The 72,089-nt window shown below is 31.8% G+C and overlaps 4 protein-coding genes and 1 long non-coding RNA gene across 8 annotated transcripts; 2 read left to right on the plus strand and 3 right to left on the minus strand.

Moving 5' to 3' along the window:
* Positions 1–25,670: 25,670 nt before the first annotated feature.
* LOC133039405 (uncharacterized protein At5g01610-like) lies at positions 25,671–26,987 on the minus strand. The gene is made up of 3 exons (XM_061118296.1): positions 26,815–26,987; positions 26,360–26,394; positions 25,671–26,260 (listed from the first exon to the last, which is right to left on the minus strand). The coding sequence occupies exons 1-3, from the start codon at positions 26,985–26,987 to the stop codon at positions 25,881–25,883; spliced, it is 588 nt and encodes a 195-aa protein (XP_060974279.1). The 3' UTR covers positions 25,671–25,880.
* Positions 26,988–38,912: 11,925 nt separating this feature from the next.
* Positions 38,913–39,670, minus strand: LOC133039521 (uncharacterized). The gene is made up of 2 exons (XR_009688665.1): positions 39,373–39,670; positions 38,913–39,190 (listed from the first exon to the last, which is right to left on the minus strand). It is a non-coding gene; the product is annotated as an uncharacterized LOC133039521 (long non-coding RNA).
* A 4,201-nt stretch (positions 39,671–43,871) lies between these two features.
* LOC115704358 (uncharacterized protein At5g01610-like) lies at positions 43,872–47,326 on the minus strand. 4 transcript variants are annotated; one of them, XM_061117574.1, is made up of 5 exons: positions 46,921–47,326; positions 46,557–46,639; positions 46,330–46,480; positions 44,510–44,564; positions 43,872–44,410 (listed from the first exon to the last, which is right to left on the minus strand). In XM_061117574.1, exons 3-5 carry the CDS (start codon positions 46,378–46,380, stop codon positions 44,031–44,033), a joined length of 486 nt encoding a protein of 161 aa, XP_060973557.1. In that variant the 5' UTR covers positions 46,381–46,480; positions 46,557–46,639; positions 46,921–47,326; the 3' UTR covers positions 43,872–44,030. The 4 variants fall into 4 exon arrangements, with proteins under 4 accessions (XP_060973557.1, XP_060973555.1, XP_060973556.1 ...); XM_061117572.1 differs by adding an exon at positions 45,309–45,657 and having other exon boundaries at positions 46,330–46,639; positions 46,921–47,325; XM_061117573.1 differs by having other exon boundaries at positions 46,330–46,639.
* Positions 47,327–47,508: 182 nt separating this feature from the next.
* On the plus strand, positions 47,509–48,979 carry LOC133039406 (uncharacterized). The gene is made up of 2 exons (XM_061118297.1): positions 47,509–48,632; positions 48,730–48,979. Exons 1-2 carry the CDS (start codon positions 47,509–47,511, stop codon positions 48,977–48,979), a joined length of 1,374 nt encoding a protein of 457 aa, XP_060974280.1.
* A 16,246-nt stretch (positions 48,980–65,225) lies between these two features.
* On the plus strand, positions 65,226–65,715 carry LOC133039407 (transcription factor SRM1-like). The gene is made up of 2 exons (XM_061118298.1): positions 65,226–65,368; positions 65,466–65,715. Exons 1-2 carry the CDS (start codon positions 65,226–65,228, stop codon positions 65,713–65,715), a joined length of 393 nt encoding a protein of 130 aa, XP_060974281.1.
* The last annotated feature ends 6,374 nt before the right edge of the window (positions 65,716–72,089 follow it).

Genomic DNA, 72,089 nt, shown 5'->3' on the forward strand with positions numbered 1-72,089 from the left:
TTGCCTTCTCTGTCAATCGTCTCAATAAATTTGTCAAAGCTCCAACATCACACCACTGGGCTACTTGTAAAAGGGTTCTGCGATATTTAGTGGGTACAATGCACTTGGGTCTTCATTTCACACCTGCTACTCGGTTTGAACTTCATGGTTTCAGTGATGCAGACTGGGCTGGTTGCTTAGACGATCGCAAATCTACCTCGGGTTACTGCATCTATCTTGACAACAATCTTCTTAGCTGGTGCTCTAAGAAACAAAGCATTGTAGCTCGTTCCAGTACCGAGTCCGAGTACAGATCGTTAGCCTTAGCAACAACAGAAATTATTTGGCTACAATCATTATTCATTGAATTGCACATAAGTCTTTCCTGCTGCCCAATCATCTGGTGTGACAATCTTGGTGCCAGCTCCTTAGCTTCTAATCCCGTCTATCACGCCCGCACAAAACATATCGAAATCGATCTTCATTTCCTTCGAGATCGGGTCCTTGCTCAACAATTAGACATCCGATATGTGGACTCCAGCAACCAAATTGCAGACATTTTCACCAAACCTTTGGCTATTCCTCAGTTTGTTTTCCTAGCAGACAAGTTAACACTTAGATTCCCTACGTGTAACTTGAGGGGGGATGTTAGGAATAAGGAAAAACAGTTAGACAATTAGACAGTTAACATTGTTACACAGTCTGTTATTTTGTTGTAATTCTTTTAACTGTTTTCTGGTTTGTACCCTTTATCTTTCTCTGGTGAATTGTCTATAACAAATGCTATATATATTCAAGTGTTCAAGGCTTTCAACAGTTAGTTGAGCCATCATTCATTTCATCATCTCTCTCTCTCTCTCCTCTCCTCTGTTCTTTCTTTTTCTTATCTTTGCTTGAGTTCCTTGAACTCTTTCACTTAGCTCATGCTATGATTGTGGTCAGCAGTTACATTTCAGACCCTGACTCTGAATATTGGGAAATACTAAAATGGACAATGAGGTACCTGCAAGGTACTTTGAACACTAGATTTGTGTTCAGTAAAGAGAACCAGTTCAAGGAAGAAATCACTAGCTATTTAAGATATCTCACAAAATTTTGAGAAATTTAAAATAATTTACAATATAGAAATCAATGTTCAAACTGTCTATAATTTTTTTGAATTTCTCAAAATTTTACCAAATGTCTTAAGTAACTATAACGTATACTACCATAAAAAAAATGGACTAATTTTTTTTTTTTAGATATCGAAACAAATAAGGATACATCGGTGCACCAAGGAGTGTATTGTAGAATTTTCCTACATATCATATAGGTTAAGTCTAAAGTGCACCCCGTATAGGGATGTTTCGGTAAATCTCGATCTGTTTCAACATACAAAAGAGTTTTTAGTCAATTTTTTATGATCGTATACGTTATAGTTATTTAAGATCACTTATAAATTTTTTAAAAAATTTGAGTTTACAATGCTGAAATAAGATTTACATATTTTGTTGTATGCACAACTATTTATTTTTTAATCGTAAACTATATATTTAGCGATTTTAAATAACGTAATGTACGTGATCATGAATAAAAGTTATACTACAAAATTTTTTAAATACCAAAACAGATAAGGATTCTAGTAAAAAAATTTCCTCATATATATATATATATATTAAACCCAATATTTTTTTTTTATCCTTAAGTTCTTAACCATGGAAATCCCAGAAAATTAAACCCATCATGGATTAATTAAATTATTAAGTTTAGTACTGATCAAAAACATCTGCAGAAGCCATAATAGGTTGGTTCAGAAAGCTTTCCATAGGCACGACCGTACCGAAACAAACTCCCACCAAAGCAGCGGCCATGAAATGATCTCCACCGTTGGATCCAATTATTCCTCTACCCAAAATGACAGCATTATTACTTGCGTTTAATTAGGAAGTTAATAATCTTATCCAACGACTCATTTGGGCTCTGAGGATAGAATTCTCAGACTCAACGTTGTGATGTTGACACTTGTCATGATCTGGTGATTCGCTTTTCTTAGCTGTGAAACCTGAGCCGTCAGATCATCTAAATACTCAAAGACAAGGTTTTAGTCGTACACGTATATAATAAGTTTTGGTTAGTTAATATAAAGTAATTGTAATATAAGAATAGAATTAGGGTTAAAAAGATATATTAACTAATAAAGAGTAATTGTAATATGAATAGAATTAGAATTAAAGAAATATCTAAAAGAACAATTGTAATATGAATAGAAATAGGATTTATTTATCTATACATTTATAAATATATGATACATGTAAAGACGAACATATAATTGAGTATTTATATAACTACATACGTATATATAAGAGTATATATATTAGTAATATTCTATAATAATCAAATTAATTAATATATAGTATACATTAAGAATGGATGATTGGATACCTAATGACATCTTCATTGACCCAAATATTAATTGGGATGAAGTTAATTGGGATGAATTAGACGATGACTTCCACCAATCCAATAAGGCTGATAAGATAATTATTCAAGATAATGATATAAACCTAGATGCGATCTCAATTGAAACTGATCATGAGACTAATAAATCGATGAAAGAAGAACCTATTGATGAGCAGAACAGTTTCCACTCATCATCATCCGAACAACTACTACCAGTAGTTGTTAATCATCAACAAGTTAATTATTTGAGTGATAATAAAACTACTACTTATAACCTACATGGATAACATCTAAACCACTTTTAAATGATATGAGATTTTTTGTTTGTATGTGTAGTATTTTTTCAAAGAAAATAAGAGAATGTATTATAAAATAGAAAAAATAGGAAGAAAAAAATAAGTTGCCAGACATTAATCAATCACCCATAAAAAATAATATTTTTTTAGATAAAAAAAGTAAAATAATAAAACTACTACTTATAACCTACATGGATAACATCTAAACCATTTTTAAATGATGTGGGACTTTTTGTTTGCATGTGTAGTATTTTTTCAAAGAAAACGAGAGAATGTATTATAAAATAGAAAAAATAGGAAGAAAAAAAAATAAGTTACCACCTAAACTCTTCTTTTAGTTTCCTTTATATTGATATATTGATTATTGGTAAATTGATTTTAGTTATAAAAAATTATTTTTAACTCGTACATATAAAAATTTAGTAAAATAAAATTTTTAAACTAAAATTTATTTCATAAATATATATAAAATTAAAAATTATTACTACAAAGTTAATTATAAAAAATAAATAATTACTTATATAAATATGCATATAAAGAAATTATTAAGTAATAAATTATTCAATCACTCATAAAAAATAATATTTTTTAGATAAAAGAAAGTAAAATGATAAAATTACTACTTATAACCTACATGGATAACATCTAAACGATTTTTAAATGATGTCGGACTTTTTGTTTATATGTATAGTGTATTTCTCAAATAAAATAAGAGAATGTGTCATAAAATAGAAAAAATTGGAAGAAAAAAAAATAAGTTGCCACCTAAACTCTTTTGTGCTTTCTTTTATATATATATATATATTGATATATTGATTACTTTAACAAATTCAGTTACCTTTTTTCTAAACTAAAGACACATTTAATAAGCAAAGTGTACTCCAACAATTATGAAAGCCATATACATAAATTTTGGCAAAAAAAATTAGCTAATTAAATATTTAACAGTAGTCTCACTTGGCTTATCATATAGTTATATGTATGGTTTTAACTATTTATATGCACTCATAAATTTATGATTCTTAGATTAAATATCTATGAATTTAAAAATATGCCTACATAAGGACAAAAATAAAGTGTTTACCATAAATTAGTGACGGACCCAAGATGTTTACTTTGTGGGGGCTTATTTATCATAAAAAAATATTTATAGCTATATTATAATCACTCTTACTAAATTTATCTAATTTTGTGGGGAAAATTTGATTTTATATACTTAAAAAACTAAAAAAATTTATTCTTAAACCAAAACCTTTTAAACTAAAAAAACTATGACTTTTTTTTTTCAAAACCCCAAAAATACCCCTCTCATAATTCAAACCATTTCTCTCTCCTTCCCTCTAACTCTCTTTGCATCATCTCTCTCTCTCTCTCTCTCTCTCTCTCTCTCTCTCTCTCTATATATATATATATATATATATCTCGCATCCCACAACCGCCCACCCTCACCACCACCTCCGACCTCCGACCCTCACCACCACCTCCAACCACCCGCACCAACACCCTCGACCCAGCCCCCCTCTCTCGGACCACCAAAACGTCGCACCCCCTCAGCCCCACTCTCTCTTCTTCTCTCTGAAATCGCAAAAAAAAAAAAAAAAAAAATCCCCCGGGTCGATGGAGTCAGGCCGGTCGGACCCATCGGACTGGATTTTTTGGATAATTTACATGTATACACTTACTTTACAATTAAATTACACATATAACGTTGCTGATTATAAATTACCGTGATTTACCTATTAATTTGATCATGAGCTTTTTTTTTTTGTTTAACTTTTTTTGTCGTTGATTTGACTTTACTGTAGCATACACATACCTAACTGTTGCATTCCTATTAATTTTTATTTCTTTTTCTTTTATCTTTTCAGTTTTCACTTGTCTCTTTCTCTCTCTCTCTTTCTCTCCATTTTTATCAATTTTTCTTTCTTTTTTAACTTTAAAAATAATTTTTTATTACATCATTAATTTAAAAAATATTATCATTGCCACCTATTTTTTTAGTGTGATCATTTTAAAATGTAGAAAGTATATATTTTTCACCTTTTTCAAAATCAAAGTCACTATTTAGTTACTTATCATATCAATTATATACTTATTAGTTACATTTTACTAATTTATAATTATAAAATTAAATTTTTTATAAATAAGTAACCAATTAGTATTATGTTAATTTATTTATTAAAATATCATCAAATACCACCAAAAACTCCGACATTACAATATTTTTTATTGACATAGTAAACAACTGAAAATATTTTATTTATCAATAAAAAAATACATATTAATAAAAGAATGAATCATTTTATGTGAGTGTTTTTAATTTTATTGTAGCTTATTAGTTTATTAAATAGATCAAGTAAAATAAATATTTTTACAAAAGAAAAATATAAAAGTAACGTAAAAGTATTTAAAATAACAAATTAATTTAATATAATCTAAAAATAAATACATAAGTTTCAAAGTAACAAAAAGGTATATAAAATAATTGGTAAATAAAAATAGTAGTTTATTTTATTATATGACAAACTCATTAGTTTCGAAAATAAACTTTAAGGTTACCCAAATATATTTTAAATAATAAGACAACACAATAACTTGAAAATAGCTATTGATTATTAAGATATTTGCAAATAAGATTTTAGAGGTAACCAAATTGTATCTCAAAATATATAATTTAAAAATAAATTTTTTTACGTAAAAGTAATTAATTAATTTCTTATCAACATTATAAGTAACCAAAAGGTTATTTTTGAAAACCGAGAAAATAATAATAAAAAAAAAACAGAATATGGGATTAATTTCGTTTCAGGCATATTATTTTAAAATTAAAGTATTTTTAATGATGTAGCAAGGTATTATTGTAATTGAGATTTATTAAGATATTTTTGTAAATAGTTTATATTTTAAGTATATTATTGAAAAAATCTCATTTTTTTTTCTTTTCAATTTCAGAGAGAGGAAGAGAGAGTGGGGTCCGATGGTCGGACCATGGGGTCCGATGCGGGAGAGTTTGAGGGAAGGAGAGAGAATGGGTTTGAATTATGAGGGGGTATTTTTGGGGTTTTGAAAAAAATGTCATAGTTTTTTTAGTTTAAAAGGTTTTGGTTTAAGAATAAATTTTTTTAATTTTTTAAGTATATAAAATCAAATTTCCCTTTTGTGGGGCTTTTCTACTATTTTGGCCTATAATTATTATATTAAAAAATTTATATTTAATTTTTTAAAAGGCAATATTTTTGTTCGTGGTGGCTATAGCCCCCACATCAATCTTAATGGCTGAATAAATCATTCAAAAAGTTCAAGGCTGTAAGCGTTTCTTCCAAAAAATCCCACTCTAAAGTATCATAAGCCTTCCTTAGATCAATTTTGATCATACAATTTGGTCTTGTGTTCTTCCTCCCGTATTGCTTTACCAAGTCTTGGCAAACCATGATGTTATAGGCTATATATCTACCTTGAATGAAACCACTTTAGTTTTGTGCTATCAGTTCAGGTAGTACTTGTCTCAGTCTAGTACATAGCATCTTAGTTGTCACTTTTTAAATAACATTGCAACATGTTACTGGCCCGAAGTCATTCACCGATTCGCGACATTTCACTTTTGGAACAATAGTAACAGTTGTGGAGTTTAACTCTTTGAGCAATTTCCCTGTATCTAGAAAAGGGAGAACTGCTTCACATATGTCTTCCTTAACCATATCTCAATTATCCTAAAAGAAAAAGCTACTAAATCCATCCGGCCACTAGAGCCTTGCATCCCGGAATATCAAAAACAACTTCATTAACTTCCTTAATATTTATTCAACATAAACTAATTCATTTTATACTTATTAATATTATTTTTTGGAATATAAAAATACCAAGAAAGCCATCCATATTTTTATTGGGAGTTTCTCTGTTTTTTGACTTCATTATGATACATAATAATGAATAAGATTTTCATATAGAACCGAAATTCATGAAGCCAAAACCAACCAGGAACATAGTAATCATCAATTAGAGCAAGTTTTTGAAATAAAAGATGTGAAAATTGAACAAGCTTCTTCTTGTTGATATCATTAAGAACAACACTATTGGGATGAAGCATTTGGTTATTGTCCATATCAAATGTGCTAATAGTGGTCTAAAAATCCTCTGAGTGACTACTTGGTTTTCTTGATGTGATAATCTTTTTGGTTTCAGTTTCAAATACATAAGATGGTTCTTTTTGATTAATAAAACTAATGAAGGTATCTTATCTATAAACAAGACAATGATCAATGAAACCAAATCAACAACAAACACTGTAATGTAATGCAGCAAATATAAAACCAGTAACAAGATCTTAAAACAAGCATTAAGAACACACAAATTTAACAAGGTTCGAACAAGGTAATATCCACCGGCCAGAAAACAGCCACAACAATGGCTTTAGAGAATCTTTATTAGCTGATATTTAATGAGAGATTACAACAGTTCCAATTACACAATCTTGAGAAGCTTTGCTTCTGCAATTGAACTCACACCATTACATAACACTCAAGGGCAACTCATCTCTCTCTCTAAACAGCTCATAATTCTCTCTTTCTCACAATCTGTTTTCCCTCGAAAAATTAACCCACAAACTTTAATCTAGTTGAGCCTTAAATATCAATGCTGATTGAATCATAATTACAAGTATTCTATATTTAACATGCATGGGGTGGTTTACAACAACTTAATATTGACATGGATACTTTTGGTCATTCTCATGTCCACAAATTTGTGTTGCTATTGCATATTAATATAGTAAATAAGTAGGCTAGGTAGGCGTACATCTTTGACATTACACATCAAAATCAGGTCTTGAAATCATTACTTCAACACAAGAAGTAGAAGCAGAAGGAAGGGGAGCGAAATGAGACGGAAGAGATCATGAAGAAAACCTTTGTGTGAACCATTTTCATTCTTTAAAATTACACAAGATAAAAAGACAGCCTCTAACCAAATAAGAGTTGGAGGATATAATCTTTTTAGATTTAATTTCTCACCTTGAATTAGCTTTCAAGCTTAAAGAGTTGATCAAAGGAAAGATGATGATGATGAAAATAGTCAAACTATTGCCAATACTAATGAATGGTTGAATGGAGAAAGAAGATAATGATAGTCAAAATTAACCACAAGCAAACTATCAATTAAATTTTCCTTCCTGAAATAACAACAAACTTCAAATTTGCATAAGATATAAAGAACCTGTAAAACAATAACAATTGAAAAAGTATATTGCAATGATTTTGAACATTGAGACATTAATGCAGAGAAATTTTCAACTTGGATCTATGGTTAAAGATAGTAATCATAAGCCATCCAACTTGTTATACAGTCTAAATTTGTGTATGCAAGACAAAACACTAACATTATCCACTAAAGACAATAAACCAAAAACAAAAATACTATGCAAAAGCCAATAGAATAGTGGTATAAAAAATGCAAACAAAAACACTAACATTATCCACTAAGACAATACACCAAACACCTGGTGGTCGATCTATAATAGCAAACAAACCAACATACTAGGATCATTAATATATTGATCTTGTAAAATCTAAATTAAATGACTGTATAATACTTTAAACTCGATCAAGTCCATAATAAACACATTCACAATAAATTACAATGTCACATTCATAATATGGGTAATCAAAATATTGATATTTTAATTCATCTGCAATGTATAAATCTATTTTTTATAATTCAATTTTAAAAATTGTTTGCTATAACAATTAGGGAAATAATAAAAACAAAAAAAGAGATTGAAATTCATTAAAGCTTTATATTAATTGTTTGATTCGTGTCAAGGAAGACTTACCTGATTGAGCTAAACAAACTCAACTTGTTCTTCTTGTTCTGTAGTAGATTTCTCAATGGTGATTTAGGATTGCAACGTGGGTTTCTATATAAATGTAATTAAAGGATTTGGGTTGCAATTTTGTGATTTGGGTTATGATTTGGGATTTTGAAGAACAAAATTATAGTGCTGGGATGATTGACGAAGAGAACAGCCATTACAGTAAGAAGACGGAAGACTAAGATGAACAGAGTGAAGTTTGGTGAGAAAATGGAGTGTGATTCAATAAAAATAAATTCAAAAAATTAATTTTAAACTAAAAATAAAAAAGACAAACTATAAAAATGAAAACCAAAAATAAAAACCGTAAAAGTAGAAAAAAACTTTTAAAAGGTAAATTCCCTAAAAAAATATGAATTTCAAATTTAGTATTTTATCCAATCGTGTATAATTAACGTAATTATAATAAGAATAGAATTAGGATTAAATAATATCTTAGTTAGTATTGTAATATGTATAGAATTAGGATTTGTGTACGTATATAAATAGATGAGACCAAAACATACTTTTGAAAGTAAGTTGAGTTGAGTTGTATTACCTACAATATTAATTTACAATTAATATTAAATCATACTCAAAACTAAACCTACTCACAATGGATGATATTGTCACAATCGAAATCTTTTTGATGGAAATTTTGATGATGGTTCTACTAATTGGATACCCAATCACATCTTTACTCACCCAAATTTCAGTTGGAAGGATGTTGATTTGGGTGACCTAGATGAATTCCAATTCGTGGAAAATCAACAACAACAAGATCATTCCGATGACGCTAATGAAATAATTATTCAAGATGATGGCATAGGCTTAGATGATATCCCTAAGGAATTCTTCGAACCTAATCAACAAGTTGAACATGATCACGAGACAAAGAAGAATAGTAGTTCTTCGAGTGATCTTCAAACAAGCATCACAAAAGAATTATTAGAAATCAAATCGTCTCCTACCGAAAATGAACAACAACAAGATCAATCCAATGAAGTTAGTCAGATAATTATTCAAGATGATGGCATAGGCCTCGATGATCTCCCAGAGGAATTCTTCAAACCTAATCAAGAAGTTGAACCTGCTCATGAGACAAAGACAAATAGTAGTTCTTTGACTGATCTTCAAAGAAGCATTATAAAAGAATTATTAGAAATCATATTGTCTCCTATTGAAAATAAACAACAACAAGATCAATCTAATGAACCTGATAAAATAATTATTCAAGATGATGGCATAGGCCTCGATGATCTCCCTGAGGAATTCTTCAAACCTAATCAAGAAGTTAAACCTAATCATGAGATAAAGGCGAGTAGTAGTTCTTGGAGTGATACCTCGACTACTAACACCAACTACCAAGGTTTCTACACATCTCATCTAGTGCCTGAAATGAACAAGCCTTATTATTTGAACATGAGTAGTGAGAGTGGTAATTGGGACCAAAGTAATGATTACAACCAACAACCCTACCAATTTTGTTATACACCTCAATTAGTACCTAAACTTACTTATCCTACTGATTATTATTTGGATTATAGTAGTGAGAGTGGTTGGGACCAAAGTAACAACAAGCAAGATGCACAAATGGTAACGACAACACATACATTTCCTATTCTCACTCACACTCCGCGCCTACTATAGAATATCAACAACAAGAAACTCTTTCAACTCGCAAACGAAAATCAACCTCTTCAAACCATGGTCGTTGGACTGTAAAAGAACACATGTAAGTAGTTATACACCTAAAATACTATATTATTGTTATTTACTTCTCAAACATGTATTATCAAAAACTAATAATGCTTAGTGTTTTATATTTGTAGGATTTTTTTACAAGGGATGAGTAAGTTTGGTTCTGGTAATTGGACAGAAATATCTACTTTACTTAGTGGTACAAGAACTCCGGTCAAGTGGCTAGCCATGCTCAAAAATATTTTAATAAAATGGAGAAAGAAAAACAAATTGCGAGAGACAACCTCGAGAATAAAAAGAAGAAATTAAATAAGAGTATAAATGATATAAGATTAAGAGAAGATGGAACATTTTGTTCTCCAAACTCATTTCAAAACTCGATTGTTTGATGAGGTACGCTCTAACCTAAATTATCCAAATATTTTTTTTTAGTCACATGTTACCTAAATTTGATGAGGTGTCTATAAAACTATTTTTTTTTTAAAAAAAATAATTTTATTATTTTTCTTTTTCTTTTTTTCTTTGAGGAGTAGGGAGTCTCATTGCAAGGTTCTTTGGGTTGATGTTGGCCAAAAACAGACGATCTGAATGAAGCTTCAGCACCGCGCGTGGAAGAGAACTAGATGGAGAGAGAGTGGGGGAGAAAGAGAAACATAGTTTTCTTTTAAATTTCTTAGTATTTTTTTTGTTGTTGAAATTTTAGTGTATAAATCTATTATGTATTATTTATAGTATAAACGTGATATTTTTTTGTGAATATTTCAGATTTGGGTTTGTTGTTTATTTTGTTTTGATTTTTGTTCAAGTTTTTTTAGGTGTAATTTGGATGTGAAAAATCTATTGTGGTGGTGATGGTGGGTAGTGAGGGTTGGTGGTGGGGAATGAAGAATCATAAAATTTGGAAAAAAAAAAAGATAAGAAGAAGAACAACAATAAAGTGTAATAAAAGAAAAAAAAAATTATTTATATTTTTCAATTTATGAGTATTGTTTTGCTTGCTTGAGTCTCCAGTTTTATGGGCTGGTTAGATTAGTATCTTTTATACAATAAAATTGTCTGCATCTTATAAGTCACTAAAAAAAGATGCGAAAGAGTTAAGATGAGCAAAGTTTCCTATACAAGTTGTGTTGGGAGTCTCATATACTACTCCATGGTGTGTTCTAGACCTAACTTAGTGTTAGGAATAAGGAAAAACGATTAGACGGTTAGACGAGTTAACATTGTTACACGATGCGTTATTTTGTTGTAATTCTTTTAAGCTGTTTTCGGTTTGTACCCTTTATCTTTCTCGATGAATTGTCTGTAACAAATGATATATATATTCAAGTGTTCAAGGCTTTCAACAATCAGTTGAGCCATCATTCATTTCATCATCTCTCTCTCTCTCCTCTCCTCTGTTCTTTCTTTTTCTTATCTTTGCTTGAGTTCTTTGAACTCTTTCATGGTATCAGAGCTTTAATGAAGTCCACAGAAATTTCACACCCACGGAAATGTCACCGGTGCACAAGTCAATCTTGAAGCTCAAAATGAAGATAACACGGCTCCGCCCATTCCTCCGGTTCAAGCTCAACTCCCGGTCCCGGAACCGGTTCAAATTGGCTTGCCTAACAACAACCTTTTACCTCGAACCTTCGATTGGATCGATCAAACTACTCCTTCGGCGATCCTTGGTTCTTGCGGCGGTTCGTGCGTATAATCTTGATGGTTACATTCTTGGCACCTTTCCGATTCCGGCTCAATTTCTTGCGGGTAACGTTCTCAATCCAAATTTATCAAAATTGGATTAGTTTTGATCAATTCATAATGCATTGGCTAATGAATTCAATTTCGAACCAATGCTTGGTTATGTTATCAATTGTCGAACCTCGTCGGAGATGGAATGTGTTTGCTCAACTCTTTGCCACGAGATCCACAGCAAGGCTCCTTCAAATCCGTGGCTTATTGCAATCAACAAAGAAAGGATCCATGAGTATTGATGATTACTTCTTAAAAATGAAGCAATTGGGCGATTCGCTTCTTCAGCCGAATCAACCGATCTCCGATGATGACTTGGCCCTATACATTCTTGGCGGTCTTAGACCGTAATATGAAGCTGTGGTAGTAAATTTAACATCAAGAACTGAACCTCTCTCTCTTCAAGAAGTTCAGTTCATGTTACACGGCCAGGAAATGAGAATAAGCCAACAAACCAGTGCCACTCTCGACAATGCTCAGGCTACTTTTGCTGGTCTTTCTCGCCAAGGAGGAACCAGTCGTGGTGGCCAGAACTTCAGTGGTAATCGAGGTATACGTGGTTCATACAGAGGTGGTCAACTCTACAGAGGAGGAGGCCGTGGAGGTCGTGGAAACAAAATTATCTGTCAACTATGTGGCCGTAGTGGACACACAGTGCAGAAATGTTACCATCGTTTTGATATCTCTTTCCAAGGACCTCCACCACCCCCCAATGGTGCCTCCACCTCAAATAATACAGATAATCCTCAGGCTCTAATGTCCACTACTCATCCCACAAAAGATTACTCCACTGCCTGGTACTTGGACACAGGTGCAACCCATCACATGACTTCCAATGATCAAAATCTTGATCACAAACAAGACTACATAGGGAAGGCTAAAGTGACAGTTGGTAATGGCCACTCTATCCCTATATTACACATTGGTTCTAACTCAGTGCATACAAATCTTTCTTCGTATCCTTTAGTATTAAAAGACATATTGCATGTTCCCAATATGACCAAAAACCTTGTCAGTATTTCCCAATTTACTCAAGATAACCATGTTGTGCTTGAATTTGATGACACTTGTTGTCTTATTAAGGACAAGAAGACCGGCCAAGTTCTTTTTCGGGGTATCCTCGGTGATGGCCTATACCAAATGTTAAATCCACACAAGTCTCCTCTCGGTCTTCCCAATTCCTCCATCAATCTCAATCCTCCCGTCGCTTTTAATTGTACTACCAACGGCAACCCGGTTTTCAACAAACATAATCTGCCTCTGTTTGGCATTGCGGTACTTGGACACCCCTCCAAATCTGTCCTAGGCAAAGTGTTAGCCACCGTTTGTCCTAATGTCAAATGTAATACCGTAGCTTTTTGTGATTCTTGCCAATATGGCAAACTACATCGATTTTTCTTTTAAATCGTTGTTAATAAAACCACTGCCCCTTTTCAGCTAATACATTCCGATGTTTGGGGCCCCTCTTTTCTTGTATCCCTTGATGGTTTCAAGTATTATATTAGCTTTGTTGATGATTTCACTAAATTTGTGTGGATCTACCCTATGCAAACCAAAACCGAAGCCACCACAATCTTTAAACACTTTAATGCTTATGTTGAAAGAATGTTTGAGGTCAAAATCAAAAGTGTTCAATTAGATCTTGGGAAAGAATATTTACCTTTATACAACTTGTTTACACGGTTGGGAATCTCTAGAAGAAATTCATGTCCTCACACTCATCAACAACAAGGAAGAGTGGAAAGAAAACATAGACATGTTGTTGATGTAGGACTTACCTTACTTGCTCAAGCTAGCATGCCTCTCACCTTTTGGTGGGAAGCTTTTGCCTCGGCCTTACCTAATCAATAGGCTACCCACCCCTATCTTAAACTTCCTCTCCCCTTATGAGAAATTATTTCATTTAAAACCTGATTATAACATGTTGAAGGTTTTTGGCTGCTCTTGTTTCCTTTAGTCCAGTTGTCAAACCATGCACCATTCGACTAATTTTTACTCTTCTTTGTCACCTATGATTGGGATATTCAACAAATTGACATCAATGATGCCTTTTTAAATGGTGACCTCAATGAGACTCTTTATATGTCTCAACCTCGGTGGATACATTGACCCCAAGTTCCCCAACCATGTCCGCAAACTTAATAAGGCAATTTATGGGCTCAAGCAAGCCCCGTGCATGGTTTGACAAGTTAAAATCTGCCTTGTTGCAATGGGGATTTCGTAATTCTAAGGCAGATAATGCTTGTTTTTCACTAAGAAACATGGTAAACTAATTCTTCTCTTGGTATACGTTGATGACATACTTATTACTGGTCAAGACAAAGCTCAAATTACCAAGGTTATATCTGATTTACAGCACCAGTTTGCTTTGAAACAGTTGGGTTCTGTCAATTATTTTCTTGGCTTTGAAGTTACCCGTGACTCAACTGGTATATACCTTACTCAAAGCAAGTATACCAAGGATTTAGTAGTCCAAACTGGTCTCCTTGATGCCAAACCCCAGCCCACACCTATGTGCTCTAGTGCTAAATTAACTCTTGCAACAGTACTCCCTTGGAAGATCCCACTCTCTATCGCGTGTCCTTGGCGCTTTGCAATACCTTACTCTTACAAGGCCCGACATTGCCTTCTCTCGTCAATCGTCTCAATCAATTTGTCAAAGCTCCAACATCACACCACCGGGCTACTTGTAAAAGGGTTCTCGCGATATTTAGTGGGTACAATGCACTTGGGTCTTCATTTCACACCGCTACTCGGTTTGAACTTCATGGTTTCGATGATGCGGACCGGGCTGGTTGCTTAGACGATCGCAAATCTACCTCGGGTTACCGCATCTATCTTGACAACAATCTTCTTAGCCGGTGCTCTAAGAAACAAAGCATTGTAGCTCGTTCCGATGCGAGTCCGAGTACAGATCGTTAGCCTTAGCAACAACAGAAATTATTTGGCTACAATCATTATTCATTGAATTGCACATAAGTCTTTCCTGCTGCCCAATCATCCGGTGTGACAATCTTGGTGCCGGCTCCTTAGCTTCTAATCCCGTCTATCACGCCCGCACAAAACATATCGAAATCGATCTTCATTTCCTTCGAGCTCGGGTCCTTGCTCAACAATTAGACATCCGATATGTGGACTCCGAACCAAATTGCGAGACATTTTCACCAAACCTTTGGCTATTCCTCGGTTGTTTTCCTAGCGTACAAGTTAACACTTAGATTCCCTACGTGTAACTTGAGGGGGATGTTAGGAATAAGGAAAAACGATTAGACAATTAGACGATTAACATTGTTACACGATACGTTATTTTGTTGTAATTCTTTTAATCGTTTTCTGGTTTGTACCCTTTATCTTTCTCTGGTGAATTGTCTATAACAAATGCTATATATATTCAAATGTTCAAGGCTTTCAACAGTTAGTTGAGCCATCATTCATTTCATCATCTCTCTCTCTCTCTCCTCTCCTCTGTTCTTTCTTTTTCTTATCTTTGCTTGAGTTCCTTGAACTCTTTCACTTAGCTCATGCTATGATTGTGGTCAGCAGTTACATTTCAGACCCTGACTCTGAATATTGGGAAATACTAAAATGGACAATGAGGTACCTGCAAGGTACTTTGAACACTAGATTTGTGTTCAGTAAAGAGAACCAGTTCAAGGAAGAAATCACTAGCTATTTAAGATATCTCACAAAATTTTGAGAAATTTAAAATAATTTACAATATAGAAATCAATGTTCAAACTGTCTATAATTTTTTTGAATTTCTCAAAATTTTACCAAATGTCTTAAGTAACTATAACGTATACTACCATAAAAAAAATGGACTAATTTTTTTTTTAGATATCGAAACAAATAAGGATACATCGGTGCACCAAGGAGTGTATTGTAGAATTTTCCTACATATCATATAGGTTAAGTCTAAAGTGCACCCCGTATAGGGATGTTTCGGTAAATCTCGATCTGTTTCAACATACAAAAGAGTTTTTAGTCAATTTTTTATGATCGTATACGTTATAGTTATTTAAGATCACTTATAAATTTTTTAAAAAATTTGAGTTTACAATGCTGAAATAAGATTTACATATTTTGTTGTATGCACAACTATTTATTTTTGGCACTGTAAACTATATATTTAGCGATTTTAAATAACGTAATGTACGTGATCATGAATAAAAGTTATACTACAAAATTTTTTAAATACCAAAACAGATAAGGATTCTAGTAAAAAAATTTCCTCATATATATATATTAAACCCAATATTTTTTTTTTATCCTTAAGTTCTTAACCATGGAAATCCCAGAAAATTAAACCCATCATGGATTAATTAAATTATTAAGTTTAGTACTGATCAAAAACATCTGCAGAAGCCATAATAGGTTGGTTCGTAAAGCTTTCCATAGGCACGACCGTACCGAAACAAACTCCCACCAGCGGCGGCCATGAAATGATCTCCACCGTTGGATCCAATTATTCCTCTACCCAAAATGACAACATTATTACTTGCGTTTAATTAGGAAGTTAATAATCTTATCCAACGACTCATTTGGGCTCTGAGGATAGAATTCTCAGACTCAACGTTGTGATGTTGACACTTGTCATGATCTGGTGATTCGCTTTTCTTAGCTGTGAAACCTGAGCCGTCAGATCATCTAAATACTCAAAGACAAGGTTTTAGTCGTACACGTATACAATAAGTTTTGGTTAGTTAATATAAAGTAATTGTAATATAAGAATAGAATTAGGGTTAAAAAGATATATTAACTAATAAAGAGTAATTGTAATATGAATAGAATTAGAATTAAAGAAATATCTAAAAGAAAAATTGTAATATGAATAGAAATAGGATTTATTTATCTATACATTTATAAATATATGATACATGTAAAGACGAACATATAATTGAGTATTTATATAACTACATACGTATATATAAGAGTATATATATTAGTAATATTCTATAATAATCAAATTAATTAATATATAGTATACATTAAGAATGGATGATTGGATACCTAATGACATCTTCATTGACCCAAATATTAATTGGGATGAAGTTAATTGAGATGAATTAGACGATGACTTCCACCAATCCAATAAGGCTGATAAGATAATTATTCAAGATAATGATATAAACCTAGATGCGATCTTAATTGAAACTGATCATGAGACTAATAAATTGATGAAAGAAGAACCTATTGATGAGCAGAACAGTTTCCACTCATCATCATCCGAACAACTACTACCAGTAGTTGTTAATCATCAACAAGTTAATTATTTGAGTGATAATAAAACTACTACTTATAACCTACATGGATAACATCTAAACCACTTTTAAATGATATGAGATTTTTTGTTTGTATGTGTAGTATTTTTTCAAAGAAAATAAGAGAATGTATTATAAAATAGAAAAAATAGGAAGAAAAAAATAAGTTGCCAGACATTAATCAATCACCCATAAAAAATAATATTTTTTTAGATAAAAAAAGTAAAATAATAAAACTACTACTTATAACCTACATGGATAACATCTAAACCATTTTTAAATGATGTGGGACTTTTTGTTTGCATGTGTAGTATTTTTTCAAAGAAAACGAGAGAATGTATTATAAAATAGAAAAAATAGGAAGAAAAAAAAATAAGTTACCACCTAAACTCTTCTTTTAGTTTCCTTTATATTGATATATTGATTATTGGTAAATTGATTTTAGTTATAAAAAATTATTTTTAACTCCTACATATAAAAATTTAGTAAAATAAAATTTTTAAACTAAAATTTATTTCATAAATATATATAAAATTAAAAATTATTACTACAAAGTTAATTATAAAAAATAAATAATTACTTATATAAATATGCATATAAAGAAATTATTAAGTAATAAATTATTCAATCACTCATAAAAAATAATATTTTTTAGATAAAAGAAAGTAAAATGATAAAATTACTACTTATAACCTACATGGATAACATCTAAACGATTTTTAAATGATGTCGGACTTTTTGTTTATATGTATAGTGTATTTCTCAAATAAAATAAGAGAATGTGTCATAAAATAGAAAAAATTGGAAGAAAAAAAAAATAAGTTGCCACCTAAACTCCTTTGTGCTTTCTTTTATATATATATTGATATATTGATTACTTTAACAAATTCAGTTACCTTTTTTCTAAACTAAAGACACATTTAATAAGCAAAGTGTACTCTAACAATTGTGAAAGCCATATACATAAATTTTGGCAAAAAAAATTAGCTAATTAAATATTTAACAATAGTCTCACTTGGCTTATCATATAGTTATATGTATGGTTTTAACTATTTATATGCACTCATAAATTTATGATTCTTAGATTAAATATCTATGAATTTAAAAATATGCCTACATAAGGACAAAAATAAAGTGTTTACCATAAATTAGTGACGGACCCAAGATGTTTACTTTGTGGGGGCTTATTTATCATAAAAAAATATTTATAGCTACATTATAATCACTCTTACTAAATTTATCTAATTTTGTGGGGAAAATTTGATTTTATATACTTAAAAAACTAAAAAAATTTATTCTTAAACCAAAACCTTTTAAACTAAAAAAACTATGACTTTTTTTTTCAAAACCCCAAAAATACCCCTCTCATAATTCAAACCATTTCTCTCTCCTTCCCTCAAACTCTCTTTGCATCATCTCTCTCTCTCTCTCTCTCTCTCTCTCTCTCTCTCTCTCTCTCTCTCTCTCTCTCTCTCTCTCTCTCTCTCTCTCTCTCTCTCTCTCTCTCTCTCTCTCTCTCTCTCGCATCCCACAACCGCCCACCCTCACCACCACCTCCGACCTCCGACCCTCACCACCACCTCCGACCACCCGCACCAACACCCTCGACCCAGCCCCCCTCTCTCGGACCACCAAAACGTCGCACCCCCTCAGCCCCACTCTCTCTTCCTCTCTCTGAAATCGCAAAAAAAAAAAAAAAAAAATCCCCAGGTCAGGTGAGTCCGGCCAATCGGACCCATCGGACTGGGGGATTTTTTTGGATAATTTACATGTATACACTTACTTTACAATTAAATTACACATATAACGTTGCTGATTATAAATTACCGTGATTTACCTATTAATTTGATCATGAGCTCTTTTTTTTTGTTTAACTTTTTTTGTCGTTGATTTGACTTTACTGTAGCATACACATACCTAACTGTTGCATTCCTATTAATTTTTATTTCTTTTTCTTTTATCTTTTCAGTTTTCACTTGTCTCTTTCTCTCTCTCTCTTTCTCTCCATTTTTATCAATTTTTCTTTCTTTTTTAACTTTAAAAATAATTTTTTATTACATCATTAATTTAAAAAATATTATCATTGCCACCTATTTTTTTAGTGTGATCATTTTAAAATGTAGAAAGTATATATTTTTCACCTTTTTCAAAATCAAAGTCACTATTTAGTTACTTATCATATCAATTATATACTTATTAGTTACATTTTACTAAGTTATAATTATAAAATTAAATTTTTTATAAATAAGTAACCAATTAGTATTATGTTAATTTATTTATTAAAATATCATCAGTCACCACCAAAAACTCCGACATTACAATATTTTTTATTGACATAGTAAACAATCAAAATATTTTATTTATCAATAAAAAAATACATATTAATAAAAGAATGAATCATTTTATGTGAGTGTTTTTAATTTTATTGTAGCTTATTAGTTTATTAAATAGATCAAGTAAAATAAATATTTTTACAAAAGAAAAATATAAAAGTAACGTAAAAGTATTTAAAATAACAAATTAATTTAATATAATCTAAAAATAAATACATAAGTTTCAAAGTAACAAAAAGGTATATAAAATAATTGGTAAATAAAAATAGTAGTTTATTATATTATATGACAAACTCATTAGTTTCGAAAATAAACTTTAAGGTTACCCAAATATATTTTAAATAATAAGACAACACAATAACTTGAAAATAGCTATTGATTATTAAGATATTTGCAAATAAGATTTTAGAGGTAACCAAATTGTATCTCAAAATATATAATTTAAAAATAAATTTTTTTACGTAAAAGTAATTAATTAATTTCTTATCAACATTATAAGTAACCAAAAGGTTATTTTTGAAAACCGAGAAAATAATAAAAAAAAAAAACAGAATATGGGATTAATTTCGTTTCAGGCATATTATTTTAAAATTAAAGTATTTTTAATGATGTAGCAAGGTATTATTGTAATTGAGATTTATTAAGATATTTTTGTAAATAGTTTATATTTTAAGTATATTACTGAAAAAATCTCATTTTTTTTTCTTTTCAATTTCAGAGAGAGGAAGAGAGAGTGGGGTCCGATGGTCGGACCATGGGGTCCGATGCCGGGAGAGTTTGAGGGAAGGAGAGAGAATGGGTTTGAATTATGAGGGGGTATTTTTGGGGTTTTGAAAAAAATGTCATAGTTTTTTTAGTTTAAAAGGTTTTGGTTTAAGAATAAATTTTTTTAATTTTTTAAGTATATAAAATCAAATTTCCCTTTTGTGGGGCTTTTCTACTATTTTGGCCTATAATTATTATATTAAAAAATTTATATTTAATTTTTTAAAAGACAATATTTTTGTTCGTGGTGGCTATAGCCCCCACATCAATCTTAATGGCTGAATAAATCTGTTCAAAAAGTTCAAGGCTGTAAGCGTTTCTTCCAAAAAATCCCACTCTAAAGTATCATAAGCCTTCCTTAGATCAATTTTGATCATACAATTTGGTCTTGTGTTCTTCCTCCCGTATTGCTTTACCAAGTCTTGGCAAACCATGATGTTATAGGCTATATATCTACCTTGAATGAAACCACTTTAGTTTTGTGCTATCAGTTCAGGTAGTACTTGTCTCAGTCTAGTACATAGCATCTTAGTTGTCACTTTTTAAATAACATTGCAACATGTTACTGGCCCGAAGTCATTCACCGATTCGCGACATTTCACTTTTGGAACAATAGTAACAGTTGTGGAGTTTAACTCTTTGAGCAATTTCCCTGTATCTAGAAAAGGGAGAACTGCTTCACATATGTCTTCCTTAACCATATCTCAATTATCCTAAAAGAAAAAGCTACTAAATCCATCTGGCCCTAGAGCCTTGCATCCCGGAATATCAAAAACAACTTCATTAACTTCCTTAATATTTATTCAACATAAACTAATTCATTTTATACTTATTAATATTATTTTTTGGAATATAAAAATACCAAGAAAGCCATCCATATTTTTATTGGGAGTTTCTCTGTTTTTTGACTTCATTATGATACATAATAATGAATAAGATTTTCATATAGAACCGAAATTCATGAAGCCAAAACCAACCAGGAACATAGTAATCATCAATTAGAGCAAGTTTTTGAAATAAAAGATGTGAAAATTGAACAAGCTTCTTCTTGTTGATATCATTAAGAACAACACTATTGGGATGAAGCATTTGGTTATTGTCCATATCAAATCTGGTGCTAATAGTGGTCTAAAAATCCTCTGAGTGACTACTTGGTTTTCTTGATGTGATAATCTTTTTGGTTTCAGTTTCAAATACATAAGATAGTTCATTTTGATTAATAAAACTAATGAAGGTATCTTATCTATAAACAAGACAATGATCAATGAAACCAAATCAACAACAAACACTGTAATGTAATGCAGCAAATATAAAACCAGTAACAAGATCTTAAAACAAGCATTAAGAACACACAAATTTAACAAGGTTCGAACAAGGTAATATCCACCGGCCAGAAAACAGCCACAACAATGGCTTTAGAGAATCTTTATTAGCTGATATTTAATGAGAGATTACAACAGTTCCAATTACACAATCTTGAGAAGCTTTGCTTCTGCAATTGAACTCACACCATTACATAACACTCAAGGGCAACTCATCTCTCTCTCTAAACAGCTCATAATTCTCTCTTTCTCACAATCTGTTTTCCCTCGAAAAATTAACCCACAAACTTTAATCTAGTTGAGCCTTAAATATCAATGCTGATTGAATCATAATTACAAGTATTCTATATTTAACATGCATGGGGTGGTTTACAACAACTTAATATTGACATGGATACTTTTGGTCATTCTCATGTCCACAAATTTGTGTTGCTATTGCATATTAATATAGTAAATAAGTAGGCTAGGTAGGCGTACATCTTTGACATTACACATCAAAATCAGGTCTTGAAATCATTACTTCAACACAAGAAGTAGAAGCAGAAGGAAGGGGAGCGAAATGAGACGGAAGAGATCATGAAGAAAACCTTTGTGTGAACCATTTTCATTCTTTAAAATTACACAAGATAAAAAGACAGCCTCTAACCAAATAAGAGTTGGAGGATATAATCTTTTTAGATTTAATTTCTCACCTTGAATTAGCTTTGAAGCTTAAAGAGTTGATCAAAGGAAAGATGATGATGATGAAAATAGTCAAACTATTGCCAATACTAATGAATGGTTGAATGGAGAAAGAAGATAATGATAGTCAAAATTAACCACAAGCAAACTATCAATTAAATTTTCCTTCCTGAAATAACAACAAACTTCAAATTTGCATAAGATATAAAGAACCTGTAAAACAATAACAATTGAAAAAGTATATTGCAATGATTTTGAAGATTGAGACATTAATGCAGAGAAATTTTCAACTTGGATCTATGGTTAAAGATAGTAATCATAAGCCATCCAACTTGTTATACAGTCTAAATTTGTGTATGCAAGACAAAACACTAACATTATCCACTAAAGACAATAAACCAAAAACAAAAATACTATGCAAAAGCCAATAGAATAGTGGTATAAAAAATGCAAACAAAAACACTAACATTATCCACTAAGACAATACACCAAACACCTGGTGGTCGATCTATAATAGCAAACAAACCAACATACTAGGATCATTAATATATTGATCTTGTAAAATCTAAATTAAATGACTGTATAATACTTTAAACTCGATCAAGTCCATAATAAACACATTCACAATAAATTACAATGTCACATTCATAATATGGGTAATCAAAATATTGATATTTTAATTCATCTGCAATGTATAAATCTATTTTTTATAATTCAATTTTAAAAATTGTTTGCTATAACAATTAGGGAAATAATAAAAACAAAAAAAGAGATTGAAATTCATTAAAGCTTTATATTAATTGTTTGATTCGTGTCAAGGAAGACTTACCTGATTGAGCTAAACAAACTCAACTTGTTCTTCTTGTTCTGTAGTAGATTTCTCAATGGTGATTTAGGATTGCAACGTGGGTTTCTATATAAATGTAATTAAAGGATTTGGGTTGCAATTTTGTGATTTGGGTTATGATTTGGGATTTTGAAGAACAAAATTATAGTGCTGGGATGATTGACGAAGAGAACAGCCATTACAGTAAGAAGACGGAAGACTAAGATGAACAGAGTGAAGTTTGGTGAGAAAATGGAGTGTGATTCAATAAAAATAAATTCAAAAAATTAATTTTAAAGTAAAAATAAAAAAGACAAACTATAAAAATGAAAACCAAAAATAAAAACCGTAAAAGTAGAAAAAAACTTTTAAAAGGTAATTTCCCTAAAAAAATATGAATTTCAAATTTAGTATTTTATCCAATCGTGTACAATTAACGTAATTATAATAAGAATAGAATTAGGATTAAACAATATCTTAGTATTGTAATATGTATAGAATTAGGATTTGTGTACGTATATAAATAGATGAGACCAAAGCATACTTTTGAAAGTAAGTTGAGTTGTATTACCTACAATATTAATTTATAATTAATATTAAATCATACTCAAAACTAAACCTACTCACAATAGAGTTCTGTTTTCTTTTTTGAAAAATCATTTCTGTTTATTAATATACTAATTTAATTTGGATTTTAGATGGATAAAGACATGATACATAGCTTAACTTCCATATTTAATGGAATTGAGGAGAGTGATGACAATGATATCATGGGACTTCCAACTCCCTCAATGGACGAAGAATATTTAACACAATATAATCAATGTGTGTTAGATCAACATTTCAAGATATATTATGAAGATGAAAATGAAAATATAATCAAAGTTGGTGGTAGATTGAGTGACAAAAATTTCGAACAAGAACTCTACACTCCTAAGCTTTCTGATTATTTGCCTAAGCAAAATAAAATCGAAGAGGTATATAGATTTACACTTATAAAATAAACACATAAAAGTTATAATTTATTACATTGATGTTCTTACTTTATAATTATAATATGCATGAAACAGCGATATGTTGATGTTGAAGCGAAATTAGAGTCTACAAAACGAAAACTCCACAACAATTACCAAAAAATAGAGCAAAAGAAGCATAAATCGATAAAACTTTCTGAGGTAAATGATTTTTCCAAAAAAATCAAGGTACCAGAAAGTAACAAGGCTCGTGAGCACTTGTGTGACAAAAGGTCCCAAGCAATAGAACCAAACACCCAAAAGTTTCTTGATCATCTCCCTAAGAACAAACCCGAAAAGGTATATTATATTTACACTAATTAGACAAGCACATAAATTAAAATTTATTGCATTCATATTTTTTTTTACATTAATGTTCTTACTCTATAATTATAATATGCACGGAACAAAGAACAAAGTATTAATCTTGAAGCGAAACTAGAGTCTACAAAACAAAAACTCCACGACAGTTATCAAAAAATTGAAAAAAAGAAACACCAATCGATCCTACTTTCTGAGGTGAAAGATTACTCCAAAAAGATTGAGGTACCAAAGATTATCAGAAGTTCCTTGCAAGTAAAACAAAAGACTCTCAAACTTCCTGATTATGTGCCTAAGCAAGATAAATCCGAAAAGGTACATATATTTATATTTATTAGCCAAAGAATTGAAAGTTATAAGTTATTCCATTAATGTTCTTACTATATGATTATAATTTGCATGAAACAGCAAAGTGTTGAGGATGAGACAAAACTAGAGTCCACAAAAAGGAAACAAATGGAGCAAATGAAGCCTATAATATGCATGAAACAACAAAATATTGACCTTGAAACTAAACTAGAGTTTACAAAACAAAAACTCCACAACAGTTACCAAAAAATAGAGCAAAAGAAGCATAAGATAATTAAACTTCTTGAGGTAAAAGATTTGCCCAGGATAACAGAGGTACAAATTTTATTCAACTTGTACAATTTCATTACTAATGCTTTCTTACTTGATAAAATCAATACATTAATACTTATTATTATTTTTTTGATTCAGACTAAGAGACGATGCTCGTGGCATAGACGTTAAATGAACAAAGTGATAATTTTGCAAATGATTGGTGGTTTGAGTGGGTGCCAACCTAGTTGGTATGTACTCAAATCATCCAACAAAATCAAAGGATGGTACAATTTCATATATATAATTATTTCACAAATGAAGACTCTATAATTCTTATTTCATGTATGTATCCAATTTCAAAATATGTTTATATCATAGACAGAAGAACAATTATTCTTATAATGCAATACAAAATTATTTGACATATTTACTATTACTAATCAATTTACCTTTAAATTTTCAAGGCCTAAATTATTTAGAAACTAAGATATTCTTGGAAATGTGGATGTGGATCATAAGTATTATTATGTTTTTATATTTGTGCTTCAAATTAATGGATAGAGTCATAAAATATGTATTGACAAAGAATATAAAAGTATCAAAGCTAACCTTAATTAGCCAATGATAATGACTAAATCCCATAACAAGAAGCTTTTGACATTAATTGCTAAACAAAAGTAAAAAAAAACAAACACCAAAACAAATTTGATAATTTTGGTATTATATGTAGCCAAGTTGATGACACCAACAAATAGTTAGCACCTAAAACAAAAACTACTATCTTTTATCTTTCTTAAGAGTCAGAAATCTTCTATCCTAACACCATTACTGGCAACTAGATAAGCATCCTTGGACCTAGATTTCTTGACTCCAGCAGTGAACCATACCTTATCGGATTTGGAACTTTCAACTGCCACACAAGTGACCTTAACCCAAACTAGCACCTTTGTTTTCATTCCCTCAATTCCTGTTAGCTTTCCCCTTAGCAGTATCGCTTTCACTCGGTTTGCATACCTTATTACAGATGAATCCTTGAAGCTAACTTCGCACGGTGATGGCAAATACACGATCAGCCTCGCCTTTGTTTCATCAAATTCGTAACAGGTTATGTTCTGAGGAAAGAGTCCTGGGGGTAAGTTGTACTCTCGGAGGAGATCTGGCAAGGTTTTTGGTGGTGACCCTACAACAATATCATCAATGTGAATTATAGGGTATGATCTAGACACCATTACCATTTTCAAGATATCATTTCAGAGAGATTAATTAACATAAAAAATACCTTTGAGTTTGTTGAAAATCCACTTTGCTTTCTCCCTAATGAAATAATTATTCAAGATGATGGCATAGGCTTAGATGATATCCCTAAGGAATTCTTCGAACCTAATCAAGAAGTTGAACATGATCACGAGACAAAGAAGAATAGTAGTTCTTCGAGTGATCTTCAAACAAGCATCACAAAAGAATTATTAGAAATCAAATCGTCTCCTATCGAAAATGAACAACAACAAGATCAATCCAATGAAGTTAGTCAGATAATTATTCAAGATGATGGCATAGGCCTTGATGATCTCCCGGAGGAATTCTTCAAACCTAATCAAGAAGTTGAACCTGCTCATGAGACAAAGACAAATAGTAGTTCTTTGAGTGATCTTCAAAGAAGCATTATAAAAGAATTATTAGAAATCATATCATCTCCTATTGAAAATAAACAACAACAAGATCAATCTAATGAACCTGATAAAATAATTATTCAAGATGATGGCATAGGCCTCGATGATCTCCCTGAGGAATTCTTCAAACCTAATCGAGAAGTTAAACCTAATCATGAGATAAAGGCGAGTAGTAGTTCTTGGAGTGATACCTCGACTACTAACACCAACAACTACCAAGGTTTCTACACATCTCATCTAGTGCCTGAAATGAACAAGCCTTATTATTTGAACATGAGTAGTGAGAGTGGTAATTGGGACCAAAGTAATGATTACAACCAACAACCCTACCAATTTTGTTATACACCTCAATTAGTACCTAAACTTACTTATCCTACTGATTATTATTTGGATTATAGTAGTGAGAGTGGTTGGGACCAAAGTAACAACAAGCAAGATGCACAAATGGTAACGACAACACATACATTTCCTATTCTCACTCACACTCCTGCGCCGGCTATAGAATATCAACAACAAGAAACTCTTTCAACTCGCAAACGAAAATCAACCTCTTCAAACCATGGTCGTTGGACTGTAAAAGAACACATGTAAGTAGTTATACACCTAAAATACTATATTATTGTTATTTACTTCTCAAACATGTATTATCAAAAACTAATAATGCTTAGTGTTTTATATTTGTAGGATTTTTTTACAAGGGATGAGTAAGTTTGGTTCTGGTAATTGGACAGAAATATCTACTTTACTTGGTGGTACAAGAACTCCAGTCCAAGTGGCTAGCCATGCTCAAAAATATATTAATAAAATGGAGAAAGAAAAACAAATTGAAGAGACAACCTCTGAGAATAAAAAGAAGAAATTAAATAAGAGTATAAATGATATAAGATTAAGAGAAGATGGAACATTTTGTTTTCCAAACTCATTTCAAAACTGATTGTTTGATGAGGTACTGGCTCTAACCTAAATTGTCCAAATATTTTTTTAGTCACATGTTACCTAAATTTGATGAGGTGTCTATAAAACTAATTTTTTTTTTAAAAAAATAATTTTATTATTTTTCTTTTTCTTTTTTTTTTCTTAGAGGGGTAGGGAGTCTCATTGCAAGGTTCTTTGGGTTGATGTTGGCCAAAAACAGACGATCTGAATGAAGCTTCAGCACCGCGCGTGGAAGAGAACTAGATGGAGAGAGAGTGGGGGAGAAAGAGAAACATAGTTTTCTTTTAAATTTCTTAGTATTTTTTTGTTGTTGAAATTTTAGTGTATAAATCTATTATGTATTATTTATAGTATAAACGTGATATTTTTTTGTGAATATTTTAGATTTGGGTTTGTTGTTTATTTTGTTTTGATTTTTGTTCAAGTTTTTTTAGGTGTAATTTGGATGTGAAAAATCTATTGTGGTGGTGATGGTGGGTAGTGAGGGTGGGTGGTGGGGAATGAAGAATCATAAAATTTGGAAAAAAAAAAAGATAAGAAGAAGAACAACAATAAAGTGTAATAAAAGAAAAAAAAAATTATTTATATTTTTCAGTTTATGAGTATTGTTTTGCTTGCTTGAGTCTCCAGTTTTATGGGCTGGTTAGATTAGTATCTTTTATACAATAAAATTGTCTGCATCTTATAAGTCACTAAAAAAAGATGCGAAAGAGTTAAGATGAGCAAAGTTTCCTATACAAGTTGTGTTGGGAGTCTCATATACTACTCCATGGTGTGTTCTAGACCTAACTTAGTGTTAGGAATAAGGAAAAACAGTTAGACAGTTAGACAGTTAACATTGTTACACAGTCTGTTATTTTGTTGTAATTCTTTTAACTGTTTTATGGTTTGTACCCTTTATCTTTCTCTGGTGAATTGTCTGTAACAAATGTTATATATATTCAAGTGTTCAAGGCTTTCAACAGTCAGTTGAGCCATCATCTCTCTCTCTCCTCTCCTCTGTTCTTTCTTTTTCTTATCTTTGCTTGAGTTCTTTGAACTCTTTCATGGTATCAGAGCTTTAATGGAGTCCACAGGAAATTTCACACCCCACGGGAAATGTCACTGGTGCACAAGTCAATCTTGAAGCTCAAAATGAAGATAACACAGCTCCGCCCATTCCTCCGGTTCAAGCTCAACTCCCAGTCCCAGAACCAGTTCAAATTGGCTTGCCTAACAACAACCTTTTACCTCTGAACCTTCGATTGGATCGATCAAACTAATCCTTCTGGCGATCCTTGGTTCTTGCAGCAGTTCGTGCGTATAATCTTGATGGTTACATTCTTGGCACCTTTCCGATTCCAGCTCAATTTCTTGCAGGTAACGTTCTCAATCCAGCCTATCAAAATTGGATTAGATTTGATCAATTCATAATGCATTGGCTAATGAATTCAATTTCTGAACCAATGCTTGGTTATGTTATCAATTGTCAAACATCGTCGGAGATCTGGAATGTGTTTGCTCAACTCTTTGCCACGAGATCCAGAGCAAGGCTCCTTCAAATCCGTGGCTTATTGCAATCAACAAAGAAAGGATCCATGAGTATTGATGATTACTTCTTATAAATGAAGCAATTGGCTGATTCGCTTGCTGCCGCGGATCAACTGATCTCCGATGATGACTTGGCCCTATACATTCTTGGCGGTCTTAGACCAGAATATGAAGCTGTGGTAGTAAATTTAACATCAAGAACTGAACCTCTCTCTCTTCAAGAAGTTCAGTTCATGTTACACGGCCAGGAAATGAGAATAAGCCAACAAACCAGTGCCACTCTCGACAATGTTCAGGCTAACTTTGCTGGTCTTTCTCGCCAAGGAGGAACCAGTCGTGGTGGCCAGAACTTCAGTGGTAATCGAGGTATACGTGGTTCATACAGAGGTGGTCAACTCTACAGAGGAGGAGGCCGTGGAGGTCGTGGAAACAAAATTATTTGTCAACTATGTGGCCGTAGTGGACACACAGTGCAGAAATGTTACCATCGTTTTGATATCTCTTTCCAAGGACCTCCACCACCCCCCAATGGTGCCTCCACCTCAAATAATACAGATAATCCTCAGGCTCTAATGTCCACTACTCATCCCACAGAAGATTACTCCACTGCCTGGTACTTGGACACAGGTGCAACCCATCACATGACTTCCAATGATCAAAATCTTGATCACAAACAAGACTACAAAGGGAAGGCTAAAGTGACAGTTGGTAATGGCCACTCTATCCCTATATTACACATTGGTTCTAACTCAGTGCATACAAATCTTTCTTCGTATCCTTTAGTATTAAAAGACATATTGCATGTTCCCAATATGACCAAAAACCTTGTCAGTATTTCCCAATTTACTCAAGATAACCATGTTGTGCTTGAATTTGATGACACTTGTTGTCTTATTAAGGACAAGAAGACCAGCCAAGTTCTTCTTCGGGGTATCCTCAGTGATGGCCTATACCAGCTGCAGATGTTAAATCCACACAAGTCTCCTCTCAGTCTTCCCAATTCCTCCATCAATCTTGATCCTCCTGCTGCTTTTAATTGTACTACCAACAGCAACCCAGTTTTCAACAAACATAATACTGCCTCTGTTTTGCATTGCAGACTTGGACACCCCTCCAAATCTGTCCTAGGCAAAGTGTTAGCCACTGTTTGTCCTAATGTCAAATGTAATACTGTAGCTTTTTGTGATTCTTGCCAATATGGCAAACTACATCAGTTTTCTTTTAAATCTGTTGTTAATAAAACCACTGCCCCTTTTCAGCTAATACATTCCGATGTTTGGGGCCCCTCTTTTCATGTATCTCTTGATGGTTTCAAGTATTATATTAGCTTTGTTGATGATTTCACTAAATTTGTGTGGATCTACCCTATGCAAACCAAAACCGAAGCCACCACAATCTTTAAACACTTTAATGCTTATGTTGAAAGAATGTTTGAGGTCAAAATCAAAAGTGTTCAATTAGATCTTGGGAAAGAATATTTACCTTTATACAACCTGTTTACACAGTTGGGAATCTCTAGAAGAAATTCATGTCCTCACACTCATCAACAACAAGGAAGAGTGGAAAGAAAACATAGACATGTTGTTGATGTAGGACTTACCTTACTTGCTCAAGCTAGCATGCCTCTCACCTTTTGGTGGGAAGCTTTTGCCTCGGCTGCTTACCTAATCAATAGGCTACCCACCCCTATCTTAAACTTCCTCTGCCCTTATGAGAAATTATTTCATTTAAAACCTGATTATAACATGTTGAAGGTTTTTGGCTGCTCTTGTTTCCTTTAGTCCAGTTGTCAAACCATGCACCATTCGACTAATTTTTACTCTTGCTGTCACCTATGATTGGGATATTCAACAAATTGACATCAATGATGCCTTTTTAAATGGTGACCTCAATGAGACTGTTTATATGTCTCAACCTCAGGGATACATTGACCCCAAGTTCCCCAACCATGTCTGCAAACTTAATAAGGCAATTTATGGGCTCAAGCAAGCCCCCCGTGCATGGTTTGACAAGTTAAAATCTGCCTTGTTGCAATGGGGATTTCAGAATTCTAAGGCAGATAACAGCTTGTTTTTCACTAAGAAACATGGTAAACTAATTCTTCTCTTGGTATACGTTGATGACATACTTATTACTGGTCAAGACAAGGCTCAAATTACCAAGGTTATATCTGATTTACAGCACCAGTTTGCTTTGAAACAGTTGGGTTCTGTCAATTATTTTCTTGGCTTTGAAGTTACCCGTGACTCAACTGGTATATACCTTACTCAAAGCAAGTATACCAAGGATTTATTAGTCAAAACTGGTCTCCTTGATGCCAAACCCCAGCCCACACCTATGTGCTCTAGTGCTAAATTAACTCTTGCAGCAGGTACTCCCTTGGAAGATCCCACTCTCTATCGCAGTGTCCTTGGCGCTTTGCAATACCTTAATCTTACAAGGCCTGACATTGCCTTCTCTGTCAATCGTCTCAATCAATTTGTCAAAGCTCCAACATCACACCACTGGGCTACTTGTAAAAGGGTTCTGCGATATTTAGTGGGTACAATGCACTTGGGTCTTCATTTCACACCTGCTACTCGGTTTGAACTCCATGGTTTCAGTGATGCAGACTGGGCTGGTTGCTTAGACGATCGCAAATCTACCTCGGGTTACTGCATCTATCTTGGCAACAATCTTCTTAGCTGGTGCTCTAAGAAACAAAGCATTGTAGCTCGTTCCAGTACCGAGTCCGAGTACAGATCGTTAGCCTTAGCAACAACAGAAATTATTTGGCTACAATCATTATTCAGTGAATTGCACATAAGTCTTTCCTGCTGCCCAATCATCTGGTGTGACAATCTTGGTGCCAGCTCCTTAGCTTCTAATCCCGTCTATCACGCCCACAAAAAACATATCGAAATCGATCTTCATTTCCTTCGAGATCGGGTCCTTGCTCAACAATTAGACATCCGATATGTGGACTCCAGCAACCAAATTGCAGACATTTTCACCAAACCTTTGGCTATTGCTCAGTTTGTTTTCCTAGCAGACAAGTTAACACTTAGATTCCCTACGTGTAACTTGAGGGGGGATGTTAGGAATAAGGAAAAACAGTTAGACAGTTAGACAGTTAACATTGTTACACGATACCGTTATTTTGTTGTAATTCTTTTAACCGTTTTCTCGGTTTGTACCCTTTATCTTTCTCTCGGTGAATTGTCTATAACAAATGCTATATATATTCAAGTGTTCAAGGCTTTCAATGATTAGTTGAGCCATCATTCATTTCATCATCTCTCTCTCTCTCTCTCTCTCTCTCCTCTCCTCTGTTCTTTCTTTTTCTTATCTTTGCTTGAGTTCTTTGAACTCTTTCACTTAGCTCATGCTATGATTGTGGTCAGCAGTTACATTTCAGACCCTGACTCTGAATATTGGGAAATACTAAAATGGACAATGAGGTACCTGCAAGGTACTTTGAACACTAGATTTGTGTTCAGTAAAGAGAACCAGTTCAAGGAAGAAATCACTAGCTATTTAAGATATCTCACAAAATTTTGAGAAATTTAAAATAATTTACAATATAGAAATCAATGTTCAAACTGTCTATAATTTTTTTGAATTTCTCAAAATTTTACCAAATGTCTTAAGTAACTATAACGTATACTACCATAAAAAAAATGGACTAATTTTTTTTTTTAGATATCGAAACAAATAAGGATACATCGGTGCACCAAGGAGTGTATTGTAGAATTTTCCTACATATCATATAGGTTAAGTCTAAAGTGCACCCCGTATAGGGATGTTTCGGTAAATCTCGATCTGTTTCAACATACAAAAGAGTTTTTAGTCAATTTTTTATGATCGTATACGTTATAGTTATTTAAGATCACTTATAAATTTTTTAAAAAATTTGAGTTTACAATGCTGAAATAAGATTTACATATTTTGTTGTATGCACAACTATTTATTTTTGGCACTGTAAACTATATATTTAGCGATTTTAAATAACGTAATGTACGTGATCATGAATAAAAATTATACTAAAAAATTTTTTAAATACCAAAACAGATAAGGATTCTAGTAAAAAAATTTCCTCATATATATATATATAAATATATTAAACCCAATATTTTTTTTTATCCTTAAGTTCTTAACCATGGAAATCCCAAAAAATTAAACCCATCATGGATTAATTAAATTATTAAGTTTAGTACTGATCAAAAACATCTGCAGAAGCCATAATAGGTTGGTTCAGAAAGCTTTCCATAGGCACGACCGTACCGAAACAAACTCCCACCAGCAGCAGCCATGAAATGATCTCCACCGTTGGATCGTATTATTCCTCTACCCAAAATGACAGCATTATTACTTGCGTTTAATTAGGAAGTTAATAATCTTATCCAACGACTCATTTGGGCTCTGAGGATAGAATTCTCGCACTCAACGTTGTGATGTTGACACTTGTCATGATCTGGTGATTCGCTTTTCTTAGCTGTGAAACCTGAGCCGTCAGATCATCTAAATACTCAAAGACAAGGTTTTAGTCGTACACGTATATAATAAGTTTTGGTTAGTTAATATAAAGTAATTGTAATATAAGAATAGAATTAGGATTAAAAAGATATATTAACTAATAAACAGTAATTGTAATATGAATAGAATTAGAATTAAAGAAATATCTAAAAGAACAATTGTAATATGAATAGAAATAGGATTTATTTATCTATACATTTATAAATATATGATACATGTAAAGACGAACATATAATTGAGTATTTATATAACTACATACGTATATATAAGAGTATATATATTAGTAATATTCTATAATAATCAAATTAATTAATATATAGTATACATTAAGAATGGATGATTGGATACCTAATGACATCTTCATTGACCCAAATATTAATTGGGATGAAGTTAATTGGGATGAATTAGACGATGACTTCCACCAATCCAATAAGGCTGATAAGATAATTATTCAAGATAATGACATAAACCTAGATGCGATCTCAATTGAAACTGATCACGAGACTAATAAATCGATGAAAGAAGAACCTATTGATGAGCAGAACAGTTTCCACTCATCATCATCCGAACAACTACTACCAGTAGTTGTTAATCATCAACAAGTTAATTATTTGAGTGATAATAAAACTACTACTTATAACCTACATGGATAACATCTAAACCACTTTTAAATGATATGAGATTTTTTGTTTGTATGTGTAGTATTTTTTCAAAGAAAATAAGAGAATGTATTATAAAATAGAAAAAATAGGAAGAAAAAAAAATAGATTGCCAGACATTAATCAATCACCCATAAAAAATAATATTTTTTTAGATAAAAAAAGTAAAATAATAAAACTACTACTTATAACCTACATGGATAACATCTAAACCATTTTTAAATGATGTGGGACTTTTTGTTTGCATGTGTAGTATTTTTTCAAAGAAAACGAGAGAATGTATTATAAAATAGAAAAAATAGGAAGAAAAAAAATAAGTTACCACCTAAGCTCTTCTTTTAGTTTCCTTTATATTGATATATTGATTATTGGTAAATTGATTTTAGTTATAAAAAATTATTTTTAACTCCTACATATAAAAATTTAGTAAAATAAAATTTTTAAACTAAAATTTATTTCATAAATATATATAAAATTAAAAATTATTACTACAAAGTTAATTATAAAAAATAAATAATTACTTATATAAATATGCATATAAAAAAATTATTAAGTAATAAATTATTCAATCACTCATAAAAAATAATATTTTTTAGATAAAAGAAAGTAAAATGATAAAATTACTACTTATAACCTACATGGATAACATCTAAACGATTTTTAAATGATGTCGGACTTTTTGTTTATATGTATAGTGTATTTCTCAAATAAAATAAGAGAATGTGTCATAAAATAGAAAAAATTGGAAGAAAAAAAAATAAGTTGACACCTAAACTCCTTTGTGCTTTCTTTTATATATATATATATTGATATATTGATTACTTTAACAAATTCAATTACCTTTTTTCTAAACTAAAGACACATTTAATAAGCAAAGTGTACTCCAACAATTGTGAAAGCCATATACATAAATTTTGGCAAAAAAAATTAGCTAATTAAATATTTAACAATAGTCTCACTTGGCTTATCATATAGTTATATGTATGGTTTTAACTATTTATATGCACTCATAAATTTATGATTCTTAGATTAAATATCTATGAATTTAAAAATATGCCTACATAAGGACAAAAATAAAGTGTTTACCATAAATTAGTGACGGACTCAAGATTTTTACTTTGTGGGGGCTTATTTATCATAAAAAAATATTTATAGCTACATTATAGTCACTCTTACTAAATTTATCTAATTTTGTGGGGAAAATTTGATTTTATATACTTAAAAAACTAAAAAAATTTATTCTTAAACCAAAACCTTTTAAACTAAAAAAACTATGACTTTTTTTTTCAAAACCCCAAAAATACCCCTCTCATAATTCAAACCATTTCTCTCTCCTTCCCTCAAACTCTCTTTGCATCATCTCTATCTCTCTCTCTCTCTATCTCGCATCCCACAACCGCCCACCCTCACTACCACCTCCGACCTCCGACCCTCACCACCACCTCCGACCACCCGCAGCAACACCCTCGACCCGGCCCCCTCTCTCGACCACCAAAACGTCGCACCCCCTCACCCACTCTCTCTTCCTCTCTCTCCGAAATCGCAAAAAAAAAAAAAAATCCCCCGGGTCGAGGTGGTCAGACCAATCGACCCATCGGACACAGGGGATTTTTTTTTGGATAATTTACATGTATACACTTACTTTACAATTAAATTACACATATAACGTTGCTGATTATAAATTACCGTGATTTACCTATTAATTTGATCATGAGCTTTTTTTTTTGTTTAACTTTTTTTGTCATTGATTTGACTTTACTGTAGCATACACATACCTAACTGTTGCATTCCTATTAATTTTTATTTCTTTTTCTTTTATCTTTTCAGTTTTCACTTGTCTCTTTCTCTCTCTCTCTTTCTCTCCATTTTTATCAATTTTTCTTTCTTTTTTAACTTTAAAAATAATTTTTTATAACATCATTAATTTAAAAAATATTATCATTGCCACCTATTTTTTTAATGTGATCATTTTAAAATGTAGAAAGTATATATTTTTCACCTTTTTCAAAATCAAAGTCACTATTTAGTTACTTATCATATCAATTATATACTAATTAGTTACATTTTACTAATTTATAATTATAAAATTAAATTTTTTATAAATAAGTAACCAATTAGTATTATGTTAATTTATTTATTAAAATATCATCAGTCACCACCAAAAACTCCGACATTACAATATTTTTTATTGACATAGTAAACAACTGAAAATATTTTGTTTATCAATAAAAAAATACATATTAATAAAAGAATGAATCATTTTTTGTGTTGTGTAGAAAAATAATTTCATAGTTACTTCTAAGTTTCACTTTCGGTATCATAAACAACTAAATAGTTACTTTTAATTATGGTGACGATGAGAAAATACACATTTTTCTTACATGTCAAAATGACCACATTGAAAAGTAGTTTATTTTTTCATTTAGTTAACCAAAAAGTAACCAGATTTCGAAAACTATTTTCTAACCATATCGTTGCTCACTTAAGTTAAAAATGAATATATAGCTTTTAAATAACTAATCTAAAAATTGAAGATTATCTACGGGAGATATTTTTTTTATCTAAAGTTGATCATTTTGTGAAAAGTAACCAATTGGTATATAAATCATAGTTAATTTAAATATTACAATTTTTTGATTTAAGCGTTTATATATTACAATCATGTTTTACTTGGGATTCGAACCCAGGACCTCCAACACACACACACACCCACATATGGCCACTTGAGCTAGCCCCAAGTGGTTAATTTAAATATTACAATAAAGTATACTAAATAAAACTATTTCATATCTATGCTTATTTGTTATACAATATGAAAACTAATTAGTTTCTGCTGTAAACTTAAAAAGTAACTAAAAATATAACTTTAAAATAAATAATTAGCAATATTAATATTTACCAATTTTACCAATAAGTTATGTGAGTGTTTTTAATTTTATTGTAGCTTATTAGTTTATTAAATAGATTAAGTAAAATAAATATTTTTACAAAAGAAAAATATAAAAGTAACGTAAAAGTATTTAAAATAACAAATTAATTTAATATAATCTAAAAATAAATACATAAGTTTCAAAGTAACAAAAAGGTATATAAAATAATTAGTAAATAAAAATAGTAGTTTATTATATTATATGACAAACTCATTAGTTTCGAAAATAAACTTTAAGGTTACCCAAATGTATTTTAAATAATAAGACAACACAATAACTTGAAAATAGCTATTGATTATTAAGATATTTACAAATAAGATTTTAGAGGTAACCAAATTGTATCTCAAAATATATAATTTAAAAATAAATTTTTTTACGTAAAAGTAATTAATTAATTTCTTATCAATATTATAAGTAACCAAAATGTTATTTTTGAAAACCGAGAAAAATAATAAAAAAAAAAACGGAATATGGGATTAATTTCGTTTCAGGCATATTATTTTAAAATTAAAGTATTTTTAATGATGTAGCAAGGTATTATTTTAATTGAGATTTATTAAGGTATTTTTGTAAATAGTTTATATTTTAAGTATATTATTGAAAAAATCTAATTTTTTTTTTCTTTTCAATTTCAGAGAGAGGAAGAGAGAGTGGGGTCCGATGGTCGGACCATGGGGTCCGATGCAGAGAGAGTTTGAGGGAAGGAGAGAGAATGGGTTTGAATTATGAGGGGGTATTTTTGGGGTTTTGAAAAAAATGTCATAGTTCTTTTAGTTTAAAAGGTTTTGGTTTAAGAATAATTTTTTTTAATTTTTTAAGTATATAAAATCAAATTTCCCTTTTGTGGGGCTTTTCTACTATTTTGGCCTATAATTATTATATTAAAAAATTTATATTTAATTTTTTAAAAGGCAATATTTTTGTTCGTGGTGGCTATAGCCCCCACATCAATCTTAATGGCTGAATAAATCTGTTCAAAAAGTTCAAGGCTGTAAGCGTTTCTTCCAAAAAATCCCACTCTAAAGTATCATAAGCCTTCCTTAGATCAAGTTTGATCATACAATTTGGTCTTGTGTTCTTCCTCCCGTATTGCTTTACCAAGTCTTGGCAAACCATGATGTTATAGGCTATATATCTACCTTGAATGAAACCACTTTAGTTTTGTGCTATCAGTACAGGTAGTACTTGTCTCAGTGTAGTACATAGCATCTTAGTTGTCACTTTTTAAATAACATTGCAACATGTTACTGGCCCGAAGTCATTCACCGATTCGCGACATTTCACTTTTGGAACAATAGTAACAGTTGTGGAGTTTAACTCTTTGAGCAATTTCCCTGTATCTAAAAAAGGGAGAACTGCTTCACATATGTCTTCCTTAACCATATCTCAATTATCCTAAAAGAAAAAGCTACTAAATCCATCTGGCCCTAGAGCCTTAAATATCAATGCTGATTGAAGCTGGTGAGAAAGGCTCGATCACCAACTGTCATAACTGAAAGTTGGTTAATTCATATGAGCAGTAGGGGTAGTTTAGGGACTTTGTTATTTGGCCAACTACACTTCAACACCTTCTTTAGTTTTATTTTGCTGCATAATACAAATCTTTAATTTACTTGACAATTAAAAATTAACCAAAGTCCCATCTAATGTGGAAGATGTTGGAGATACAACACTCTTGACTGGCTATGAAAAAATATCACTAACTAACAACACAAACCAACTCAGCCAATCTCAAGCAAGTAGAATTGTTTTAACATAAACTACTTTCATAATAACACAAATTTCTAAGACAAAAATACCCAAATCCCATAAGTAATTGGAAGCTTCAAAATGAGTTCATACACCTGTAATTGGGCGAAACATTTAAGCTCTGCAAATCATTCTCATTTCCACAACAAACACACAAAAAGAAAAAGTTAGTTTCTTTATTTGAAATTAGGGTTTTTTTATATGAATACTTACCTCATGCCTGAACTCCAATATATGGAAGAGTAATAAAGCTATTGCAGATCTAAAAACTCCATTCCAGGAAAGAAATACCATAGAACCCACCTCAGTCGCTCAAACCCAGTCGATTTGTTGATCGAGCTTCTGGGCACATTCAAGATTGTTACTTTCTGGGTTAGAATTTCATGGGTCAGTGAGAATCGTTTATAGGATTGGATTTGGAGTGGTATGGAGATTGGGGAGATTTGAATTTCTGCCTTCGATATTGAGAGTATGATTCTCATAGGGACCATTTCAAAATAGTGTGAAATAAATTATCATTTCAAAAAATAAATTATAAAATAAAATAAATTTCAATTTTTTAATATAAAATAAATTTTAAATTTAAACAATCACACGTGTTTTTTTTTCACTGTATAAAAAATTTGGTTGTGGAGAATATATATCAAAAAAATAATTAATAAATACAAATTTCATTGAACGTAGTATTTTATTTATTTATATTTTTCATAGAACCATACAAATTATACTGGAACAACAAACATTGAAAATAAAACAACGTAAATTAAAATGGAAACAATTTACATTTAACCTCATATACATCTATGTTAAATAAAAATAAATATCATTAAAAAAATAAAAAAAAAAACCACATTAAAAATTGGAACAATTTAACCTCAAATAATAGAAACAACTCAAGTTGAAAATAAAATTAATTTTACCTCAAAAAATAGAAACAACTCTTATTAAAAATTAAATTAATTTAATCTTATATATATATAGCATTGTATGTGAGTGTAAAATGAAAACAATGGAAATATAAAAGAAACAATTTAAGCCCAAAATAAAAATTATAATTTGAAATGGAAAAAATATCATAAAAAATAGAAACAGCTTAAATTTGTTGGTTTAATCTTGAAAATGGAAACAAATAATATATTTATAATAACATTCTGGAGGAGTGCGAGTATTTTTAAAAGTAAGAATGTTGAGATTTGTTGTCAGTGTTTCTAAATTTGTTTGTAAAGTTGTCAATTATGTTTTTTTTTTTTTTTTTATCATTATTACATTAGATTGTTGTACATGATTTTAATTACAAGCCCGCTAACTCTTGTGCATATTTTGAGTTGTATTAAAAAAAAAAAACCAAACATTTCAATACACAATTTGTCTCTAATTAAACTAAGTATATGTAATAGTAATTATGAAATGGAAACTTCTTAAAGACTATAGGATATAATCTTTTTAGATTTAATTTCTCACCTTGAATTAGCTTTGAAGCTTAAAGAGTTGATCAAAGGAAAGATGATGATGATGATGAAAATAGTCAAACTATTGCCAATACTAATGAATGGTTGAATGGAGAAAGAAGATAATGATAGTCAAAATTAACCACAAGCAAACTATCAATTAAATTTTCCTTCCTGAAATAACAACAAACTTCAAATTTGCATAAGATATAAAGAACAATTGAAAAAGTATATTGCAATGATTTTGAAGATTGAGACATTAATGCAGAGAAATTTTCAACTTGGATCTATGGTTAAAGATAGTAATCATAAGCCATCCAACTTGTTATACAGTCTAAATTTGTGTATGCAAGACAAAACACTAACATTATCCACTAAAGACAATAAACCAAAAACAAAAATACTATGCAAAAGCCAATAGAATAGTGGTATAAAAAATGCAAACAAAAACACTAACATTATCCACTAAGACAATACACCAAACACCTGGTGGTCGATCTATAATAGCAAACAAACCAACATACTAGGATCATTAATATATTGATCTTGTAAAATCTAAATTAAATGACTGTATAATACTTTAAACTCGATCAAGTCCATAATAAACACATTCACAATAAATTACAATGTCACATTCATAATATGGGTAATCAAAATATTGATATTTTAATTCATCTGCAATGTATAAATCTATTTTTTATAATTCAATTTTAAAAATTGTTTGCTATAACAATTAGGGAAATAATAAAAACAAAAAAAGAGATTGAAATTCATTAAAGCTTTATATTAATTGTTTGATTCGTGTCAAGGAAGACTTACCTGATTGAGCTAAACAAACTCAACTTGTTCTTCTTGTTCTGTAGTAGATTTCTCAATGGTGATTTAGGATTGCAACGTGGGTTTCTATATAAATGTAATTAAAGGATTTGGGTTGCAATTTTGTGATTTGGGTTATGATTTGGGATTTTGAAGAACAAAATTATAGTGCTGGGATGATTGACGAAGAGAACAGCCATTACAGTAAGAAGACGGAAGACTAAGATGAACAGAGTGAAGTTTGGTGAGAAAATGGAGTGTGATTCAATAAAAATAAATTCAAAAAATTAATTTTAAAGTAAAAATAAAAAAGACAAACTATAAAAATGAAAACCAAAAATAAAAACCGTAAAAGTAGAAAAAAACTTTTAAAAGGTAATTTCCCTAAAAAAATATGAATTTCAAATTTAGTATTTTATCCAATCGTGTACAATTAACGTAATTATAATAAGAATAGAATTAGGATTAAACAATATCTTAGTATTGTAATATGTATAGAATTAGGATTTGTGTACGTATATAAATAGATGAGACCAAAGCATACTTTTGAAAGTAAGTTGAGTTGTATTACCTACAATATTAATTTATAATTAATATTAAATCATACTCAAAACTAAACCTACTCACAATAGAGTTCTGTTTTCTTTTTTGAAAAATCATTTCTGTTTATTAATATACTAATTTAATTTGGATTTTAGATGGATAAAGACATGATACATAGCTTAACTTCCATATTTAATGGAATTGAGGAGAGTGATGACAATGATATCATGGGACTTCCAACTCCCTCAATGGACGAAGAATATTTAACACAATATAATCAATGTGTGTTAGATCAACATTTCAAGATATATTATGAAGATGAAAATGAAAATATAATCAAAGTTGGTGGTAGATTGAGTGACAAAAATTTCGAACAAGAACTCTACACTCCTAAGCTTTCTGATTATTTGCCTAAGCAAAATAAAATCGAAGAGGTATATAGATTTACACTTATAAAATAAACACATAAAAGTTATAATTTATTACATTGATGTTCTTACTTTATAATTATAATATGCATGAAACAAATGATATGTTGATGTTGAAGCGAAATTAGAGTCTACAAAACGAAAACTCCACAACAATTACCAAAAAATAGAGCAAAAGAAGCATAAATCGATAAAACTTTCTGAGGTAAATGATTTTTCCAAAAACATCAAGGTACCAGAAAGTAACAAGGCTCGTGAGCACTTGTGTGACAAAAGGTCCCAAGCAATAGAACCAAACACCCAAAAGTTTCTTGATCATCTCCCTAAGAACAAACCCGAAAAGGTATATTATATTTACACTAATTAGACAAGCACATAAATTATAATTTATTGCATTCATATTTTTTTTTACATTAATGTTCTTACTCTATAATTATAATATGCACGGAACAGCAACAAAGTATTAATCTTGAAGCGAAACTAGAGTCTACAAAACAAAAACTCCACGACAGTTATCAAAAAATTGAAAAAAAGAAACACCAATCGATCCTACTTTCTGAGGTGAAAGATTACTCCAAAAAGATTGAGGTACCAAAGATTATCAGAAGTTCCTTGCAAGTAAAACAAAAGACTCAAACTTCCTGATTATGTGCCTAAGCAAGATAAATCCGAAAAGGTACATATATTTATATTTATTAGCCAAAGAATTGAAAGTTATAAGTTATTCCATTAATGTTCTTACTATATGATTATAATTTGCATGAAACAAAGAAAGTGTTGAGGATGAGACAAAACTAGAGTCCACAAAAAGGAAACAAATGGAGCAAATGAAGCCTATAATATGCATGAAACAACAAAATATTGACCTTGAAACTAAACTAGAGTTTACAAAACAAAAACTCCACAACAGTTACCAAAAAATAGAGCAAAAGAAGCATAAGATAATTAAACTTCTTGAGGTAAAAGATTTGCCCAGGATAACAGAGGTACAAATTTTATTCAACTTGTACAATTTCATTACTAATGCTTTCTTACTTGATAAAATCAATACATTAATACTTATTATTATTTTTTTGATTCAGACTAAGAGACGATGCTCGTGGCATAGACGTTAAATGAACAAAGTGATAATTTTGCAAATGATTGGTGGTTTGAGTGGGTGCCAACCTAGTTGGTATGTACTCAAATCATCCAACAAAATCAAAGGATGGTACAATTTCATATATATAATTATTTCACAAATGAAGACTCTATAATTCTTATTTCATGTATGTATCCAATTTCAAAATATGTTTATATCATAGACAGAAGAACAATTATTCTTATAATGCAATACAAAATTATTTGACATATTTACTATTACTAATCAATTTACCTTTAAATTTTCAAGGCCTAAATTATTTAGAAACTAAGATATTCTTGGAAATGTGGATGTGGATCATAAGTATTATTATGTTTTTATATTTGTGCTTCAAATTAATGGATAGAGTCATAAAATATGTATTGACAAAGAATATAAAAGTATCAAAGCTAACCTTAATTAGCCAATGATAATGACTAAATCCCATAACAAGAAGCTTTTGACATTAATTGCTAAACAAAAGTAAAAAAAAACAAACACCAAAACAAATTTGATAATTTTGGTATTATATGTAGCCAAGTTGATGACACCAACAAATAGTTAGCACCTAAAACAAAAACTACTATCTTTTATCTTTCTTAAGAGTCAGAAATCTTCTATCCTAACACCATTACTGGCAACTAGATAAGCATCCTTGGACCTAGATTTCTTGACTCCAGCAGTGAACCATACCTTATCGGATTTGGAACTTTCAACTGCCACACAAGTGACCTTAACCCAAACTAGCACCTTTGTTTTCATTCCCTCAATTCCTGTTAGCTTTCCCCTTAGCAGTATCGCTTTCACTCGGTTTGCATACCTTATTACAGATGAATCCTTGAAGCTAACTTCGCACGGTGATGGCAAATACACGATCAGCCTCGCCTTTGTTTCATCAAATTCGTAACAGGTTATGTTCTGAGGAAAGAGTCCTGGGGGTAAGTTGTACTCTCGGAGGAGATCTGGCAAGGTTTTTGGTGGTGACCCTACAACAATATCATCAATGTGAATTATAGGGTATGATCTAGACACCATTACCATTTTCAAGATATCATTTCAGAGAGATTAATTAACATAAAAAATACCTTTGAGTTTGTTGAAAATCCACTTTGCTTTCTCCTCAACTGTACTTGACAAAGTCTGAAAACCAAACCAAAACAAAGAAAATCTTTAGTGTCTGCAGGTGGATATCTTGTAAGACAGTTTAGATTCATTTCTTAATTGCCATTCAAACCAATTTCTATAAGGGTTGTTACAATTTCTTGGTAGAAAACTAACTCTTAGCTCTAAAACTATATTAGTCATTTTCACTGAAAACAGCATAATATGCTCTCATCACATCTCATCTCATCTGGATTAAATTTAAACAGAGTTCTCTTCCTTTCCTTAAGCTTTTTTCTCCATAATGAAATGAATCATCTAAGCATAAAACCATCAAATGAGAATCTGAACACAAAATCCCCAGGTGAATTTTACTAATGAACCCCATTTATTTAATGCCAATTGTAGTTGTAGACTCAATCACTCAGTCATATCCCAAAATGTTCACAACAACAAACCTAAAAAAGCCATCATCTTTTCCAAAATCAAATCTTTAAATTCCCAAAATCTTCACAGAAAAACAGCAATATAAAGGGAATTTCCACACTTTGAAGGAAACAATGATAATACAAAATGGGTACTAATCAAATAAACCCACATTACCAAAACAATAAAGTGAATCACAAATAGAAAAAGCATAACAAAAGATTGAAGTAAAAGGAAAGAAGCCCAAGAAAAAAGAAAGTAAAGAAAAGGCATTTACTTTGAATACTAACACAAAAAATGAAAATGAAAATGAAAAAAAGAGAAAACCCCATTACTATTTAGTACTACTCTACTCACAGTGATTTCCTCAGAGATATTAGAGAGTTCTTCCTTTGCTTTCTTTGAAATCCATAAGCTTCCAACTTTTAAGCTACCCACTTTTGTCAGAGCCTTCTCCATTCTTCTCTTTCTCTCTCTCTCTCTCTCTAAAGCTTTACTCACTCATTAATCAGAGATAGAAAGAAGAAGAAGAATCAACAAAAATGGTTGTGTGTGTACTGTGTAGTGTGAAAAAGTGGCGCTTTTAGACTTTGGTTTAAAGAAGTGAACAAGGGTATTTTGGTAATTTCATAACCATATATTCTTTCTTTCTGGTGCTCATTCGCTATAAATGTGCTGTACTCTGCATGGTGAGAAAGGCTCAGTGCTGATTGAGCCTTAATCTAGTTAAATTATGTGTCATTTAACAAGTACACTCTCAACAAGAAAATTATTATTAAAATCTCAGACTACTTTAACCCCATAATATAATTTATTATAACTTTATGTCTTATTATTCCCAAACAAAACAAAAGGGTACAATGAAATTCAAACAAGCAAAGCTACTTAAGAATCTATGAAGACTTTATTGCACAAATTTAAACTTGACTTGCTATTTTAAGAGTTAGATGGTCAGAGCTTTTAAAATCAAACATAGTGTACCAAGAGAAAAGCCACAAATTTCATAATTTTTTTAATCTAATTTGAAGCCTAAAAATATTTAATATCACCTTAAATTCATATATAATATTCAAAATCTCAATGATATGAACCTCTACATAGCTGAAACAGAACTAATAATATAGTAATTAAAGTTGATTCAATTCTCAATTTTGTTAGAAGCTACATGAAAATAAAAACACCCAAAATATCAACTGAAAGTGTTAATCCTATTCTTTCAATCTCTTTATTGCAAGTGTGTGTAGCTGTTTCTACATATAACCACAACTATTCCTAATATCACACAAATATATTCGAATTGGGCAAAGATTGTTAATGTATATTACCTAAAATTATAGCCTAAATTCAGTCATTCTATCAAATTCAGCCATGGAAATACCTGCAATTGACGATCAACTCGAGTTTTTGGATCAGCAAGTGACAGGCTCATCAGGGAGCTCGTTTATGAGAAAATGGGGTAAGGTTAACATTGTTTTGATTATGCTGTGGAACCCCTTTTGCTCTAGCAATAGCCACAGACCCCTTTTGCTCTAGCAATAACAATATCAATCATAGCTTTTGTGGATTTAAGAGTCATATCTGTTGCAAAGGAGAAAAAGCTTTCACCTTTTTCCATCTGAAAGATAAGCATCATAAAGGACACAATCATAGCATAGGACTCAAGTTCCTCCTGAAGGGTCTTAAAGTACCTGACACAACACAGTATTTGGAATAACTTAACAAAACAAAAAAAGGCAAACCTAATTGATCCCCTAGTGATAAATTTCAACAATCATCTTAATCACTTTAAAGACAGAGACCTTCATTAACCTCTTAATCTTCTTGTGCCTCATATTCATATCATATATTAGTCTAACATCGTTAGCATTCTAGTATGTAGTACAATATGTTTGAATTGAAACCCATACATAAGTCTCTACTCCTTAGTTTGATAATCACAAAGTTATATAGGAAAAACAAAAAGACATACTCTTTGTCCGCGATGTGAATGGTGGAAACCAAATCAACCTACAAAATCCTTCTTAGAATCCTAACGCCAATTCGCTGGTCTGTAAAAGATGGCTCTTTCTGCAAGGTCGTCTGGTACGGTCTCTTAAGGTTTTGGATTGGGGCTTTATTCAGTCCGGTAGGTTAACGACTAGGTTCCCTTCCCAAACCTGATTCAGGTAGGTCGATTTGCTTTCTGGGTCTCTGATTTCGACTCGAAATTCGGACATTTTGCTGAACCACAAAATGTTTTCGGTGCACATCAGTTCGCCGGAATCCGAAGCTTTACAAACCAGAGCAGAGGAAGAGCTAAGTGCAGAGGAAGAATAAGATTAAAAAACCAGAGACCAAAACATAATATCTTAACGTAATAATTATAATAAAAATAGAATTAGGATTATATAATATCTTAACTAACTTAAAGTATTGTAATATGTATAGAATTAGGATTTGTGTACGTATATAAATAGATGAGACCAAAACATACTTTTGAAAGTAAGTTGAGTTGTATTACCTACAATATTAATTTATAATTAATATTAAATCATACTCAAAACTAAACCTACTCACAATGGATGATATTGTCACAACTGAAATCTTTTTTGATGAAAATTTTAATGATGGTTCTACTAATTGGATACCCAATCACATCTTTACTCACCCAAATTTCAGTTGGAAGGATGTTGATTTGGGTGACTTAGATGAGTTCCAATTCCTGGAAAATCAACAACAACAAGATCATTCCGATGATGCTAATGAAATAATTATTCAAGATCATGGCATAGCCTTAGATGATATCCCTAAGGAATTCTTCGAACCTAATCAACAAGTTGAACATGATCACGAGACAAAGAAGAATAGTAGTTCTTCCAGTGATCTTCAAACAAGCATCACAAAAGAATTATTAGAAATCAAATCCTCTCCTATCGAAAATGAACAACAACAAGATCAATCCAATGAAGTTAGTCAGATAATTATTCAAGATGATGGCATAGGCCTCGATGATCTCCCAGAGGAATTCTTCAAACCTAATCAAGAAGTTGAACCTGCTCATGAGACAAAGACAAATAGTAGTTCTTTGACTGATCTTCAAACAAGCATTATAAAAGAATTATTAGAAATCATATCCTCTCCTATTGAAAATAAACAACAACAAGATCAATCTAATGAAGCTGATAAAATGATTATTCAAGATGATGGCATAGGCCTCGATGATCTCCCTGAGGAATTCTTCAAACCTAATCAAGAAGTTAAACCTAATCATGAGATAAAGGCGAGTAGTAGTTCTTGGAGTGATACCTCGACTACTAACACCAACAACTACCAAGGTTTCTACACATCTCATCTAGTGCCTGAAATGAACAAGCCTTATTATTTGAACATGAGTACTGAGAGTGGTAATTGGGACCAAAGTAATGATTACAGCCAACAACCCTACCAATTTTGTTATACACCTCAATTAGTACCTAAACTTGCTTATCCTACTGATTATTATTTGGATTATAGTAGTGAGAGTGGTTGGGACCAAAGTAACAACAAGCAAGATGCACAAATGGTAACGACAACACATACATTTCCTATTCTCACTCACACTCCTGCGTCGGCTATAGAATATCAACAACAAGAAACTCTTTCAACTCGCAAACGAAAATCAACCTCTTCAAACCATGGTCGTTGGACTGTAAAAGAACACATGTAAGTAGTTATACACCTAAAATACTATATTATTGTTATTTACTTCTTAAACATGTATTATCAAAAACTAATAATGCTTAGTGTTTTATATTTGTAGGATTTTTTTACAAGGGATGAGTAAGTTTGGTTCTGGTAATTGGACAGAAATATCTACTTTACTTGGTGGTACAAGAACTCCAGTCCAAGTGGCTAGCCATGCTCAAAAATATTTTAATAAAATGGAGAAAGAAAAACAAATTGCAGAGTCAACCTCTGAGAATAAAAAGAAGAAATTAAATAAGAGTATAAATGATATAAGATTAAGAGAAGATGGAACATTTGGTTTTCCAAACTCATTTCAAAACTGATTGTTTGATGAGGTACTGGCTCTAACCTAAATTGTCCAAATATTTTTTTAGTCACATGTTACCTAAATTTGATGAGGTGTCTATAAAACTATTTTTTTTTTTTTAAAAAAAATAATTTTATTATTTTTCTTTTTCTTTTTTTTTATCTTTGAGGGGTAGGGAGTCTCATTGCAAGGTTCTTTGGGTTGATGTTGGCCAAAAACAAACGATCTGAATGGAGCTTCGGCACCGCGCGTGGAAGAGAACTAGATGGAGAGAGAGTGGGGGAGAAAGAGAAACATAGTTTTCTTTTAAATTTCTTTGTATTTTTTTTGTCGTTGAAATTTTAGTGTATAAATCTATTGTGTATTATTTATAGTATAAACGTGATTTTTTTTTTTTTTTTGTGAATATTTCAGATTTGGGTTTGTTGTTTATTTTGGTTTGATTTTTGTTCAAGTTTTTTTAGGTGTGGTTTGGATGTGAAAAATTTATTGTGGTGGTGATGGTGGGTAGTGGTGAATGGAGAATCATAAAATCTAGAAAAAAAAAAAAAAAGATAAGAAGAAGAACAACAATAAAGTGTAATAAAAGAAAAAAAAATTATTTATATTTTTCAGTTTATGAGTGTTGTTTTGCTTGCTTGAGTCTCCAGTTCTATGGGCTGGTTGGATTAGTATCTTTTATACAATAAAAATGTCTGCATCTTATTAGCTAGTCACCAAAAAAAGATGCAGAAAGAATCAAGATGAGCAAAGTTCCTTGTGCAAGTTGTGTTGGGAGTCTCATGTACTCCATGGTGTGTTCTAGACCTAACGTAGCTCATGCTATGATTGTGGTCAACAAGTACATTTCAGACCCTGGTCCTGAATATTGGGAAACACTAAAATAGACAATGAGGTACCTGCAAGGTACTTTGAACACTAGATTTGTGTTCAGTAAAGATAACTAGTTCAAAGAAGAAATCACTGGCTATGTGAACTCATATTTTGCAGCAAAGCTAGACACTAGAAGGAGCCTAACATGATTTTTCAAGAGGAATACAAGGGAAACCAAAACACAAATTGCTACAAAAGGTAACCATTCTAATTCTAGAAACCCCACAAGAGGGCCAAGCTCTAATGGAGCTGCAGGAAAATAATTCTATTACTGCAAGAAGGAAGGCCACTTTAGAGATAGTTATTTGGGTTTAAAGGCTAAACTGAAGATTGAAAATCATCACAAGTCCAAAAGGCATGGAGTTGTTAATGTTGATGACGACTTTGAGTCACTGATACACTTGTAGTGTCATATGATACACTTGTGATGTCTAGATCTAATAAGTATATGAATATTTCAGATCAAAAATGTTTCGTCGGATCGGAGCTCCGAGACCTGATCAACCTAATAAATAGATATTTTTTACATGCCTAGTCTCTAGTATAAGTATATATCATTAGAGCATTGTTATTGGGCTTCAGTGGTGCCCAACACATTTTATAAATGGCATCTTACAATTGGTTAACAATATTTTTTAAAAGTTATTTTTTTTAAGCTATATAGGACCCGATATCTAATTACATCAATAGTAGTACAATACCAATGAGAGTGGCAAACACTAATACACCTTGAAAAAATAGTTTATATTTTAAGTATATTATTGAAAAAATCTCATTTTTTTTTCTTTTCGATTTCACACAGAGGAAGAGAGAGTGGGGTCCGATGGTCGGACCATGGGGTCCGATGCAGAGAGAGTTTGAGGGAAGGAGAGAGAATGGGTTTGAATTATGAGGGGGGTATTTTTGGGGTTTTGAAAAAAGTGTCATAGTTTTTTTAGTTTAAAAGGTTTTGGTTTAAGAATAATTTTTTTTAATTTTTTAATTATATAAAATCAAATTTCCCTTTTGTGGGGGCTTTTCTACTATTTTGGCCTATAATTATTATATTAAAAAATTTATATTTAATTTTTTAAAAGGCAATATTTTTGTTCGTGGTGGCTATAGCCCCCACATCAATCTTAATGGCTGAATAAATCTGTTCAAAAAGTTCAAGGCTGTAAGCGTTTCTTCCAAAAAATCCCACTCTAAAGTATCATAAGCCTTCCTTAGATCAAGTTTGATCATACAATTTGGTCTTGTGTTCTTCCTCCCGTATTGCTTTACCAAGTCTTGGCAAACCATGATGTTATAGGCTATATATCTACCTTGAATGAAACCACTTTAGTTTTGTGCTATCAGTTCAGGTAGTACTTGTCTCAGTCTAGTACATAGCATCTTAGTTGTCACTTTTTAAATAACATTGCAACATGCTACTGGCCCGAAGTCATTCACCGATTCGCGGCATTTCATTTTTGGAACAATAGTAACAGTTGTGGAGTTTAACTCTTTGAGCAATTTCCCTGTATCTAGAAAAGGGAGAACTGCTTCACATATGTCTTCCTTAACCATATCTCAATTATCCTAAAAGAAAAAGCTACTAAATCCATCTGGCCCTAGAGCCTTGCATCCCGGAATATCAAAAACAACTTCATTAACTTCCTTAATAGTTATTCAACATAAACTAATTCATTTTATACTTGAAAAACCGTGTTTTTGCAAATGTCAGTTGTATATACGAAAATATAAAAATTGTAAGCGTTTGCAGCAGTAGAAAGTAATTCTGCTACAACAAAACTGAACAGGCAGAATATAAAATATTTGCAGAAAAATAAATAACTTGACACAAGAGATTTATACGTGGTATCAGTGTTCTCCCGAACACTCCTAGTCCACGGGGCCACGCCCAGAGAATGAAATCAATTAATAAAGTATCAAAATTACAAAGACAATTGACTTAAACAAGTTTAGACTCCCTCTAAAGTATTGCCGCAATCCTTTGTAATCCACTTTATGAATCTGACTTCTTGAAACACCTTCAAGCCCGAACTCCCTTCGTCTTTGAAGTGTGAGTGCTTACTTCCTCCCGAAGTAAGGCTTCAACAAGTCTTCTCCCGAAGACCAAGTGCTTACTTCCTCCCGAAGTAAGGCTTTATCAAGTCTTCTCCCGAAGACCAATCTCTTGTTCAGTCAAGTAGTTCTTCACAACCTCTAGGATAGAGTAAGAACAGAAATAGAACAACTAGAACCTAGATGAACAACTAGGCTCTCACAAAACAAAGAAAGACTCTCTTCTCTTAAAAGATAAATGTAGAAAATGAATAATGGAAGAGGTAATTCGAATGGTTGCTCTCTAGGCTCTATTTATAGATCAAAGAAACCAAAGAGGCAACCACAAGTTCGAATTAGCAGCTGTACAAAAACTTTCCAAAAGAAACACGATCTGCTACATCAGATTCGGATGCTGACGAAGCAGATCTGCCCAGAAACGGGAAACTTACTAAAATCGGGTCCGATCTTCTTTCAATGCTGAATTCCTGCCAAAAACAGATTAGATATTCTGATTGTATCAAGATACAATCGAAATTAATAAGGAAAAGGCAATAAACAAAGTTTTCCTAAAAAAGACAACTTTCCAAAAGAGAATTCTTTCTCTTTTGAGAAGTTTTCAACAAAGGAAAGTTCAGCTGAAAGTGCAACTTTCCAAACAAGGAAAATGGGCAACTACAATCCGAATTTATAAGGTAATAAATCGAATATGAATGCACAAAAATCTTACCATAAATGGAAAAATTATTTTGTCAACTAACTTGCCAAAAAAAGACTTTACAATCTCCCCCTTTGGCACTTTAGATGAACAAAATAATTTTTAACACAAAGTACCTGCAAGATAAAGTTAGCCATAACAAATAACTACTCCCCCTGAGTAACACAATCGAATATCATAATAAAAACAAAAACATGCTAACTTTAAACATTAAGTTCACAAGTACGAACAAATCACAACTCCCCCTAGAAAAAGGTCTAAAGTTGATAAAAACAAATTGAATAGAGTTGATAAAAACAAATTGAATGCTTAAAAAAATGCACATTAATTAAAAAATATTTTGACAACTAAATTGCCAAAAAAGGACCTAACAATCTCCCCCTTTGGCACTTTAGATAATCAAAATATTATTAATTAACAAACACCTACAAAACAAAGTTAGCAAAACAAACATAAAAACTCCCCCTGAGAAGCACAACATTAAACCAAAATAAAAAGCTAACTTTGACCAAAGATGAACACAAACACCCCTAGACAGTTGAGTATACAATTACTCCCCCTTTTTGTTTATCTATAAGGGCCAAAGACAAAAAGAAATAAAAATATAGAAATATGTCCAACAAAAACAAAAAGAAAGAAAACTTATGCCCCATAAAGCTTGATCAATGAGGACAACTGCTTGGACATCTCTTTCTGAACCTCCTTCATGGTAGCAAGACGATTGGAGCAACAAGAGGAGCATTTGAGGGGGCTTATTCAGATTTCACCATTTTCCTTGGATGCCATAGGTTCTTAGTTGTAGCCATGAATTTCTGAAAGTAAGAATGAGAAACAAAGAACAAGAACACAAACAAATAGGAATCGGGTAGCTAGGCTATGAAAATAAAAGACAAAAGAGGATGGTTTATACAATCATGAGAGAGAGGATCAAAAGAGGAAACCAACTTAAAAAGAGAAACTACCAGCCCAAGAACACAAAAGGAAACCGCCCCACTATCTTGCAAAAATTTCTCCTTTCCTTTTTTTTTAAAAAAAAATGAAAGGAAACTAGAATTACCAACAATATTTCCAAAAATAAGTCAATCTTTCAAGATTAAAGACACATTACCATATAAAAGCTCAATCTTTAAATGAAAACATATCAAAAATAAATCAAGGAAGAATAAATGTTGATACTTACCATTTAAGCACAAAATTTTCTTAGCCCATGAAACAAGTCACACGCCTCCCTCCCTTTTTTTTTTTTTATTTAAATTAAAACCGAAAATAAAATATAATGTGTACAATAAATATATGTGATTCGAACCAAGCAAAAGAAATCAAATATCATTGACAATTGACAAAATAAATTACATGTTATGCTTTTAAGGAAAATAACTAATTAGTATCTCATGAAATAATCATACTTAATTGATGTTGAGGAAAAAGATATGCATGTTACTGAAAATTGTGAACCAGGATTATCAATTTAATTTTAATAGAGGAGACTTACAGATTTGAACACACTTGTCAGACATAAGTGTGTGCAGTGAAAATAGGATCATTGTCCTTGGCAAGATTTTTCATTTTCGCCTTTTTCAATTTGATCCCGCAACTGGATGCTTTCACACCATACTGAAGGTAGCCCTTTTCTATGGTAGTGCATCCTCATCATAGTTGCTAATTACAATGTTCCAGCTTACTCATCAGATGGCTTTCACACCTCAGTATGGGTAGCTCTATTCCAGCAAGGGGCCTGACAAGACTGAAACAAAAATTGCTCAACTCTGTATAAGAACATTATTTAATCCTAGACACACAAAAAGAGAAACATGAACCTTTTAGCACAACATCACAAAGTATGATCAGACTGAGATCCTAACTAATTATAAACCAAAAGCATAAACATGATTTGTCAAAATACAATGATAGACGATTAAGAGCTAGAGATGAATCACATAACACTATTGTATAAGAATTATGAACAGATAAAATTAAACAATGCAAACTCCCAAAGACTTTCTGAGGGAGTCAAAGCGACTTGCATCTAGGGCCTTTGTGAAAATATCAGCTAATTGTTTTTCAGTATCAACATATTCTAATTGCAATGATTTATTTTCAACAAGTTCCCTGATAAAGTGATGTCTTATGTCAATGTGCTTTGTTCTAGAATGTTGAACAGGATTTTTGGAAATATTTATGGCACTAGTATTGTCACAAAAAATAGTCAAAACACCCAATTCAAACCCATAATCAATCAACATTTGTTTCAACCACAATAGTTGAGTGCAAATAACCGCCAAATAGCCGATGTACTCAGCTTCGGCAGTGGATAAGGAGATGGAATTCTGTTTCTTGCTATGCCAAGATACTAGATTATTCCCAAGAAAGAAACATCCTCCACTTGTGCTCTTTCGATCATCAGCATTTCCTGCCCAATCTGCATCACTAAAACAAGCAAGATTTGAATTGGTATCTTTCGAGTACCAAATTCCATAATCAGGAGTGCTATTAACATATCTAATAATCCTTTTTACAGCTGATACATGAGATTCCATAGGATTACTTTGATATCTAGCACACACTCCCACACTGTAACAGATATCAAGACGACTAGCAGTTAAATGCAAAAGACTTCCAATCATGCTACGATAGAGTGTAGTGTCTACCTTTACTCCATTCTCATCTTTTGTTAATTTCAGTGTGGTGCTCATAGGAGTACTTACCTGCTTAGCCGATTCAAGGCCAAATTTCTTGACAAGGTTCTTAGCATACTTGCTTTGAGATACAAATGTACCTCCTTCCATTTGTCTCACTTGAAGACCCAGAAAGAAATTAAGCTCACCAACCATGCTCATTTCAAATTCACTTTTCATTTGATCAACAAATGCCTGCACTTCATGGTTAGATGTAGAACCAAAAACTATATCATCAACATAAATTTGAGCAATGATAAAATCAGATTTTATACATTTGATGAAAAGATTTTTATCCACACTACCTCTGTGATAGCCATGAGAAAGTAAAAATTGAGTCAACCTTTCATACCAAGCTCGAGGAGCTTGTTTCAGACCATACAAAGCTTTTTCAAGTTTGTATACATGGTCTGGAAATTGAGGATCTTCGAATCCTTTTGGTTGCTCAACATAAACTTCCTCATTCAAAATACCATTTAGGAAGGCAGATTTCACATCCATTTGAAACAATTTAATATTCAGAATACAAGCAATACACAAAAGTAAACGAATTGATTCTAATCTTGCAACAGGAGCAAAAGTTTCATCAAAATCAATACCTTCTACCTGTGTGTATCCTTGTGCCACCAATCGTGCCTTGTTTCTCACAATTGTACCGAACTCATCACTTTTATTTTTAAACAACCACTTTGTTCCAATAACATTTATACCTTTTGGTCTTCGGACCAAAATCCATACCTTGTTGCGAACAAATTGGTTGAGTTCCTCTTGCATTGCATTGAGCCATTCCTCAAAGGTCATGGCTTCCTTCACATTTTTCGGTTCATATTGAGAAACAAAGCAAAGAAAGCTGATTAAATTAATATACCTTCTGCGAGTTACCATGCTTTCTTCAGGATTTCCAAGGATGAGATCTTTTGGATGATTCAGTTTGACTCTGGTGCTTGGTTCTTTCTGAATAGAGTCAGTGATAATGTTTGGATGAGTCAAGATAGACGGTTCTAGTTCTCCAGTTTCAGTTGCAGCAGCAGATTCGTCATTTGCAGCATCAGCAATGGGTTCTGCTCCATCAGGATCTGCTGTTACAACTTTTGGAGGAGTATCCATGAGACTATCTATCTTGGCTTCTGTGGAAAACTCTGAAAAATCTCTAAAATCATCAACAACCACATTAGCTGATTCCAAAACAGTTTGAGTTCTCATGTTATAGACACGATAAGCTCTACTATTTAAGGAATATCCAATAAACACACCAACATCACTTTTAGCATCAAATTTACCAATATGCTCACGATCTCTATAGACATAACACACACATCCAAAAACATGAAAATGACTTACATTGGGGCGCTTACCTTTACAGATTTCATAAGATGTTTTTGAGGTACCTGGACGAATAAACACTCTGTTTATTATGTAGCAAGCTGTGTTAATAGCTTCAGCCCATAAGCGCTTTGTCAACTTCTTGCTATTTAACATCACTCTTGCCATTTCCTGCAAAGTTCGATTCTTCCTCTCAACAACTCCATTTTGTTGAGGAGTTTTGGGAGCTGAAAATTCATGAGTTATACCTGTAGACTTGCAAAAATCATCATACACAGAATTTTCAAACTCCTTACCATGATCACTTCGAATTCGAACAATTTTCCCAATATTACAACCTTTCTCAACTCTTAATCTCAGACAAAGAGTTTTAAAGGCATCAAAAGTGTCAGATTTTTCTCTTAAGAAATCTACCCAAGTAAAACGAGAGAAATCATCAACACACACAAAGATATATCGTTTACCATTCAAACTTTCAACTTGGATTGGACCCATAAGATCCATGTGAAGCAATTCCAATACCTTTGAGGTATTGATATCAGACACAGACTTGTGAGTGATTTTTAATTGCTTTCCAAGTTGACACGGTTCACACTTACCTTCACTTTCCTTACCAAGCTTGGGAAGACCTCGAACAATGCCTGCATTTGACAATTTTTTCAGGTTTTTAAAATTAATATGCCCAAGCTTGGCATGCCACAGATCTGTGGTGTTGTTGATAGCTGAGTGACAAGTAAACACAGGGGTTAGAGTGTAACAGTTATCATTGGATCGAAATCCTTGCAAGATACATTCATTGTCATCATTCAGAACATAACAATGATCACTATCAAAAGAAACATTAAACCCTTGATCACAGATTTGACTGATGCTAAGTAAATTAGCCCTCAGTCCTTCAACTAACATCACATTTTTCAGTCTAGGTAACCCTTCAAAATTTAGAGTTCCCATACCAACAACTTTTCCAGATAAGCCATTACCAAAAGTGACTTCTCCACATTGCATAGGCCGAATGTTAGTCAAAAAATCCTTGTCACCTGTCATATGTCTAGAGCAACCACTGTCAAAATACCACATTTGAGATGCAGCAGTTTTATCAGAAAAACCAGCTAGACACTTCTTTTTCACCCATATTTGTTTCAAACCTTTATGTTTCTTTTGAGATTTTTTCAAATTATCAAAATAATTTGTTTTAAACAGATTGTTCAATGTGAAACATTTAGGTCTGATATGTCCTTTTCTACCACAAAAATGACAAATGGGAACAAATCTTTTTACCTGAGATCTTACCCTTTTCGAAAATCCTGGAGATTTTGCAGCATCAGAAGCTGTTCTTGCTGCCACAGGCTGTGAAACTGTTACGGCAGAGTTTGTAGCCTCAAGGTGATTCGGTGGAACACTAGATTTTACAAACTTCGTGACTCCAGAACTTTCCATTCCATTAGAACCAAGGCCTGCAAAACCTCTCTGACCTGCATTCTGAGCTTTTTCAAAAATAGAAGATCCAGGATTAAGCATTTGAACATTTTTCTTAAAGTTTTCAAGTTCCTTCTTTAATAGAGAGATTTTTTCATCTTTATCACAAAAACTTGTCTCATATTCTTTTATTTTCAAATCACACATTTCAATCTGATGAGACAATTTTTTATTCAATTTATTCAACTCTCTATTTTCAGAAGCAACCTGAATCCATTTTTCATACATGACTTTGTATGATTCAGCAAGAGATTCTTCACAGATTTCAGACTCATCTGAATCTGATTCCTCTTGTTTGGTGGTATTATTCAGACATACCAATCTATCTTTCACCTGTGAATCACACAACACATTAGTCATAACAGAGGTTAGGGCAACATTTTCAGTAATATCTTCATCACTTTCGGTTTCATCATCACTCCAAGTGACATTGAAACTTTTCTTATTCTTTTTCAAAGTGTTTGCACACTCAGCTTGAATATACCCAAAACCTTCACATTCCCTGCACTGAATTCCCTTTTTGTTAGAGACAGATGGTTTAATGGAAGTATTACCTTTTGAACCTTTCGAAATATTCTTTTTATTTCCCATCTTTTTCATATATTTCTGAAAATTCTTAGTTAATAAAGCAATCTCATCATCACATTCACTATCAGAATTTTCATTATCAGCAACTTTCAAAGCAATACTTTTACCTTTATCAGCAATGGATTTGGGTTTGTCCTTTTGTTTAATCTGTTGATTTAATTCAAAAGTACGTAAGGAACCCATCAATTCTTCCACTTTCATAGTGCTAAAATCTTTAGCTTCCTCCATTGCCAAAAGTTTAGTATCAAACCTTTCTGGAAGAACTCTAACAATTTTTCTCACAAGAACAGAATCATCAAGCTTTTCTCCAAGAGCAAAATATTCATTAGCAATGTCAGATAACTTTTCATAGAATTCAGTTAAAGTTTCATTATCAGACATTCTAAGCTCATCAAATTTAGTTTGAAGCATGATAAATCTAGATCTTTTCACATCAGAAGTTCCTTCAAACTGAGTTTGAAGAATCTCCCAAGCTTCCTTAGCAGAAACACAAGATGATATAAGTTTAATGTAACCCTCACCTACACCATTAAAGATAGCATGCAAGGCTTTGCTATTGTAGGCAGATAGTTTATCATCTTCAATAGACCATTCCAGGTTCGTATTTTATAATAGTATTACCTGAAGAATCTGTCTCAACTGGAGGAGACCAACCTGATAGAACCATTCTCCACGCCTTCTCATCTTGAGATTTGATGAAGGCTCTCATTCTAACTTTCCAATAAGGATAGTTAGAGTCATTAAGCAATGGTGGTCTAGAAATAGAACTTCCTTCTGCAAAAAATGACATTTTAACACAAAAACGTTATAGGACCACACTAAGAGTTTAGTGTCCCGCTCTGATACCAATTGAAAAACCGTGTTTTTGCAAATGTCAGTTGTATATACGAAAATATAAAAACTGTAAGCGTTTGCAGCAACAGAAAGTAATTCTGCTACAACAAAACTGAACAGCGTAATATAAAATATTTGCGAGAAAAATAAATAACTTGACACAAGAGATTTATACGTGGTATCGATGTTCTCCCGAACACTCCTAGTCCACGGGGCCACGCCCAGAGAATGAAATCAATTAATAAAGTATCAAAATTACAAAGACAATTGACTTAAACAAGTTTAGACTCCCTCTAAAGTATTGCCGCAATCCTTTGTAATCCACTTTATGAATCTGACTTCTTGAAACACCTTCAAGCCCGAACTCCCTTCGTCTTTGAAGTGTGAGTGCTTACTTCCTCCCGAAGTAAGGCTTCAACAAGTCTTCTCCCGAAGACCAAGTGCTTACTTCCTCCCGAAGTAAGGCTTTATCAAGTCTTCTCCCGAAGACCAATCTCTTGTTCAATCAAGTAGTTCTTCACAACCTCTAGGATAGAGTAAGAACAGAAATAGAACAACTAGAACCTAGATGAACAACTAGGCTCTCACAAAACAAAGAAAGACTCTCTTCTCTCAAAAGATAAATGTAGAAAATGAATAATGGAAGAGGTAATTCGAATGGTTGCTCTCTAGGCTCTATTTATAGATCAAAGAAACCAAAGAGGCAACCACAAGTTCGAATTAGCAGCTGTACAAAAACTTTCCAAAAGAAACACGATCTGCTACATCAGATTCGGATGCTGACGAAGCGGATACGCCGAAACGGAAACTTACTAAAATCGGGTCCGATCTTCTTTCAATGCTGAATTCCTGCCAAAAACAGATTAGATATTCTGATTGTATCAAGATACAATCGAAATTAATAAGGAAAAGGCAATAAACAAAGTTTCCCTAAAAAAGACAACTTTCCAAAAGAGAATTCTTTCTCTTTTGAGAAGTTTTCAACAAAGGAAAGTTCAGCTGAAAGTGCAACTTTCCAAACAAGGAAAATGGGCAACTACAATCCGAATTTATAAGGTAATAAATCGAATATGAATGCACAACAATCTTACCATAAATGGAAAAATTATTTTGTCAACTAACTTGCCAAAAAAAGACTTTACAATACTTATTAATATTATTTTTTGGAATATAAAAATACCAAGAAAGCCATCCATATTTTTATTGGGAGTTTCTTTGTTTTTTGACTTCATTATGATACATAATAATGAATAAGATTTTCATATAGAACCGAAATTCATGAAGCCAAAACCAACCAGGAACATAGTAATCATCAATTAGAGCAAGTTTTTGAAATAAAAGATGTGAAAATTGAAGAAGCTTCTTCTTGTTGATATCATTAAGAACAACACTATTGGGATGAAGCATTTGGTTATTGTCCATATCAAATCTGGTGCTAATAGTGGTCTAAAAATCCTCTGAGTGACTACTTGGTTTTCTTGATGTGATAATCTTTTTGGTTTCAGTTTCAAATACATAAGATGGTTCTTTTTGATTAATAAAACTAATGAAGGTATCTTATCTATAAACAAGACAATGATCAATGAAACCAAATCAACAACAAACACTGTAATGCAGCAAATATAAAACCAGTAACAAGATCTTTAAACAAGCATTAAGAACACACAAATTTAACAAGGTTCGAACAAGGTAATATCCACCGGCCAGAAAACAGCCACAACAATGGCTTTAGAGAATCTTTATTAGCTGATATTTAATGAGAGATTACAACAGTTCCAATTACACAATCTTGAGAAGCTTTGCTTCTGCAATTGAACTCACACCATTACATAACACTCAAGGGCAACTCATCTCTCTCTCTAAACAGCTCATAATTCTCTCTTTCTCACAATCTGTTTTCCCTCGAAAAATTAACCCACAAACTTTAATCTAGTTGAGCCTTAAATAGAAATGCTGATTGAAGCTGGTGAGAAAGGCTCGATCACCAACTGTCATAACTGAAAGTTGGTTAATTCTGTTATGAGCAGTAGGGGTAGTTTAGGGACTTTGTTATTTGGCCAACACTTCAACACCTTCTTTAGTTTTATTTTGCTGCATAATACATTTCTTTAATTTACTTGACAATTAAAAATTAACCAAAGTCCCATCTAATGGAAGATGTTGGAGATACAACACTCTTGGCTGGCTATGAAAAAATATCACTAACTAACAACACAAACCAACTCAGCCAATCTCAAGCAAGTAGAATTGTTTTAACATAAACTACTTTCATAATAAAACAAATTTGTAAGACAAAAATACCCAAATCCCATAAGTAATTGGAAGCTTCAAAAGGAGTTCATACACCTGTAATTGGGCGAAACATTTAAGCTCTGCAAATCATTCTCATTTCCACAACAAACACACACACAAAAAAAATAAGCTTCTTTATTTGAAATTAGGGTTTTTTTATTTGAATACGTACCTCATCCCTGAACTCCAAAAACTATAGAAGAGTAATAAAGCTATTGCAGATCTAAAAACTCGATTTCAGGAAAGAAATACCATAGAACCCACCTCAGTCGCTCAAACCCAGTCGATCGATTTGTTGATCGAGCTTCTGGGCACATTCAAGATTGTTACTTTCTGGATTGAAATTTCATGGGTCAGTGAGAATCGTTTATAGGATTGGATTTGGAGTGGTATGGTGACTGGGGAGATTTGAATTTCTGCCTTCGATATTGAGACTCAGATTCTCATTGGGACCGTTTGAAAATAGTGTGAAATAAATTATGATTTCAAAAAACAAAAACAATAAAGGGCTCTTTTCACTTTTGTATTTTTAATGAACTTTTTTTGCAAACATACGTTTATATTGAGAACTAACCACAATTAGATTTTATTTTGCAAAAATATGTATTTAGCCCAGCCCATGAGTATAGAAACCCTAACACTATCTCTCTTCCTTCCTCACTCGCTATCTCACTATCTCTCTGCCTCTCTGCCTCTCTCACTCTCTTCTTGCTTGAGGACAAAGGTTGGGAAACTATTCGTCGTGGCAGTGGTGGAGGGCGATGGGGATGAATGACGGGGGGAACAGTGACAGACAATGGGGACTGGTATTTTTTTCGTCAGCTATTTTTTTTTTTTTTTTGTCATGTTTACTTGTCCTAGGCTTGAACATAGTGTTGGATTAGGGATAATGGAAGGAGTCGATGCAAGGGCCTAGGGACGAATGGGATTGTCTTGAGGCAGTTGGGTTATTTTTTTTTTTCTTCTTGGGTGAACAACGAAGTATCTAGGTAGTGGGGGTTGCAATTGGGAGGTGGGGCTCGGGGATTTGTGTGGCTCATTCTCAGACGATGGTGAGCTCTTTGTGGCAGGGAAGATGAAATTTTTTTACAATATTTTTCTAGTTTAGATTAATCAGTTCTTTGTTTGTCTGTTTTTTTTGGAAATTTGCTTGATCATGAAATATCATTCAACTTTATACTCTTTGATTGTGCAAAACTACGGCACTTGCAACTACTAAAAAGTTTATTCTTATTAAGATATTGAAAAATGTAGAACATGATGAAAATTGTCTATAAATCACAAATATTGCACTATATATAAAAAATCATTACTGCCTTTTTTTTCAATTAGTTTTTTGTATTTTTGATCGATCGGTCTGCAAAAATATTCATTTTTCACATTACATGTTCTAAATCAACAAAAAAACTACATCATCTCTTTGTCCTTTTCCTTTTCAGCTGCATTTCCCTTTTTCTCCAAAGTTATGCCAGGTACAGGAGCCCGACATATGTATTCAGAATCACTCTCATATTTTAAATCTTGCCGTGACTTTGCGTGAGAAGTGCAGGATCAGGTGCAAAATCTACGAGCGAACCAATCCTTCATGCCGATGGTGCATTCAAGACATTATGGTGCATAAATAAGCAAACCTGTCCTTGAAGTTGGAAGAAGATGCTACAAATTTAGTTAAAGAAAAAATACAACAAAGTACATTGTGGAAAACTGCAACTAAGAAGGAAGAATTAAAGAAACAATATCCTTTCTTACCTGCTTCATAAGAATACAAACGACTAAGGCCAAGGGAGGCAAACCATGAGCACACCACCTGAAATATGTGTTCCAAAAAGCCTAGCTCTAGTTCCTCCACATTGGGATGAAAGAGATGAATCCACGATTGGTTACACATTTAAATGATTCTCACTGGTTTTGCATTGACTTAAATCACACATCAGAAAACATTACAGGCCACTAAAACACTAAACTAGCCATTCGATACTCCTAGACATTGTCTATTTCTCGAAGAAAAAAGTATACCATTACAGTACTTAATGAACATGCTAAGGATATAGTGCCATGGAGGATAAACCTCTCTACTACTAAAGAATGGTGTGTCAATATGACTAAAATTTTTAGCTAGCAATGACAACTCAGTAACCCCATAAGTTGAGAAAAAATCGAAAATCAAATAAATTAAGACAATGACAAGAATTAATATCTTCCTGTACCACTTTAAACTTGACTTGCTATTTTAAGAGTTAGATGGTCAGAGCTTTTAAAATCAAACATAGTGTACCAAGAGAAAAGCCACAAATTTCATAATTTTTTTAATCTAATTTGAAGCCTAAAAATATTTAATATCACCTTAAATTCATAATATTAATTGAGTAAATAGATGAGACCAAAACATACTTTTGAAAGTAAATTGAGTTGTATTACCTACAATATTAATTTACAATTAATATTAAATCATACTCAAAACTAAACCTACTCACAATGGATGATATTGTCACAGCTGAGATCTCTTTTGATGCAAATTTCAATGATGGTTCTACTAATTGGATACCTAATCACATCTTTACTCACCCAAATTTCAATTGGAAGGATGTTGATTTGGGTGACTTAGATGAGTTCCAATTCCTGGAAAATCAACAACAACAAGATCATTCCGATGACGCTAATGAAATAATTATTCAAGATGATGGCATAGCCTTAGATGATATCCCTAAGGAATTCTTCGAACCTAATCAACAAGTTGAACATGATCACGAGACAAAGAAGAATAGTAGTTCTTCCAGTGATCTTCAAACAAGCATCACAAAAGAATTATTAGAAATCAAATCGTCTCCTATCGAAAATGAACAACAACAAGATCAATCCAATGAAGTTAGTCAGATAATTATTCAAGATGATGGCATAGGCCTTGATGATCTCCCGGAGGAATTCTTCAAACCTAATCAAGAAGTTGAACCTGCTCATGAGACAAAGACAAATAGTAGTTCTTTGACTGATCTTCAAAGAAGCATTATAAAAGAATTATTAGAAATCATATCGTTCTCCTATTGAAAATAAACAACAACAAGATCAATCTAATGAACCTGATAAAATAATTATTCAAGATGATGGCATAGGCCTCGATGATCTCCCTCAGGAATTCTTCAAACCTAATCAAGAAGTTAAACCTAATCATGAGATAAAGGCGAGTAGTAGTTCTTGGAGTGATACCTCGACTACTAACACCAACAACTACCAAGGTTTTCTACACATCTCATCTAGTGCCTGAAATGAACAAGCCTTATTATTTGAACATGAGTAGTGAGAGTGGTAATTGGGACCAAAGTAATGATTACAACCAACAACCCTACCAATTTTGTTATACACCTCAATTAGTACCTAAACTTACTTATCCTACTGATTATTATTTGGATTATAGTAGTGAGAGTGGTTGGGACCAAAGTAACAACAAGCAAGATGCACAAATGGTAACGACAACACATACATTTCCTATTCTCACTCACACTCCTGCGCCGGCTATAGAATATCAACAACAAGAAACTCTTTCAACTCGCAAACGAAAATCAACCTCTTCAAACCATGGTCGTTGGACTGTAAAAGAACACATGTAAGTAGTTATACACCTAAAATACTATATTATTGTTATTTACTTCTCAAACATGTATTATCAAAAACTAATAATGCTTAGTGTTTTATATTTGTAGGATTTTTTTACAAGGGATGAGTAAGTTTGGTTCTGGTAATTGGACAGAAATATCTACTTTACTTGGTGGTACAAGAACTCCAGTCCAAGTGGCTAGCCATGCTCAAAAATATTTTAATAAAATGGAGAAAGAAAAACAAATTGCAGAGACAACCTCTGAGAATAATAAGAAGAAATTAAATAAGAGTATAAATGATATAAGATTAAGAGAAGATGGAACATTTTGTTTTCCAAACTCATTTCAAAACTGATTATTTGATGAGGTACTGGCTCTAACCTAAATTGTCCAAATATTTTTTTAGTCACATGTTACCTAAATTTGATGAGGTGTCTATAAAACTAATTTTTTTTTTTTAAAAAAATATAATTTTATTATTTTTCTTTTTCTTTTTTTTTTCTTTGAGGGGTAGGGAGTCTCATTGCAAGGTTCTTTGGGTTGATGTTGGCCAAAAACAGACGATCTGAATGGAGCTTCGGCACCGCGCGTGGAAGAGAACTAGATGGAGAGATAGTGGGGGAGAAACAGAAACATAGTTTTCTTTTAAATTTCTTAGTATTTTTTTTGTTGTTGAAATTTTAGTGTAGAAAGAGAAACATAGTTTTCTTTTAAATTTCTTAGTATTTTTTTTTTGTTGTTGAAATTTTAGTGTATAAATCTATTGTGTATTATTTATAGTATAAACGTGATTTTTTTTTTTTTTTGTGAATATTTCAGATTTGGGTTTGTTGTTTATTTTGGTTTGATTTTTGTTTAAGTTTTTTTAGGTGTGGTTTGGATGTGAAAAATTTATTGTGGTGGTGATGGTGGGTAGTGGTGAATGAAGAATCATAAAATCTAGAAAAAAAAAAGATAAGAAGAAGAACAACAATAAAGTGTAATAAAAGAAAAAAAAAAAATTATTTATATTTTTCAGTTTATGAGTGTTGTTTTGCTTGCTTGAGTCTCCAGTTTTATGGGCTAGTTGGATTAGTATCTTTTATACAATAAAAATGTCTGCATCTTATTAGCTAGTCACCAAAAAAAGATGCAGAAAGAGTCAAGATGAGCAAAGTTCCTTGTGCAAGTTGTGTTGGGAGTCTCATGTACTCCATGGTGTGTTCTAGACCTAACGTAGCTCATGCTATGATTGTGGTCAACAAGTACATTTCAGACCCTGGCCCTGAATATTGGGAAATACTAAAATAGACAATGAGGTACCTGCAAGGTACTTTGAACACTAGATTTGTGTTCAGTAAAGAGAACTAGTTCAAAGAAGAAATCATTGGCTATGTGAACTCATATTTTGCAGCAAAGCTAGACACTAGAAGGAGCCTAACATGATTTTTCAAGAGGAATACAAGGGAAACCAAAACACAAATTGCTACAAAAGGTAACCATTCTAATTCTAGAAACCCCACAAGAGGGCCAAGCTCTAATGGAGCTGCAGGAAAATAATTCTATTACTGCAAGAAGGAAGGCCACTTTAGAGATAGTTATTTGGGTTTAAAGGCTAAACTGAAGATCGAAAATCATCACAAGTCCAAAAGGCATGGAGTTGTTAATGTTGATGACGACTTTGAGTCACTGATACACTTGTAGTGTCATATGATACACTTGTGATGTCTAGATCTAATAAGTATATGAATATTTCAGATCAAAAATATTTCGTCGGATCGGAGCTCCGAGACCTGATCAACCTAATAAATAGATATTTTTGACATGCCTAGTCTCTAGTTTATATATATATATATCATTAGAGCATTGTTATTGGGCTTCAGTGGTGCCCAACACATTTTATAAATAGCATCTTACGATTGGTTAACAATATTTTTTAAAAGTTATTTTTTTAAAGCTATATAGGACCCGATATCTAATTACATCAATAGTAGTACAATACCAATGAGAGTGGCAAACACTAATACACCTTGAAAAAATAGTTTATATTTTAAGTATATTATTGAAAAAATCTCATTTTTTTTTTCTTTTCGATTTCAGAGAGAGGAAGAGAGAGTGGGGTCCGATGGTCAGACCATGGGGTCCGATGCAGAGAGAGTTTGAGGGAAGGAGAGAGAATGGGTTTGAATTATGAGGGGGGTATTTTTGGGGTTTTGAAAAAAATGTCATAGTTTTTTTAGTTTAAAAGGTTTTGGTTTAAGAATAAATTTTTTTAATTTTTTAATTATATAAGATCAAATTTCCCTTTTGTGGGGGCTTTTCTACTATTTTGGCCTATAATTATTAGATTAAAAAATTTATATTTAATTTTTTAAAAGGTAATATTTTTGTTCGTGGTGGTTATAGCCCCCACATCAATCTTAATGGCTGAATAAATCTGTTCAAAAAGTTCAAGGCTGTAAGCGTTTTTTCCAAAAAATCCCACTCTAAAGTATCATAAGCCTTCCTTAGATCAAGTTTGATCATACAATTTGGTCTTGTGTTCTTCCTCCCGTATTGCTTTACCAAGTCTTGGCAAACCATGATGTTATAGGCTATATATCTACCTTGAATGAAACCACTTTAGTTTTGTGCTATCAGTACAGGTAGTACTTGTCTCAGTCTAGTACATAGCATCTTAGTTGTCACTTTTTAAATAACATTACAACATGCTACTGGCCCGAAGTCATTCACCGATTCGCCGCATTTCACTTTTGGAACAATAGTAACAGTTGTGGAGTTTAACTCTTTGAGCAATTTCCCTGTATCTAGAAAATGGAGAACTGCTTCACATATGTCTTCCTTAACCATATCTCAATTATCCTAAAAGAAAAAGCTACTAAATCCATCTGGCCCTAGAGCCTTGCATCCCGGAATATCGAAAACAACTTCATTAACTTCCTTAATATTTATTCAACATAAACTAATTCATTTTATACTTATTAATATTATTTTTTGGAATATAAAAATACCAAGAAAGCCATCCATATTTTTATTGGGAGTTTCTCTATTTTTTGACTTCATTATGATACATAATAATGAATAAGATTTTCATATAGAACCGAAATTCATGAAGCCAAAACCAACCAGGAACATAGTAATCATCAATTAGAGCAAGTTTTTGAAATAAAAGATGTGAAAATTGAAGAAGCTTCTTCTTGTTGATATCATTAAGAACAACACTATTGGGATGAAGCATTTGGTTATTGTCCATATCAAATCTGGTGCTAATAGTGGTCTAAAAATCCTCTGAGTGACTACTTGGTTTTCTTGATGTGATAATCTTTTTGGTTTCAGTTTCAAATACATAAGATGGTTCTTTTTTATTAATAAAACTAATGAAGGTATCTTATCTATAAACAAGACAATGATCAATGAAACCAAATCAACAACAAACACTGTAATGTAATGCAGCAAATATAAAACCAGTAACAAGATCTTTAAACAAGCATTAAGAACACACAAATTTAACAAGGTTCGAACAAGGTAATATCCACCGCCGTAAAATGCCCACAACAATGGCTTTAGAGAATCTTTATTAGCTGATATTTAATGAGAGATTACAACAGTTCCAATTACACAATCTTGAGAAGCTTTGCTTCTGCAATTGAACTCACACCATTACATAACACTCAAGGGCAACTCATCTCTCTCTCTAAACAGCTCATAATTCTCTCTTTCTCACAATCTGTTTTCCCTCGAAAATTAAATTAACCCACAAACTTTAATCTAGTTGAGCCTTAAATAAAAATGCTGATTGAAGCTGGTGAGAAAGGCTCGATCACCAACTGTCACAAACTTTAATCTGCATGCTCATTCACCGGCAACACCTTCTTCCAACACCACCCATTGGCATGGTGAGGTTGATAATCCCACCAATTTTCCTTTTTCATATCAATTTTATGAACTCACTTAACTCAAAGATTATCTTTTTCGTGGGCTATGTGACCTCTGTCCATAAAAAAGCTCTACATATAGAGTCAATAGCTTTTAACACTTTCTTCGAAAGTATCATTACTTGAGCCTAATAGATGTTAATAGCTACAAGAAGAAAATTGACTAAAATCGCTCTTTCTGCATATATGATAAGTTTTTTGAACTCCAAGTTCTTATTCTGCTAATTATCTTCTCAATAATAAAATCATATTTAACACTAGAAATTCTTTTTAAACAAATAAAAACACTCAAATAGTGAAAGGGGAGCTTATTACTTTGTTGAAACCCGAAAGCATCAAGGATTTGTTCGTAATTTTAGTATAAGTATGTAAGAAAATTATAAATCAAAAACAAATGCTTAATTATATTAAAATAATTTATAGTTTTATAAAAATTGTCCTCAAAATAATTTATTATACATGTGTATATATACTTAAAAACAATCTAACTATTTTCATATTTTTAGGCACATGGATGAGTATAAATACATTTTTTATGTGATCGTTTATATATAGTGTAGTTATTTAATTAGAAAATTTCCCAAATTTTTCAGAAATTACAAATATTTAAGGTGCCAAAAATACGAAACAAGTTGTGTTGAAGCATATATGTTTTATACATGACAAATTGGTTTAAAACTTATATTAAGCTATGTAAAATTCTAATTTTATAAAAACTTACTTTCATAGTTAAAAATGTAAGTTAAATGTAAATTATTATCCACATGTTATTTTTATATTGGTATATTTAATTTAATTTTCTTAAAAAAATAAATAAAATGATTAATAACATAGACCAATTAAAAATTGCCACGTGACAATTTACTCTTAACAACCTACAAAAGTTCTAGAATGATAATTTAGTTATTATTATCGCTAAAATTAAACTTAAATATTTATAATTTGCAACCGAAAATCAAATTTAAGTATTTATACCGCAAATTACTCTTTTTTTTTCTATCGATCTAATGAGTACAATCTCATATATGAGAGACGCATGGACCCATACTTAAGAGAGTAAGGATGGCTTGCCGAAGGGATAAAGCCCAATAAAAATAAGGGTTATCCTTGTATGATATGGACATGTGAGAAGATTAGTGACTTAGATATAATCTAGTCACGTACTACATGTCGCGTAAGTAGGGGTGTGCATAAATCGATCCAATCCAATGACAACCGACCGATCCAATCACAACCGACCGCCAAATATTGGATATCCAATTGTGATTGGATCGGATTGGATGTTATTTTTTAATATCCAATTGGATCGGATCGGATGTTGGATGGAGTGTCTAAAAATCCAATACATCCAACATCCAATTAAACTAATTAGTATTTTCATTTAGTTTGGATGAGTAATTAGATTTCATAATGTTATACGTAAAATATATATGTATACATAAAAATTTTACTCTTTTTTCCTTGGATTGGATGGATCCAGTCTAATCCAATACATATTGGACCTAAAATATTGGATGGATCCGATCCGATCCAAAAATACTAGTCTAAAATATTGAATAAATTCAAATTGAACCAATAAATATGTATGAAATACATCCAATGGATAGAACCGATCCAATCCAACATCCAATGGATGTTGGATCGATTGGATGACTGAAATCAATTGGATGGTAAAATCTAACATCCAATATATAATTGGATCGGATCTGGATGGGCCTAAAAAAATTGGATGTGATCCAATGAACACCCCTACGCGTAAGATATAAATAAAAAAAAAGCATAAAAATAGAGAGAAATGAGCATTATAGTGTGACATCAAAAATATGTGTAGACAAAGTCTTTCTCTCCCACACCTTATACTTGAACCCACAAATTTGATGTTGTGAGTACATTTATTATTTGCAATTTTTGATGTTGTTTATTTTCCTCCCACAATAATAATAAAGTTAACTTTAAATATATACAAATATAAATATATAAATGGGATTAGAGATGAGAATTATGCAAGTTGCAAATGAGAGGGTTTCTTTTTATTATTAACATCTACCTTATTGTAAGAAAAAACAACATCACATGTGACCTCATTACTAGCAAATTAGATAAAAAGAGAGACCCAAAAGTTTTGCATATATATATGATCGATAATATATCTCAAAAAAGTCCCTTTGATTTAAAGTATATATTACTACTACTTCTTGTCATCATCGACCCATTTGGATATGCTAAGATATTAAATCACTACCAATCACATATTTTCTTTCCACCTTTTAAATACTTACATATAAATATATAAATATATCTCTTACATGCAATATATCAACTAGTATATTATAATAAATTAACTACATTAATTAATCCTATTATTATTATTATTCTTTATATGACCACATAGATAAAACATATAGCCACTTGTTTTGTTTTATTATTTTTTTTTTTTTTATGAATTAGCGGTATATATTTATTACTCTAAAATATTTACATTACATCTTAATAGCATTTTCACAAAAAAAAAAAAAAAATAAATAAATAAATAAATAAATAAATTTCACTTCCTCTATACAAAAAATAATCCCTATTTACAAAAAAAGAATACCATTTTGTATCACTATGCCTAACTTTCCTTAGGCCAAACACAAGAAAATCTTAATTTTAACATCCGCGCCTTTATTCTAATTCCTTCGATATACAATGAAACATCAAACCAAATTTCCTCATTGTTGATGATGAGATTCAGTAAAAATTAAGAGCTAGCTTTCCACCCGAGCCAAGACTTCAATACTTGAAGACAATGTTGCGTAAATGAACAAGTAAATTA

This window comes from Cannabis sativa, chromosome 6 (genome assembly GCF_029168945.1).
Source record: "Cannabis sativa cultivar Pink pepper isolate KNU-18-1 chromosome 6, ASM2916894v1, whole genome shotgun sequence".
NCBI lineage: Eukaryota > Viridiplantae > Streptophyta > Magnoliopsida > Rosales > Cannabaceae > Cannabis > Cannabis sativa.

Bases quoted from the DNA above. Each gene is read 5' to 3' on its own strand.
- LOC133039405 (XM_061118296.1), bottom strand. From the start codon at position 26,987: ATGAGATGTGTAGAAACCTTGGTAGTTGTTGGTGTTAGTAGTCGAGGT. The intron at 26,395-26,814 runs GTTCATTAGATT...TTATTTCATTAG, and splicing joins TTGAATAATTATTTTATCAG to GGAGAAAGCAAAGTGGATTT. The intron at 26,261-26,359 runs GTATTTTTTATG...ATATTGTTGTAG, and splicing joins GATTTTCAACAAACTCAAAG to GGTCACCACCAAAAACCTTG.
- LOC115704358 (XM_061117572.1), bottom strand. From the start codon at position 45,410: ATGGAGAAGGCTCTGACAAAAGTGGGTAGCTTAAAAGTTGGAAGCTTA. The intron at 44,565-45,308 runs GTGAGTAGAGTA...TTTGGTTTTCAG, and splicing joins ATATCTCTGAGGAAATCACT to ACTTTGTCAAGTACAGTTGA. The intron at 44,411-44,509 runs GTATTTTTTATG...ATATTGTTGTAG, and splicing joins GATTTTCAACAAACTCAAAG to GGTCACCACCAAAAACCTTG.
- LOC133039406 (XM_061118297.1), top strand. From the start codon at position 47,509: ATGGATGATATTGTCACAACTGAAATCTTTTTTGATGAAAATTTTAAT. The intron at 48,633-48,729 runs GTAAGTAGTTAT...TTATATTTGTAG, and splicing joins TGGACTGTAAAAGAACACAT to GATTTTTTTACAAGGGATGA.
- LOC133039407 (XM_061118298.1), top strand. From the start codon at position 65,226: ATGGTAACGACAACACATACATTTCCTATTCTCACTCACACTCCTGCG. The intron at 65,369-65,465 runs GTAAGTAGTTAT...TTATATTTGTAG, and splicing joins TGGACTGTAAAAGAACACAT to GATTTTTTTACAAGGGATGA.